Here is a 54,119-nt window from a genome sequence, read left to right on the forward strand (position 1 = left end):
GGCCATGTCCGCGCCTCGAGGGCGGGTCACCACATATTCGACGGCCCTAAACAGAACCCCGCACCAGGAAGGTACAGCCGCCTCCAGGTCCTTCCGACCGACACCAGGGCCCGCCCCTTGCACCGCGGCCCCGCCCCCGCTTCCGGTCGGGAGGTCAACGTGCTCTGACCACGCCCCGCAGACGCGGCTCCTGTCGCGGCGAGCGTCCCAGCCTCCCTTCCGCCGGAAGTGGGGCGACTTTCCCTTTCCGGCTACGGGTCCCGGAGCGGAGCGGGAGGCCGGACCCGGGAGCCGAGCGGCGGCGGCGGTAATGGCGGAGCTGGTGCAGGGACAGAGCGCTCCGGTGGGCATGAAGGCCGAGGGCTTCGTGGACGCCCTGCACCGGGTCCGGCAGGTACGGGCGCAGCCGGCCGGCGGGAGCACGGGAGACCGAGGCGGGGCCGGGGCAGGCGAAGAGGGTCGGGCCTGGGGGCTGGAGACAGCCTGAGTCGACGCCTCAGCCGGGCCCGGCCGTTCGGCCGGGCGCCTACAGCCGGGAGTAGCCGGGGCACGAGGCGCCACCGCGAGGCCCAGGCTCAGCCTGTCGGGCGGGTCTCCCAGGTGTCTGAAGCCGCTGGAAAAGCGTTTGCCCAGAGCGCCCATGGCGACCCAGCGCCCGGGTTGTACCCCCGGGGCAGCCAGTGATGGGTTCTGAGGTTCGGGAGCGGGTGGACCGGAGGCTTCTAGTGAGGATCTGGCTGTAAGTATAAGGGTATCTTCTCAACACCCAGTAAAGAGCTTGTTAAAACTTGGAATCCTTCGTCTTTGGCTTTCTATGTTTCGAAGGTGGAGTGGAGGGAACTCGAGGATATTTTATTTTTAAAGGTGTTCTCAGGAGAGAGGAGGTGTTAAGTGGGTGGTCCCCAAGAGGCAGAAGTGGCAGTAGTTTTCCTCTCCTGAAGAGAATGACAGGGACCCATTTTGGAAGAGAAACTTTACCTTCTGACAGTGTGCATTTGTCCGAGATAAAATAGGTTATTAAGAGGTTGCAAGCTTCCCTGGAGAAGAATATGGAACCTGCCAAAAATATTGTTTGGCTTTTGGCGGTGCTTAGAATGAATGTGTCATTCTTTTGTGTCTAAAACGTACTAAGTTGGTCCTAACAAACTTTCCTTGCTGAATGTCTCATGTTCGTCATCTCTTCCTATATAAATTGTAAGAACACTGATGCTTTAAAAGTTGGGCTGAAATTAATGACTGCTTGATTCCTAACAGAAAGCCACAGGACTCACTTGTGTTAGAAGAAGGCCTCCACTCCAGAGCTTGAAGATGTGGTCTTTCCGTCTCTTTCCAGTATTCCAGGGGAGGCATCCTTTCTGTCTCCCACATACTGACTTTTCATGTTAATATTGATGCTCCTGTAGACATTATATTGGATCCCAGAACTTTCCAACCCTGTGGTTTCACCTAAAATTTTGTCTGACGAATTGTTACTTACTGCCCAGGTACCAACTATTACTGTAGTATCTCCATCTTAGACTTCAGTCACCTTCTGTCTACAGTGGATGAACATACCATCCAGCCCCCCTACAACACTGCTTGCTACTTTCCTCTGCAGTACAGGGTCCTCGACCTTGTTTCTCACTGGCTACTAATATGTAATGCCTATCACTCTGTGCTGATATGTGACAATCACCTTGTTGGCCTTCTGTGTCCTGGAAGAATTGTAGCCACTACCTTAAAGAGCTCAGATCCTCAGTTTGCAGAAGGCCTGTAATTGAACATAAAATGATTTTGAAACATTGCGAAGACTTTCTACTTCTCTTGAGGCAGTGGTTGAACTCATACTCTTGGACAACCTGCTCAAGAGGGAGACTCTCAGGTGTTAAATGCTGACTTAATGTGGATTGTTGAAGCAGTGCTGTTTACTACTAGCAGTGACACTTCATTGGAATTGTTCTCAGCTTTGAGATGCACCATTGACTGGAGCCATAATAGCCCAATGGAGCCAGGGCTGTTAAGTGTGTTCCTTCTGAATGTTATCAGCTGGAGGTCCATACTGTCTTCAAGGATTTGATGGCCTTTAAAAACTAAAGAAAAAAAAAACAGGTTTGTGGGTAATTTTAGGTTTATTTTACAGTTTGTATTGGGCAAGAATGGAATGTTAGAAATCTAATATTGTGTGATAACAGTAAAGCTTTCCTCAAAGGACCTCATACTATTTGGGCATCTGGGTGGTCATGGTTTTCCTTCTCCATAGTATATATAAGCATGTTGCAGAAACTTGATCCCCTTGCCCCCCAGCAAGTGGAAATAGAGATAGTATATTTCTTTATGTGAGTGACTATAGACCTCCCGCCTCTTATATGTCCTTGTAAATACCAGCGACTGCAGGACCTTCATACTTTTGTTAAGAAAGTTGTAAGCTGTCTTGTGCTCGGTTTTTCTAGCCAATTGTAGTAGAGTCTGAGTGTACCCTGCTGGGATTTGAATCTTTGCTTTCTTTTCAATCTGGTATATGGAGTCTAGCACCTAATCCACTGAGCTTCTCTTCTGGCATCTTGAAGCCTTGTATATCCTTTGGACTCTTTCCAACAAAGTGAACCAATGGTTGCTGTTAGTTTACTCAAGCATGGTATTCTGAGATCAAAAGGGAGTCTCGGAAGATGTTCCATGAAATTTTTTTCTCAGCGGGAGGTCCAGTGAGTTACTAATGTTTGGCACAAATGGGTAATTAATTTATATCTGTTCTGAAGGGTAGTAAACATGTGATCTGATTCAGTCCTATTGATGAAGATCTAAAAGTGTCGGGTATTAAAAAAAACATAGCTAGTATCTAAACTAGCTCATAATTCATTGGATGGTTAGCAGAATTAAAGTGTGTCTTTAGGGGCTGGGGATGTGGCTCAAGCGGTAGCGCGCTGGCCTGGCATGCGTGCGGCCCGGGTTCAATCCTCAGCACCACATACAAACAAAGATGTTGTGTCTGCCGAGAATTGAAAAATAAATATTAAAAAAAAATTCTCTCTCTCTCCCCCCCTCTCTTTCTAAAAAAAATAAAATAAAAATAAAGTGTGTCTTTAACTAGTTTGGAGAGGCCAGGATCTTAATAAAGGTTGGATGTGAGTTCAAAGCCAGAGTGAGTCATCTTCCACAGCCAAACTCTGCACCTCTGTCCTGACTGGCTGAGTTACAAGGGGACCTCACTAAGATTTGGGATCAGTAATTGCAAATCTGTTTTATCCTGTTCAGTTTTTCTGAAGATATTTTTAAAATATCTGCAGAAGATCCACTGGTAGTTTAGAAGCACCCATCATAAAGTAGGAGCAATCACATAGTCTGTGTGCTATACTGTTAGGAGTTCCAAGTAGCCTTCCAGCTGCTGGACCAGTTATCTGCCAGGTGTCACTTAAAGAGCTGCTTTTGCCAGTGCTCTTTAGTAGTCAGGCTCCTCTTTTGAGTTTGACCAAGTCAATGCTTCTGCATTGCATAACTTGAGGATTCTACTCATATACAATGTAGCATAAATGTTACATAAATGGAGTCAGGCATCCTGATGGCCCTGCACCCAAGTAAGTATGACCAAGCATTATAAAATCAGTAGAAAGTAACCTTTCAGAGGATTTTTAGTTCTGGAACGTAATCTTTACTGGCTTATTTTTAGGGAAATGTTGATTGGCGTGCAGCATCAAGTTCCATAATTCTCTGGACGATGCCTCCTTATACATCCATTTTCCACTTTGAAACTGAGCAGTAAATAATTTGAGGTGTGTGTTGTATATCTACACCCGGGCTGATTTGGGACTTCATGCTTTAAGATGCTGGCTTTTGTGTGTTGGGGGGGTGGGGGTGGGGGGGTACTGGTGATTGAATTCAGGGGTAGACTACACTGAGCTACATCCCTAGCCCTTTTTATTTTTAATTTTGAGACATGGTCTCACTGAGTTGCTGAGATTGACTTCAAACTTGGGATCCTCCTGAGCCTTCCAAGTCACTGGGAAAACTCTAAGAGAGCACTGTACATCAGCCATTAAAGGAAAAAGCTAAATTTATTGACTATTAGATAACCTTAAGAGATTATGCCTTTGCTCAGTTAATATATGTTTTTTTGACTTGGAAAAGTCTAGTGTGTTGAATGCTCACAAGATTCAAGTTGCACTCCATGGAGTCTGTCATACATGTTCAGTGGTTGAATTTTGTAGGAGGCTGATGCCTCTATGCTCATTTTATGTTTCTCAAACATTCAAAGGAAATCAGTTTCTGTAGGAAATCTATGGGCTGCTCCTGTAGATTTGCTCTGATGGCACTCAGTATATTTGTCGGCAAAGAATGAGTCCTTGTTAAAGGATTTTGGTGATGTCACTGACCCTATTAGGTCACCACATGTTAATGGAAGTATTGCTATTTGGTATTGAAAAGTGGATAGCAAGTGAATTGCTTTCCATTGTAAGCCTCTTAAGGCTTCATTCGTCTTCAACTGAGATTTCTTCATCTTTAATTTAAAATCTGGTATTGTGCATATTGTCAAACTTTGCTTTCTTCTGAAGTCCCAATAATCCTGTAGATACCTAGACCGCAGTTTTCAGAATAGTCCCATGGGCTACAGTGGACTTATAAGCATGCTTACTTTGACCCAAACAGTACCAACACTTAGAAATTAGAGTGATTTTGTATTAAAATTGAGATTTCTCATTTATTTAGAAAACATCTGACTACTTTGCTCTCCTGTCCTGCATGGCATCCATCAGCAAGAGCTGAGTAGCTGCTGCCCCTTCACATGAGTGTCCACTCTGGGTTACCTTTATTCTTGGCACCATGCTGCTGTTTTAAACTACCCATTGGGATTCTGGATTGACAGCTTTTTTCCTGATCCTTTTCTAAATTGTAAGCCCCAAATCCCTGGGATGAGAGTGGGGGACACCAGTGGGTGCTGGGAATTGAACCCAGCCAGGCCTTGCTTATGCTAGGCAGGCACTCTACCATGGAGCCACATCCTCAGCCCTTTTTTATTTTATTTTGAGACAGGGTTGCTGGCCTTGAAGTTGCAGTCCTTCTCCTTCACCTGAGTTGCTGGGATTACAAATATGCCCCACGACACCCAACTCATCTTAGATTTAAAAAAACAACAACAACAAAAAAAAAAAACTTCTTTTTTCTTAGAAATTTTTTTAAAATTTCTAATGGAAAGAACTCTATATGGAGAGTTAGGAGGTCTGAGTCTCCTTCAAGTATATCCAGGACCATGGACGAGGTTGGCCATATAGCCTTTTGAACATCAGGCTTTTGATATATCTTCCATGGAAAAGAGCACTTAGGCAAATAATTTTAGAGCATGCAGGGTCAAATAAAGGTTAGTTGGCTTTACTGCAGGACTTCTTTGTGCATTTAATAACTTGTGTGCATTATCTCCTACAAGGGTGTAAGGTGTATGCTATAAAAAAAAAAAAAAGTCCTGAGGCTGGGGTTGTGGCTCAGCAGTAGAGTGCTTGCTTAGCACATGTGAAGTACTGGGATCAATCCTCAGCACCACATTAAAAAAACAAAATAAAATTTAAAAAAATTCCTGAAGTTATGTCCCTTCATGTCCTCTTTTCATGGAACCAATCACATTTGTGGATCAAACTTTAGGAAATGTTGAGCTAGACAATCTTGGCAGTCCCTTTAAACCCATGATCATTCAAAGCTTCTGCCTACCTGGAGCTGAAGTTTTGACTATATTGTGGTTCTCTTTTTTATATGTTATATTGAATGTCTGCAAACTCCTTTCTACCCTACTTTTGTGTGCAGTCCTTTTATTCTGTTGATTTACCTTAGATCATCCCATCTGAAAATGTTTTGCAGTTGGAGTTTTATTATAAACATTGGGAAAGAATAGTCAGTACTACTTTTGGAGTATGAACTGTACTTTTATTCTAATGCCAGATGGTAACAAATCATTTGCAAGACTGAGTAACATTAGGGCAAGTTGTGTGGTTCAGATCACTCACCATTATGTGAGGAGCTGCTGAGTTCATGGCTTCTTGCTGGGTGCTGGGCCAATGTGAAGATAAATCAGACAGATTTTTAGCTGGTTTCACCGTATTGTGGAGTTTGATCCATTCTCACAACACCAGGTGAAATAATCTAGGCAAGGACTATAATTCTCATTGCATATTTGAGACTAATGAACCAAAATGATGCAACATTGCTGTATGGGGAGTAGTTCTTGAACCCATTTCTTCTGTATTTTAAGAAGGCATGGTTTCTTTTTTTTTTTTTTTTTAATAAAGAGAATAGAGATCACTCTGGTTTATTTATTTATTTTTTTAAAGAGAGAGTGAGAGAGGGGAGAGAGAGAGAGAGAGAGAGAATTTTTAATATTTATTTTTTAGTTCTCGGCGGACACAACATCTTTGTTTGTATGTGGTGCTGAGGATCGAACCCGGGCCGCACGCATGCCAGGCGAGCGCGCTACCACTTGAGCCACATCCCCAGCCCCAGGCATGGTTTCTTTGCTGAATTAATTGAGTAGTAGTGACAACAGCAGAATTTTGTACGCTGGGGTGAGAGAGTACTGGACATTGAACCCAGGACCTTGTGCATGCTAAGCAAATGCTCTACTGAGCTACATCCTCCCCCACCGCCCATCTTCTTTTTTAGATTTTTAGATGGATCTCTCTAAGTTGCATATGCTGGCCTTGAATTTGCAATTTTGCCCCAGCCTTTTAAGTAGCTGGGATTACAGGTGTGTGTGACCATGCCTGGCTATAGTAATATCTGTGAACAAAACCTTGAAAGGATGATGGTGGAACTCTATCAGGAGGGAAAATACTAATGGGGCATGTCCTTTTAGACCACGTGGATCAGTGTTTCGACTGAGAGCCTCAGCTGGTCATGTTAGCATGTTACCTGCAGATGGACTTCTCCATACCTACTTTAAATTCAGCAGAGTTTAATGAGCATGTGTTCTGTGCCAAGCATTTTGCTAAGCATTGGGAAAGTGTTCTTTAATTTTTTCAGAACTTGGATTTTTTTGAGATTTCTGAAAATTTTGATCCTCCCCCCAGAAATACTTAAATTTCATGAAATTCATGATTTCTCTAAAGCTAAAACCTGGAAGTCCCAGTTAAGAACTTTTGTCCTCGGGTATAATATGATTGTGACAGAGCCCTTCCTCAAAGAGCTCAGTAGTGGGGAGAGAGTAGGTAGTTTACAGAGTGCTTAGCAAACAAATAGAGGAGTTTTTAATTCTGCCCAAATGTGGGTGGGATGAGGTTGTCAGGAAAAGCTCCTGAGAAGAACTAACACCGTATCTCATTGTCATAGAATTTCTTGTTTTGCTTAATGCCAGTAAATAGGGCAGGATCAGCCAGGCCCCATCTCTAATGACAATAGCTACCATTCATGGAGCCCATGCTGTGCTGGGTGCCAGGCAAGAGTTCTTAGATATGTTCCCTCATTTGAGGGTCACAAAGTTCCCAAGGAGTAGTAGTATCATGAAGTGGTTATTTAGAAGACAGAACTTTGAATTCAGATTGTGTGAGTGTAAGCTCTGGTTCTGCTACTTCTGGCTTGGTGACCTTGAACGAATTATTTAACTTCTTTAAGCCTCAGTTTCTCATCTGAAAAATGGAAATCCTTGATAATAGTAATTTGGAAAATAGCTAATGTTACGAGGTGGGTAGTATCTACTGAAGGGGCCATGAGTCAACTTTCTGTGCTGTTGGTAATATTTTTCATTTTCCTTTGTTTTGTTTTCTTTCTCTGTTCTGGGGATGGAACCCAGTGCCTTGGAGATTCCTGTGCATTACCACACGAGCCACACCACAGCCCGTGCTCTGTCTTGATCTGGACCCTTAATCATAGGCGCTAAGGATGTGAAAATGCAGTGAGCTGTAAATGCAGGCTCCGTGCACTCTTCTGTATTACTATTATATTTAGACAAAAGGTTAAAATAGCAGACATTTCTGGATCCTTAATATGTGCTGGCATTTTTGGGGTGATTTACACTTATTACCTTGCTATCCGTAGAGATACATTCCAGGTAGACTGTCTCTAAATTCATAATAATGAGAATAGTTAACTACTTTACACCATCATTGAAAATTAAAGAAAGGCACTGGGCAACAGCCTGGTAAGGGAGCAATGAATTTGGTATACTTTCCTCTTTGTAACACATCAGGAAGTTGGATGCCGGCTTAGGGCTTTCCCCTGTACACCAAGGTTCAGGACCCTGTCTCTGAGACTAGCATAGTGCCTGGGTTCTGCTTCTGCTATGGGAAGCAGAGATTTGCAGTCCAACCTTAGTGTTCTTCCAGGCAGGGCCACTCTTGTGGCTGAAGAGCACAGGTTGCCCCGAAGCAGGTTCCCACTCCCTGGATGGCGATGTGAGCTTTACCTGTCTGCTGGATCTCCGAGAACAGGAGTAGTTATAGTTAGTGGCATGGAGAAGGGTGTGTAGGTGACTTTCTGGCATTTGGGGCCTTTACCTGTTTCTATTTAGTATAAAGTTCTCAGGTATGTGTAGGTAGTCCTAGCTTCCCTTTGGATTTGTAAGGTGGACTACTATGTGAATCAGAAAAGGGAATAATTGGGGGCTGGGGATGTGGCTCAAGTGGTAGCACACTCGCCTGGCATGCGTGCGGCCCGGGTTCAATCCTCAGCACCACATACAAAGATGTTGTATCTGCCGAAAACTAAAAAATAAATATTAAAAATTCTCTCTCTTAAAAAAAAAAAGGGGAATAATTAATTGCTGTATTTCCTAACTTCAGTGATTTGTTTACCACCTTTATGATTTTTGCCATAAAAATGAGACCTCATTATACTGTTTACTTACTATTAAAGTATTTTCAAAAGGAAAATCACTATTGTAAGTGGAAAACAGCCATGCATCAAAGGTAATTAAGGACAGTGTGTATATATGTTAATAAAAATACTGATTCATAAGCTGGGTGTGGTGGTGCACACCTGTAATCGAAGTAGCTCTGGAGGCTGAGGCAGGAGGATTGAGAGTTCACAGCCAAGCCTCAGCAACAGTGAGCCACTAAAGCAACTCAGCGAGACCCTGTCTCTAAATAAAATACAAAATAGGGCTGGAGATGTGGCTCTGTGCTCAAGAGCCTCTGAGTTCAATCCCTGGAACCCCCCACCCCCACACCCCAAAAAAAGTACTGATCCATGTGCCTTCTAGAATTGTCTGTATCCTCTTTAGAAAATATGGGTATGATCAGCCCTGTATTTTACAGGTGAAAATACCAAGGAACAGGGCCCTTGAAGGTCACACAATGGAAGAGTGGCAGGAAAACCAGGACTCTCAGCTGACTCCTGGTGTGGTAGTCCCCTCCCCTCTATTCTGCCTCTTGCATTAGGGACTAAATGTCCAAGATAGTGATTTATTTTTCATCTATTACTGTGCTTAAAGTAGTGCAAGTAGTGAGATAACCCATTTGTCTCCCCACAAAAGGAGGGGGTGACTTGTGTGATAGAAAATCACTAGCAGAGTCTCCAAGGTCATGCCTGCAGATAAGAAACAGAGTGGCCTTGGTTTTGTTGGAGTATCCCAGCTTGTGTGCTTCTGTTATCTTCTGGCCTGCACCATTCTGAACCTCACATTCCCGAAGCAGCTACTATTTAGAGAGAGATGAGTGAGGATGTGAGCAGTCCCTTGAACTGTAGCACTGGGAGTCATTAGGTTTTTAAGTCCTCAGGAATTTAGATGGGTTTTAGAGAGTATGAAGTGGAGGAGAGAGAGGTGGTTGCCTAATAGTTAGGAGCCTAGACGCTGAGTCAGGGCAGCCCAGGCTTAAATGCTATTCTTCACTTTTAGAATGGGTGGCTTGGGTGGGTCACTCAGCTTCTGTGGGCCTTTTTTTTTTTTTTTTTTTTGTCTTAAAATGGAAATACCAGTTTCCTAGAGAATCATGAGAAAAACAATATATCTGAAGTGTTCTTAGCAGAGTGCCTGCCACATAGTAAGCACTCAATAAATTATTTTAATTTTCATTATTAGATATTTAAAACCATTTCTTGGAACAAGAAATGTGCTTTATGAATAAAGGAATACATTGTTTCTTTACAGTATATTGTAATGTACAGTATAATATAAATGCAAAGTATAATTACTCATCTAACATTTGTATTGCCAGGATTCAAAAGCAACCTGCTGGCTTCAGCACTATACCTCTTAACTATTACTCTGGACTGCCTCTCTCTTTGCAGACTTCCCAAGTTATAGAAAACTGAAGCAATCATGAATTAGGAACAAATCGGAGAGGCTTGTCATATTTTGGAAGGACATTTGTCAATTTAATCAAAACTAGGAACAGAAAGCTTGTAACATTTCTATGTGACATTCCAGCACCATATGAAACTGGAATTTTCTTATAAATTATAAGGAAGGCCAAGGATTCAGGAATACATTTTAGCTACGTAAGAAGGAAGGGAAAAGAGCTAGAGGCCAGTAGGCATCATCAGAAGGGATAGAGATGATGTGCCTGATGTGTGGAGCTTTTGGGGGTGGTCTGTTGAGAGAGTGGTTTGATGCACATACTGTTGGGGATTCCACAGAGAATTATAGAAACTTTAGCCATAGAACCCCCACCCACACACCCACTTTTTCTTTTTTTCTTTTTTTTTTTTTCGCACCAAGGGATTGAACCCAGGGGTATTTCATCAATGAGCCACATCCCTTATTTTTTATTTTGAGACAGGGTCTTGCTAAGTTGCTGAGGCTCACTTTGAACTTGCACTTCTCCTGCCTCATCAGCCTCCTGAGATGCTGGGATTACAGGCATGCACCAATGTGCCAGGCTACCCCTTTCTCATTTGGGGGTCATCTTCATTGTCTGCTGGGAAGTTTTAGGGCCATATTTTGCTTAAGTATTTTATATGGTGCTAAGGATGGAACCCAGGACCTCACACATGCTCAGCAAGTATTCTGCCACTGATTATACATCTAATCCTTTTATTTTACTTTATTATGAATCAGTGTCTTTCTGAGTTGTCTAGGCTGGCCTTGAACTTATGATCCTCCTGCCTCAGTCTCCTAAGTAGTTGGGAGTACAGGAATGTGCCATCCGTTAGGCCTTGCTGGGACCATTTTTAAAAAACAACTGGGACAATAATCTTGACACTCCCTACACCAGCCATTTGCTGCTCAGTTTATTGTGGTCTCCTGTGAAGTGTAAGCCACTGAAGTGTTCTTACCTTTTAAATCCATCTGCTTTACCAAATAATTCCTTAAAGGTAGCTTTTGCATCTTGAGTAAGTAGCCAACTACCACAAGCTTATTCAAAACACATGGAGAGAGGCTAGGGATGTGGCTCAAGCGTAGCACGCCGGCCTGGCATGCGTGGGGTGCTGGGTTCGATCCTTAGCATCACATACAAATAAAATAAAGATGTTGTGTCCACCGAAAACTAAAAAATAAATAATAAAAATTTAAAAAAATATGGAGAATGAGATTGCAAGTCTTGGGCAGTGTGCTGTTTGGAGCAAATGATTCCTTACCTGAGTCTTTGGTATATGAGCTGGGGTTTCTTAGTATTTTTCTTACTGGTGGGGAAAAAAGTTTTAAGCATGCATTCAGGCTGCCATCATCTCTAGGTTAGGCAGGGGTCAGCAAACTTCCTTTAAAGGTCTGTGTAGTAAGTGTTAACATTTAGGTTTTGCACACTGCACAGTCTCTGTGCCCCTGTAGTGCAAAGCCAGCCATAGGTGATATATGAACAAATGTGTGGTTGTGTTCTCATAAAACCTTCATTACAAAAGCAGGTGGTTCACCAATCAAAATTTGCTGACCTCTGGCCTCTACTATACTAGTAGTACCTCTTAAATGATCTTCCTCTCCTTATCTCCTTACAATTCTGTCAAAGGGATCTTTTTTTTTTTTTTTTTTTTTTTAAAGAGAGAGTGAGAGAGGGGGACAGAGAGAGAGAGAGAGAATTTTAACATTTATTTATTTTTTCTTAATTCTCGGCGGACACAACATCTTTGTTGGTATGTGGTGCTGCTGAGGATCGAACCCGGGTCGCACGCATGCTAGGCGAGCGCGCTACCGCTTGAGCCACATCCCAGCCCCCAAAGGGATCTTTTAACAATAAAAATGAGCATGTTTCTCTCTGGATTAAAACTTGGGAATAGTCTTCCATCAGCCTTTCTATAAAATCCAAGTTTTTTACCAAGACCCGTAAGAATACATCTAGGTCCTTGTGCTCAGTTAAATTGACTTATCTCTTCTAGGCTCATACCTGCAAGCCTGTTCTGCCCCAGGGCTTTTGTACAAGCTGTTCCCTCTGCCTAGGACATCCTCTGGTTTTTCTGTGGCCAGCCTCCTCCTCATGTAGTTCTCAGATCAGATGATACCTCCTTGCAGTGGCTCTTCCCTGATTGCTTTACTTGAAGCACCTCTTCTGGGCCCTGTGTATGTCATCTTAACGCTTAGTACCAGCCGGAGTGATCAGTTACTGATTACCTTGTGTACCCTATAAGTCCCCACCAGCTCTGCTGGTTCAAGAGAGTCTCTCCTAGGTCATATTCTGCACAGCAGCCCCAGTTCCTCAAACAGCTCGTCACACTGGAGATAACTAGTATTTGTTGGATGGATTGCCTTCTTTTCAAAACCCTGGTATTTGTAAAATATTTCTACTACTTGAAGCTCCTTTGTTCAAGGTATCCTAACTATATTTCAAAAACTAATATAGTATTGTACCCTAGGGTTTATGCAGAGAGGAAGGAGACTTGCCTAACATCGCAGAACCAGTAAATGAAAGGGAGGAGAGCAGACATCAGTGGACTTGGGATGCCTGGGAGCCTGGCTGGCATTCCAAGGCCTGCATTTGGTTTTCAGTCTCGTGGTTATCTTTGTCATTTATTTGTTTAAGGTTATTTATCTTCATGTTGGTCCCAGAAGGCGTCAGACTTCTGGGCACTTTTGGACTAGCACATAACTACCAGGAAAACCTCAGCTGTATGGGACAGCTGTGCTGGCTGCCCTCTGTCCTCCCTGCTTGTTGAGCTTTACTAAGGGACTGACATGAAGAACAGTTGCTGTAAATACTCCTTTGCTTAAGTGAGAGCTGATTTATTATGCCATGTTTAATTTCCTAATGAGAACAAAGTAGATAAGTAGGAAGTTCGGCATTTGTTTCTGGGGGGAAAACTTACTAGCTATGTTCTGTTCTTTGGCTGATAAACAACTTCAGCTGCTGACATTGTTCTCAGAAGTTGCCTCCCTTTTCTGTGGGGCAGGAATCCTTCTGAAATTGTTTGGACATTTCCAACGTGGAGGAGCAGTTTATCATTTTTTGTCTGTGAAGCTCACATCATGAGTTTATGGATGTTAAAGTTAATAGGATGGATTTAGTCCTGAAGAGTTGTTGTTTCTGAGCAAACCAGGCCTATAAAATATTCTTATTTCATAGGGGAATTTGTTGCCGAAGGGAAAAGAACCCTGTAATAAAATGAGGTTTTTGAATCAAGTTCTCCATATTGTCTGCCTGCTTTAAGATGTGTCATACATATATACAAAGTACATGTATGGGGACTGGGGATGTGGCTCAAGTGGTAGCGCGCTCGCCTGGAATGCGTGCGGCCCGGGTTCGATCCTCAGCACCACATACCAACAAAGATGTTGTGTCTGCCGAGAACTAAAAAAATAAATAAATGTTAAAAATTCTCTCTCTCTCTCTCTCTCCTCTCTCACTCTATCTTTATAAAAAAAAAAAGTACATGTATGAAGACATGAATTGGTGTGAACATACTTTACATAAAAACAGAGATATGAAAAATTGTGCTCTATATGTGTAATAAGAATTGCAATGCATTTCGCTGTCATGTATTTAAAAAATGAAATCAATTAAAAAAAAGATGAGGCATACCTATACATTTAGTGACTACTTAAAAATATGGATTTGCCTGTAAAGGCACAGTTTGGGAAGTATTTTTATTTCTAAAGACATTATTAAGGCCAAAAGAAAACTCAGTTCACAGGGAAAACTGGCCTGTTGTGATGATGCCTTACAGTAAGGTCGTTGGGGGAGAAGCGGGTAACAGCCCCTTCATGGGACTCTTGTGTGTTCTTATACGGCTTTGATTTGTTACTGAGTATTTAAATTTGATTCTCTTTGTAGATTGCTGCTAAGATTGATTCGATTCCTCACTTGAACAACTCCACGCCTCTCGTGGATCCCTGCGTGTATGGATATGGCGTGCAGAAACGGCCCCTGGACGATGGAGGTGAGTTCCCTGCGTGCCCTCCCGCAGGGTCAGAGTGAGCCTACCAGCCATGCTTGACTCTTTCAGCCCTTTCCTTAACGGCTCTTTCCAGCATCGCTTTCTTGAGAGGAATGGTAGAGGGGATGTATTTAGGATAATTGTTCTCAACAATTCTCCAGCATTTGAGTTCCTATTTGCCTTGATAATACAGAAATTTTTTCAGCTGGGCTCCAAGGTAAAGACTTGGCCTTGAACATCCATCTGGAAGTCATTTGACCCCTTTGAGAATTTTGATTTAGCTCTCAGTTCTTCTAGTGCATGTGTGGAAATTGAAGTTCCCACTTTCCTCCAAAGAAAAGCTAAGATTTGGTGTGCAGCTCTGAGGAAGCTGTGGCTGCATCTTGTACTCCAAGAAAGGAAACAGGGATGGTGACCTTTCACAATATCTGCTGAGTTTTCACCTCCCCATTTATGACAAGCTCTTTCAAGAAGCTTCTGTTTTTATTTTATTCATTCATACATTTAGTGTTTTATTCATTTTTGTTTTCTTCTCTATCCCAAAAGGAATTTGAGAATCCTGTACAGGGTGTGAGGGTCATTTGATGACACTTACATCCGCACATAGTTAAGGGTCTTCTCTGGTTTTCTGCTGTTCTTCCTGTCTGTGTATTATTTCTGTGATACAAGTGAAAGAAAGGAAAGTGCAGAATAGAAGTATTGTATCTTCCAAAGAAAGTAACTGTTTTTATGTACTTAGAAAAAATATAATTTGGCTGGGTGTGGTGGCACATGCCTAAACTCAGGAGGCTGAGACCAGGGGGATTGCAGGTTCAAGGCCAGCCTCAGGCCTGGGTCTGTGGCTCCCTGATAGAACATTTGCCAGCACGTCTGAGGCACTGGGTTAATCCCCAGCACAACATAAAAATAAATAAATAAAATAAAGCTATTGTGTCCAACTATAATTAAAAATAATTTTTAAAATAATTTATTATTTATTTTAATACCTTTTTAAAATTTATTTTTATGTGGTGCTGAGGATTGAACCCAGGACCTCATAAGTGCTAGGCACGTGCTCTACCACTGAGCCACAATCCTAGCCCTAAAAATATTTTTTAAAACTAGCCAGACTTGGGGCTGGGGATGTGGCTCAAGCTGTAGCGTGCTCGCCTGGCATGCGTGCGGCCTGGGTTCGATCCTCAGCACCACATACCAACAAAGATGTTGTGTCCGCCGAGAACTAAAAAAATAAATATTAAAAAAATTCTCTCTCACTCTCTCTCCTCTCTCACTCTCTCTCCTCTATCACTCTCTCTTTAGAAAAAAAAAAAAAAAAACTAGCCAGACTCGGGGCTGGAGATGTGGCTCAAGCGGTAGCGCGCTCGCCTGGCATGTGTGCGGCCCGGGTTCGATCCTCCAGCACCACATACAGACAAAGATGTTGTGTCCGCCAAATACTAAAAAATAAATATTAAAATTCTCTCTCTCTCTCCCTCTCTCTCACTCTTTAAAAAAAAAAAAAAAGAAAGAAAAAGCCAGACTCAGCAACTTAGTGAGCCCCTGTCCAAAATAGAACATAAAAGGTGCTGGGAATGTGGCTCAGTGGGTTCAGTCCCTGGTATAAAAAAATAATATGTGTGTGTGTGTGTGTGTGTGTGTGTCTGTATGTATGTATATACACGTGTGTATATACATAAGTATACATACACATATGTAAATTTGGTGCTACTGCAATTTCTTTGGTTTCTTCAAGAATTCTAAAAGTAGAGATGGCTATTGTTTTTAGATGTGGGAAATTTTTGAGTAATTGTTTAGACTGACAAGGTGAAGACTTTGAGGATACAGCATGCATCATTTTGAGTACAAAATTCTTGTCTGTTTTTTGTTGTTGTTGTTTTGTTTTTTAACTTTAAGATCACACATGTGGATAATCTACCCCAAGGCCATTGGAACTAAGATAACCATTTGAACTGCTTTTCAAAATGGTGTTCTATGATCTTTTTATACATTACTGATGTTGGTATTTTCTTAGACCAAATGTGACTGATGACATTTTCTGCATTTTTGCCTTAGCTAAGAGCTGTGATGCAAAGTAACCTTGCCTTAGTAGGGTGTTCATGCTTTGAACATCCAGTGATGTCCTATGGGACATCAACGTCAAAATCAAACTGAGCTCTCTGGCTCTGAGCACAGGTCTCATTAATGGACACAGTCTCCAATGGCCCAGTGTTTCCAGAAGTCAGGATCAATACATCTCACAACTCATCAGTCTTTCATGACAATTCAGCCTTGTTTTCCGCAGAGTTGAAGTGTCAAACAGTGAACAGGTAAGACTACCTGTGTCCTTTGCATAAGGACCACCTAAATATTTGCAAATGAAACCCCCCTCTGGCATTGTGCAGACATCTTTCTCCCATCAGTCCTTTGTGTATCCATTTGAAAGAAATCAGTAAAAGGTTCCAAATCTGTCAATAAGGGAGAACTGGGTAGCAGGCAGATGTATTGACCAACAGCCAGAATCATACTTAAAAACCAAGTTCATTATTATATCATGTGTCTTCACCTGATATTTCGAAATGCATATTTTTAACCTGTTTGCCTTTTGGAGAATAAATACTCATAAACAAAATGAACGCAATTTCCGTTTTCCTCTCTACATGTTAAGCCTTCTTACAGTGGGAATGGGCCACTCTCCCACTGGATACTGTGGTGTGTGTCCTGTCGAATTTGTCATCATCTCTGGACATCTTGTCTTCTGTAACAATGGAAACTGTATTGAAGAACAAGACATTTTTTCCTCAGGCTTCTTACATTCTTCATCCCAGTTGATAAAACTAATCTTTCTGTTGATCATTGTTAAATAACAGACTTACACATTTCTCCAAGTTTTTTCCTTGTAGAGTTTGGGCTTGCTGTTGAGCTCAGCAAGAACCTTAGGAACTCTGAGCTTTTGGGGCCTCTTGGCCTGGTCTTTGTCAGATATGTTCTAATGGGAATAAAGGTACTGGGCCAGTTCTCTGTGTCTTGAGTTAGGTATATGAACACACAGACCCTGTTGGGGGAAGTGATGTTCTCTGTTAACCTGATAGCTTTCTGAGTCTTGCAAGTCTTGCTGTCATTGCAATAAGAATTTAGAAAAGTACAGAGCCTGGATACAGAACCAGAAGCAGGAATGTCAACACTTTTTTCCTAGCATTAAAGATTTCCAAAGGTTTTGCAGGTTCTTGTTTGGTTTGGCTTGGGGTTTTGTGACAGACGCTCACCAGATCGCTTCTTTAGCAATGTGAACTTTCTGATTTAACTGTGAAGCAGGGTTCTTTAACCTTTAGGAGGTTGAAGTTCAGTCACTTAAAACTTTTTGGAGATGTTATTCACTTAAAAGCACTTTACTTTAACTAGAAAGAACCTTACTGTAGACTTGACTCAGTACAGTTGAGATTTTCAAACATAAAATGGAAGATGAATTGTGTAAGGCAGTGCAATAGGGGACAGGTTGGTTCTTGGTGTACAAGGGGGCTTGGTTTAGTTGCATTCCAGGGAGTGACAATTTTGAGCTGTCTGTGAGATTGCTAGTTCTTGATCCTGCTTGGGACCAAGCAAGGAATTTGAGTGTTTTTTTTTTTTTTTAAAGAGAGAGTGGGAGAGGAGAGAGAGAGATAGAGAGAGAGAATTCTTAATATTTATTTTTTAGTTCTCGGTGGACACAACATCTTTGTTGGTATGTGGTGCTGAGGATCGAACCCGGGCCGCACGCATGCCAGGCGAGCGCGCTACCGCTTGAGCCACATCCCCAGCCCGCAAGCAAGGAATTTGGAGCTCAGCTTTCAGGGTCTGCCTAGGTTCCCTTCCTCAGCAAGAGCAGTCATTCCACTGCCCTCCAGCTTCACATCAAATCATTTGTACCGTAGCATCTTCAGTCTTGACACCTGAACTTTCTTACAGTCTTTGAGATGTGTGTTTGGTACCCCAGCAATTCACAAATCCTGCTCTGGTCTCTCTGTGGCACCTCTCCCATACAGTACTTTCTTCATGCTGCAGCTGGAGCCTCTTCCTGCAGCCACGCTGATGTATCCTGTGTCTCCTTTAGGACAACTGCAGCTTCCAGCCATCAGAGGTCCAGATCTTCCTAAGCTGGCCATGGCCTCCCTGCCTTTCTAGTTTCTTTTCCTAGTCCTGTGCTCACCACTACAGCCTAGGCATCTCTTTTCTTTGCTCTTCCTAAAAGTTATCCCCTCGCCAGTTCCCCTGGCCATCTCTCACTCACCTTCAGGTCTCAGAATTGATGTGACTTACCAGGTGCGGTGGTGCACACCCAGTAATCCCCATGGCTTGGGGGGCTAAGGCAAGAGGATCACAAGTCCAAAGCCAGCCACAGCAACTAGAGGCCCTAAGCAACTCAATGAGACCTTGTCTCTAAGTATAATACAGAACAGGGCTGGGGGTGTGGTTCAGTGGTTAGGTACCTCTGGATTCCATTCTCAGTAGCAAAAAAAAGGAAAGAGTTGATGTGACTTCCTTCTAGAAACTTGTCCTCGCCTTCTTTCAACATTTTTGGTGCCTGGCTTCCAAGCTCCCTGGCTGCTTCATCTTTTCTCCTCCTTTTTCATTCTTCCCTCCTTTCCCTTTGCTGTTTTCTCCTTTTCTCACACACCCACTTCACCAGTGTATAGTAAACCACATTCGGGGCTGGACCTCCAAACTAGTTTTTGTCCCCTTTTAGTGGCACACAGAATCCCCTCTTTTGTTATGCAGGCACCAGGGCCCATGATGCTCCTTTCCTGCCACATTCAACCTGATCAGAGACTCTTCATTTCCCTTGTGCCTTGGAGAGTGAAACAAGTAACTCTCCTGCTTTACTTTACCCTTGTCATATGCTGTGTTTAGCATCTTTAATGTTTTGTAAAAAGTAAGCTTCAAGTTTAAGAAGACAGTATGAGCTGAGTAATTTAGAAATTCAGATTTGGACTTAATTGCACATTGACAAGTTTTCTATTGCAGCAGTGGGGATGGAACCCAGGGTTTTGTCTATGGGTAAGTACCGTTTTTTCTTTTATTTTGAGACAGGGTCTGGGTGCTTTCCCTAGTTGACCTTGAACTTGCAATCCTCCTGCCCCAGCCTCTCAAGTCACTGAGATTATGAGCGAGCCCTGCTGTGCCTATCCAGAAAGCTTTTTCTTAAAAGAGACAAGGTAGTAAATATTTTTGGCTTGCACCTCCTCAGCTGTGCCATTGGAACTCAGAAGCAGCCATGGATGATAGGTAAACACGTGGCAGATGAACATGGCTGTATTTCAGTAGTATGTTATTTACAAAAGCAGGCAGCTGCCCTCAGGCAGTCTGCCAGCCCTGGTCTAGCATCAGCTCATGAATGAGCTCAAGCCTTTCTTTTTCTTCCTTTAGGAAAGCATACAGAGGCTGTCCTCCCTCCACTCTTCTCAGCCTCTCAGGGTCCACTGTGTACCTGCCTGGCTGCTTGAGAAACCAGGTATTGCTCCTGTTTAACCCAGAGTTTTGATAAAGGGGGAAGTCGCTTGACCCTCCCCATGGTCAAGGAGTGCAGCCCCCCCCCATGTCCTTCCCAGAGGGCTTCAGAAGCCCTGGGGCTTCTTGGGTTGAATTAAACAACCCCCTCACCTTCCCATCTGTGTGAAGGAGACACCAGAACCAGAACTTTGGGTTCCTGCCACTGGGGGAGGAAGCAGAGGCTTGCAAGTGACTTTGAAATAGGCCCACCTTCTCTACCAGAGACTGTCTGCGATGAGTGTGTGGTATAGACCCACATTGTCTCGTTCTTTTGCTGTTTGGGGAAGTGAAGGAAGGGTTCCTGCATGTGCTATCAGATGGGAACAGAGTACTTGTGCTCCTTTACAAGTTTTTGTTTCATCACTTGTGTCACAGGGCACGGAGAAAGAGAAAAAGAGGAGTGAAGAGGAAACTTGCTGTTACACTGCTTGCTGCCTTGAGGCTGAGGGCTGAGGGGGCTGGAGTGGGTGGTCGGGAGGCTGCTGCGCACGGCCCACTCTACCTGGAGCCTGCGTGTGCCAGTCTTGGGAGACAGAAAAATGAAGTGCTGTGATGCTGTTCCTTTCCCTGAATGGAGGGTGGTAGAGGGTGCTGGAGGGGTGGAAGCCAAAACTGAGACACCTCTGCTGAGAGTCATGGGGCTGGGAGAGATTTGCCTTTGCCGGAGGTGAAGCAAGTTAGGCAGCTCTCTGGCCCTCCTCTTCACGCTGCTGCATGAAGACTTCTGGGGTTGGGTGGGCATGCATGGGCCAATAGAGGCATTCTCTATTAGCTTTGGCTAATTCTCTTTTAGCTCTGCCTCTTCAGCTTCCTCCTTCCTTGAAATGGACCTCTGGGAATTGTATCTGCCCTGCAGAGGGCATGGCCTTCTCCTTGCCACACACTTCTTGAATTCCCCTTACTTGATTTGGTTGGTAAGTCAAGGACTCAGGGTGGAGAGTCCCCAGGAGACACAGTGCAGGGGCACTGTGAACATTGTTCACAGTCTTGGTGGGGAACACTGAAGCAGAGTCTGATTTTTATCCAGATAATAACTCCTGGCAGAGGCTCTGCACCCTGCCCTACTGGACCCTGTTCCCTCCATCTGTATGAGTCAGGATTACAATTCAGAGTTGAGGTGGTGGTCAAATGGATACATATGTATGTGTGAGGTGGAAAAAGGAAGTGAGATTCTTTTTCCTGGCAGAGTGTGAACTGACTGGTTAGTTGACAGTTGGCTTAGCCAGAGAGATGGAATAGTGGGCATTTCCCACAAAAACAAACAGGCTAAATCTGCTTCAGGAGTGCTGTGACAGAGCTGTAACTGGAGCTCACAGGCAGTACCTGTTGCGTGCCTTACAACCATCAGTCTGGAGAAGAAATCATAGCTGTCAAATTCAAAGAGGTTTCCTAGTTTTTTCCAATTCTTTTAGGAAATATGTTAACCAAAATGTCTTTCTGCCCTGGCTGAACATCAAAATCACTGCAGGAGGCCCCCCCCCCCCCGCTATTTGTTTATTTTTGGTACCAGGGATAGAAGAACCAGGGGTACTCTACCATTGAGCTACATCCCCAGCCCTTTTTATTTTTTTATTTTGAGACAGGTCTTGCTAAGTTGGTAGGATTACAGGTGTGTGCCACTGTGCCTTGTACTCTACAGGATCATCAAGATTTATCTTGATGGTACAGCCTGTCCAGGAGACAGTTTTACAGTCCTACAGAACTTAGCATGTACTTGTCATACAACCCCAAGTTGTACTCCTGGGACTTTATCCCCCCAAAATACAAACTTAACATTCACTAAAAAAAAAAAAAAAAACTGTCCACAAATCCTTGTCACAGCTTTATTCATAACAGCCCCAGACTGCAAACACCCAGACGTCCTTGAGCAAGTGAAGGGTTAGACAGACAGTGCTGGTGTGAGACTGAGCAGCCCAGGAACAGGCTGGTGTACAGGGGACCTGCAGCAACTTGGCTGAGTCTCCAGGGAGCTGTGCTATGTGCCACGGGCAGAAAGGCAGTCCCCAAAGACTACACATTGTGTTATTCTCTTGGCATAACATTTTTGGAATGGACAGTAGATCAGTGATTGCCGGGGGCGGGGCGGGGGGGCCTAGGGATTGAATGTTGGAGGAGGCCCTGGACAGAATGAGAAAAGGTCACAGCTACAAGGAAACATGAAGCTTACACACCAGTTGTATAGATAAGAACACGAAGGTCTGGAAAAGTAATTTTGACCACAGCCAAATATCTAATATGACATAAGGGAGACTTGAACCTTGACCTCTGTCTCATGTGGTGTAAGACACTAGTGCTTGGAAATGGGAATCCAAAATCTGCTAGGCTGCGGTTTAAATCCTAGCCCTGCCAGTTGTTTGCTGTGTGATTTGGGGTAGATTGCTTAATGTGTCTGAGCCTCTATTTCCTCACTTGTAGGATAGAGCTAATAGTACTATTGTCACTAATTTTTTTTTAAAAATGTTTTTAGTTGTCAATGGACTTTGTTTATATGTGGTCCTGAGAATTGAACCTAGTGCCTCACTCATACTAGGCAAGCACTCTACCATTGAGCCACAGTCTCAGCCCACAAAATTTTTTTTTAATTATTAGTTTATACCTATTTTTTAAAAAATATTTATTTCTTAGTTTTTCGGCGGACACAACATCTTTGTTTGTATGTGGTGCTGAGGATCGAACCAGGGCCTCACGCATGCCAGGCGAGAGCGCTACCGCTTGAGCCACATCCCCAGCCCCCCATAAAATTTTTTAGGAGGGTATCAAGGTATTTTCGAATTTTTTAAAGTACCATTTACTGAGACAGGAACATCATAAGTTCAAGGCCAGCATAGGCAATTTAGCAAGATTCTCTCTCAAAATACAAATTTTTTCAAGAAGAAAAATTAAAATACAACATGAGTTAATCGTTTTTCCATCAGATCTAGTTAGTGTGCACATTAAAACATTTAACTAAGAGGTTTATTAAATGCATATTCTTATTATATGTAGTATTTCATTTTCTCTTTCATTTTTAGTATAGCTCCTTGTGACTGCTCTGTTGATTTCATGACCACTGACTGAAGTGAAAATACGGCCTAGTGCTGTGAAGGTAATGTCACAGAAGCACTCTGCTCTCAGTGGTGCTCCATTGCTTGTGCTAGGGAGGGTGCAGGCCTCAAGGCCTCCTCACTCCTGGAGGCTGGGTTAGGTCTGAGCGTGCATTTTCTCCTTTCCCCACTGGATGCTCAGCTTCTGAGGGCAAAGATTTACCTTGTTGATGATTTCATTCTCAAAACCCTAGCACAGTGTTCAGCACCTGAAAGGCAGTGTGGAAACCTGTAAGATGAAGGGTGGGGACGGATGCAGAGTTGACATGGGCCTAGGGGCTGAGGGTTGGCTGGAGCGCAGGATCCCTTGCTCTCCCTGCAAGTGCTGAAATGGGAATGGCAAGAAGGCCTCTGGGAGCACTCTTAGAGGACAGAGTGGACCAGGCAGATGAGGCACCAGGGGTCTTTCAGACCACTTGCAAAGGCTCATAGACTGCAAGGAGGAGTGGTGTTATTGAGGTAAACTTTTCTCTCACTTAAAAAATAATTCACAAAATTACTAACAGAGAACTTCCATGGGCCTTTCAGCTGAACTCAGCAAGGTGGTGTTGGGTGGCCTAGGGCAGAGCTGCTGCCCGGGACACAGGAATTCCGCCTTTGTGTCTCCCTAGCTAATGCTGTGTCCCTGCCTTAGCCGGGGCCTGGGAGAGGACTGGTCAGAGTCAGAAGGGTTGGAGATCCAAGGAAGGGGCTGAGCGGAGGATGTTTTCCAGATCCGAAGAGGGAGGGTCGGTGTGTTTTTGTCAGTCACACAAGAACTGTTGACATTCCTCCCCTGGCTGCGCTGCTCACCTGCCCTTCTGCGCGTGATGCCAGCCGTGTTGTCTGAGCTGTCGTGAGGAGTAATTGGTGCTTCTGTTCCTTGGGGTTTGGGGGAGAGGAGAGCGTCTATTAAAATTGATGCCTGTTATAAAGTCAGGTCTGTGGCCCAGCAATACTTTGTTAGCATTTCTTCTAGGGGAGAAGAATGAAGCCTGGTCTTTTTTTTCTTCTTCTTCTTCTTCTTCTTTTTTTTTTTCTCCTCACTAATAGGAAAGAATATGTCTGGCCACCTTGCTGCATTTTTTTAAAGATCATTATTGAAATTGGCAGAGTATTACTCTTCAGAAAGAATTTCTTATATTGTAGGAAGCCTCTTTTCCACAAGAAGTTCATTTTCCCATATGTAGCCCAGGCAGCTTCCTATTATGTCGTGTGCAGGGTAAATGAGAGCCACCTCGTGTGCGCGTGTGCTGAAATTGAGCTGAGGGGAACTTTGAAGCAAGACGAGGCGTTGTCAACCAGCATGCACCATTAACAGGAAATAGGACTGATTTTATTCAGCATTTTTCCTTCTTTACAGTAAAATGACTGTAGTTACCATTAAATTGAACTTGATAGACATCCCATCTGCCTCCCTGCAGACTGAGGAGGAGTCACCTGTCCCTGGAGCTGGACATATCAGTTTGCTGTATGAGTGCCCAGTGACCCTTCATCTCACTGCTGGTTTTCGTTTTTGGGCACCAATTTGGGAATGCTGCCTAAGGGAACCAAGCTTTAGGTCACATGCTTTAGCATTGGGCCACAGCCTTTTCCTGGACAAGGGAGAGTGTTTGTCCTTCTCAAGCTCTGCCAACTCAGAGAGCGGGTACTCTGTATATCGTTTGGTTTTGTTTTGGGTGGTGTAGCCTCAGTAGTCCTTGCGTCTTTGGGATGGTTTCGAGTGCAATTTTATGTTTAGTCTCTGAGCATCTCCACCTGTCAGCAGAGCAGTTGGCTGTCAGAGGTGCCGCTGTTGCGCAGAGCCTCTGTGACACATACATTGCCAACAAAAAGGCATTTCCATTTCTGTGGCGAGCACAGAATTTGGAGTGGCCTTTAACAGAAGACTTTGAGTGTTCTCTTGAGTCTCCTGAAGTCCCCACAGCAGCAGTGCCCTGTTCTGTTGCCATGGCTTTTCGTGTAGACAGACATACCTGAAGAGCATTGTCCTTTTTTTTTTTTTTTTCTAAGAGAGAGGTGAGAGAGAGAGAGAGAATTTTTTAATAAATTTATTTTTTTTAGTTTTGGGCGGACACAACATCTCTGTTTGTATGTGGTGCTGAGGATCGAACCCAGGCCGCCCGCATGCCAGGCGAGCGCATTACCGCTTGAGCCACATCCCCAGCCTAGAGCATTGTCCTCTTGATGTCTCTAACCCAGTAGCCTGCTGGACCAGGAGTTGCCCTCTGACCTCATTGCATGTTGGGGCAATAGGTACCTCTCTTCCCTGTCCCTGTTTCAAGATATTCAGTTCTTCTTCAATGGATTATTTACCTTCTAGAAGAGAAATTGGAAAAGATGAACTTGACTCAGAAAGGAGCAGCTGAGCAGACCCACAGGCACTCTGCCTGGACCTCCTTCAGTGCATTCTTTTTATTCCCACTGCCTTTGGTTGTGAACAGTCCGCTCTCCCCACCAAAAGCAGTCAGGGCTGAGTCTTTCCAAGCTGGGGATTGTGTATGTGAAATGGGACTCGTGAGCACTGCCAGTCCAAACTGAGAGTATTTGTGATATTAAAATTGGGTGTGCGGGCTGGGGTTGTGGCTCAGTGGTAGAGTGCTCGCCTCACAGGTAAGAGGCCCTGGGTTCGATCCTCAGCACCTCATAAACACAAATAAATAAAATAAAGATATTATGTTCAACTACAACTAAAAAAAAAAAACTGGGTGTACAAAAAGAGAATTTAAGTCAATTAAAAAACATTTCTCTTATCCCTGAGATAAGCAGATTAACAGTGTATAATGTCGATGTTTTGGCTACAGACCATTATCTTGCTATTGATCAGAAGAAATATGGTATTTCTGGATCAATAGCTTCAGCAAACTCATCAGCTGTCTTTACCTTTTGGAACATAGTTTCTCTCTGCTTTTTCTTCTTCCAGAATGTCATTATCTGGTTCCTTTTCCTTTTGTCTCTATGACCAGCTACTATCCAGAGAATGACAGGGTCACATTTGAACAGGAAGACAAGCAGTTGGAGTTCTGTGTATATGTTAAACCTTTTTGCTCTTTGTCGTGAAGTTGATGTCATTGATCCTTTCCCACTTACCTCTTATCTATCCTTGTAATGACTTTCTCCAAAGACATATTTTTGAATGCTCTTTTTAGCATCTTGTATGATACATTGAGTTCTTTGTAATATGTTTGGTTCTTAGACTTTTTCATTGTCTGCTGGATGTTTTCTAAGCTGCATTTTCCAGGAGAGAAATGCCACAGAATCATTTTTTGCTGATGATTGGTGAAGGAGACACTCATCAATAGCTGAAAGAGGAGAAATTGGAACACAAAGCATAGCTAAAGTGGTTTTGTGGGAATGTGATTACGGAGTCAGTTTTAATAAGAGACTGTTTGGCACTGTTGTCTCTGTGAAATGGGCTTCAGAGGCGGCTGTACCTCTTGGTGTCCACTGCATGTGTTTGGAGGGCCATGGTGGGCCAGGGAAGAGGCCTGGGAGGGAGGAGGCCTGATCCCCTTGGAGCTGCTTGTGCCCTTCAGAGACAAGTGGGAGCCTGGGGGCTGTCCCCTCCCTGTGGCTGCCAGGAACATATGTGCCTGTTCTTAGTGACTGCAGCTGCCTGGAGCAGTCCTTAACAATGCTTCCAGGAGGGTAAATCTTCTCATTTGTTTTTAAAAGAGAGAGAAGGAGCCGCTCAGTCTTTACATTGAGTTTAGATCCAGAGCAGGAGGGAGGTAGGAAGTTAGAGGGATTTAAGCGAGCAGGATTTTCTCCCAGGCCTCTCAGCATGTGGACACACAGATCAATTTCTTATCCTGCGTTCAGCTGGACACTGGGTTAGAGACTGTTGATCAAGACGTCCCCTCCTGTTTCATATCATATAACGCATTCATTTCAGCCACTGAGCCTAAATTACTGTTTGCTTTCTTTCTGCCTTCCTTCCCCCCCGAAATGGTAAGAACTCGTACAAGGATGAAGTTAGTTTATCCGTGCTAATGCTTTGATTTTTCTTTTCTCTTTCTCTTTGCCACAGTAGGTAACCAGTTAGGGGCCTTGGTACATCAAAGGTAAGCAGTGGGTTATGTTTTATTATTTATTGATCATTTCTAATTGTTTATTGATCCACCATCTGTACTAGAGTGTTAGAAAGTCAGAGGTTGGGAGTGTGAGAGAAACCATGGGCAAGATTTCTTTAAAACTCCAGGTTTTTGCCAGCCCTTTCCAAGACAGTATAAGCCCAAGGGATGGTCTGATACAAGATATTAAAAAGCAGGTGTTTTGTACAAAAACTTAAATGACTTCCATCGTGTTGGAGCTGCTCTTTTTTTCCAACATGTTTAATTTAAAAAGAAAGAATATGACGTTATCCCACCTGGTTTTATGGCTTTCCCAGTGTTTTATGAATTCTTAGCTTCTTCACTGGAGCAGAGTTGGGGTCTTGGCCCACTGGAGGTGCTGATGGTGCTCAGGGAGTGCTCAGGTTTCTGGCTGGGGAAGCCAGAAACTAGGGTTCTAGCCCCACCATGGGGACAGGGTCTCACTTGCCAGAGAACCTCAGCCAGCTGGCTGGTGAGTCCTCTGCCTGTTTCCCTCAGCCTTCCTTCTGTTAGTGTTGAGGATTTAGAAAGCTGTAAAGATCTGTAGGCCAGCAGTAAGATAGGATATTGTGGCTTCACTATTATTCTTAAAAAAGGAAGTAGGACACAGGAAACTCAGCTGTTCTTTCTCTTTAGTGAGGAATCTTACTGACACCTAGATCCCTTGACCTTGTGTGGATATGTTTTACCCTCTATGTTCCGCATGAATGTTGGGGAGTTTCTAGAAATCATCAGGTATTAATTAACCCAGACATTTATCCTGGGTTTTCTTGCTGATTCCTTGTTTGCTTTGTTTGTTAATGAATTAAGATAATTTAAATGAGGAATGAAACACTGGCTGTCCTACGCCGTACTTAGGATGTTTCTTTCCAAAATGTCTATGCCAAACCTGGTAGTCAGAGTTCAGCCTCACATTTAGAAAAGAACCTTTTCTTCCAAGAAGCCCAAAGCAGCTTGTCTCGGTACATCTCTTCCCCAGAAAGAGTCTGCTGATGTTGTTCCTGAGGGCCAAGGAGCTGCCCGAGCTCCATGACATTTCGTGTTGTGTGTTGAAGGCCCTCTAGTCAATTCCCGCGTAATGTTTTCTGAGAGTAGACAGCTTGTGCTCCATGCCATGGGAGCAGCAGCCTCTCAGTCACGCGCACAGGAGTGCTGTCATCCTGGAACAATCAGGATTCGCCTCCTGACAGGAACCCAGCGTCTGCCGCAGGATGTTAGGCCAACAAGGGTTGGTGTCGGCTTCCACGGCAATGCTGATTAGTAAGCTAGGAACTGCCTGATTTGGGGTGAAAACACACATCCTGAGGGAGGAGACAAGCTGGTCCTTGCAGCCAGGCCCGAGGACAGGAGCTCCTGGAGGAGGTATTGCTGCCTCTCAGGGACACAGCAGCAAGAGCTGTGGATGCTCTTGCATTTCTTATAAGCACTGCGCTTGCCTCAAACCCACACTTCATTCAGTCCTTTCCATGGTGGGGACAAATCCAGCTGTATGAAAGATGTTTAGAAATGCTTGCTTTTTAAAAAAAGAAAAACAAAAAACCTACTTGGATTTAGCTTCTTCCCAAGGTACATGTGTAGATTTAATTGCTTTCTGGGGTGTTGGGCAAATTGGATATTGTCCATGATCCCTGTTTTGTTTGAAAGAGGCAATGCAGGGGTGTGTGTGTGTGTGTGTGTGTGTGTGTGTGCGCACGCGCCCACGCCCGTAGGATTTTTGTTTTTTATTGTTTGTTTTGCAGTAGAGGGGGATTGGACATAATAGGTGAAATAGCATTTAACGGAAGTACTTTGCAGAGTAAGTGAGGTGATCATTCTGTTCTGGTCAACACTGATTAGGCCTCCGCTGGATACTGGTTTCATTTGGGGCATTTCACCTTAAAAAAACAGATAAATTGGAGAGAGGCAGAAAACCATAAAAAGGCTGGGAGATCAGGAATGTCAAAGTAAAGTTGAATATCTCTGGTCTAGCGAGAACACTGTAGAAGAAGTCTACACATCTCCCCAGGCCCCAGAGGATCTGTAAGGAAAGACCCTGGGATTGATGCCTCAGGCAGAGGGAGGACCTGGTGAGATATAAGTTAAGCAGCTGTATACAGAATGGAGGTGGGGGGCTTGTGGCCCAGAAGTTTCTTTCTCTGACCCAAGGAGACAAAGACGCTGGTTTTGAAATAGCCATTGACCAAAGGTTCATTGATGGCTCTCTGTAGAAGCTTGTGATTCGTTGGCTAAATTGGCACAATTTATTTTAACCCTTGAAAATTGCCAGTTTGGGAAGCTGGGGAGTCTAGAGTGGCTGCAGAATTCTATACTCTATATATTTTTTTCCAAAATATTCTTTGTTTTTAGGGCAGTAATAACAGAAGAATTCAAAGTGCCTGATAAAATGGTTGGATTTAGTAAGTATCCACATTGTCTACTTATCCTCTAATTCCTATCTTCTTTTTTTTTCTTTGCATGTCACCTGTAGTAGAATACTTCGCATGTATGTTCCCCACATCCCTAAAGTACTGCAGATTTCTCTCCAGGCCAAGGGAAAGACCAGAGCTTAGGGTCATAGACACCCTTGTCCCCTGCTCCAGCTACAATACCCTGTATCTGTCTGCTGTGTTTCACATGCAGTTTCCTTTGGTGTAGTGCCCAGAGAGTTGAGATGGGCTCACAGGGGCCAACTTAATTTGTAGTGAGCAGTGGATGAAGTGTAACTGTTGAATTAATTCTGTCATTTGTGCATGGTTAAATACAGAATGAGAGGTATATTCTGACTTTGTTCAATTTGTTTCAGTTATCGGCAGGGGAGGTGAGCAGATTTCGCGGATTCAAGCAGAATCTGGTTGCAAAATTCAGATTGCTTCAGGTAAGGGCTTCTTTTTCACAGATCTCCATTTGATAGAAATAAGTATTTTGCACAGTTTTCCAGAGATGGTACCTTTGCTTGTTGCTTAGAAGTTTGGGGGTTTTGGTAAGTATATGTGATTGCTGTCTCCTTGCACCTCTGGAGTTGGACTCCCACATAAGCACCAAAGCAAAAGCCAGTCCAGAGATAGGACTTTGGTTTGGCTTCTGGGGTGGACCTTCCACAGCTCTGTGGCCAGGCATGGCTCCTTCCTAGCACCTGCCAACTATGTTTTCTGCACCAGAATATTACGCCAGACACAGTGGGGACTGCATCCTGGCCCCCCAGTGAGCTATCCTTCCCATTGTAGAATGAGGACACCTGTGGTTTGGGTTGAATTAGCCTGTTTCATACACATTTCAGGACCTTTCCTGGCAGGGTTGGTTTTTGACCACACAATATGGAGAGAGATGGATTGAAGAACAGTTTTTATTTTTTTATCATCTCATATGAGTTTGAACTCTTTCCATTGAGGAAGAAGGGGTCTAGAGGACGTTCAACTAGAAGAATGTCCTAATGTTAAAGAGGTGTCTTTACCATATCTTGAAAGCATTAACTGCTGGTGGCTATTTCTCTTTCAAGTTTTTGAGGAAGGATTTTAAGAAGTACTTTTTTAGGAACAAATTGAAGCATCACATGAGCAGCTGGAAAGAAAGATTTTCCTCTCTTGTCAAATGGCCCAGGACCAGCTCCACATAGCTGTTACTGATCTCTTTGGATATTCATGCAATAACTGGTAGTAGTCATGGGTGCTTATCGTTAAGTTCCTTAGCAGCGTGTCTCAGAGCTGTTTGCGATTGTGTGACCGTTAAACTGCTCTACAGGTGGAGAAACTGAGGAATGGCATGCCACAGTGACTCGAGGAACGACTAGCTTGTGGGCGGGTCAGAGCGAAGCTGAGGCTGGTGGCTAATTCTCATCTGCATACCTCTGTGTCCTGCCACCTCCCTGTGGGACTTGTTTCCACTTTGAGAACCTAGGGTGGAGCTGCCAGCTTCGTGTTCCATCCCCATGCAGAGGAGACTGTCCTTTTGGGGAGACTGGGCTTCTGTGGAGCTGGTGTAGGACCCAGCACCAGAGAGACAGTCTGCACACAGAGGCAAAGGCACACAGTCGCTGATGCCCACCAACACACCTCATCTTCTTGGTTCTTCTTATAGAGAGTTCTGGGATTCCAGAGAGGCCCTGTGTACTTACCGGAACCCCAGAAAGTATTGAGTAAGTTTATTTTATTTACTTTTCCTTTCACTCTTCTTCCTCCTTCCCCAAAAGGGGAGAAATGGAAGGGCAAAATGGTCCCTGAACACTGTCAGTCTGGACTGCAGTCTGGACACACAGCATATGCTCCGACAGGACAAAGATCTGGGAGGTCGCCACACCTGGGGAGCTTTTCTATTACCAAATACACAAGGTACTGCCTCTTCCTTAACCCTGCAGGGTGCCTCACGGCCATCTCCTTCATAAGCCAGGCTTTAGGAGCAGACATGCACCCCACCTGAACAAGCTAATCAACTTCTTCTCAAGAGTTAACGTCTCCTTTTCCTGGGCAGGGCTGGAAGAGAGGGCCTATCAGGCTGTGAGCTACGTAGAGCCTTAGCACCAGATCTTTTGCCTGGTCTGACCCCTCACCCTCTAATATTTGTGAACCAGTTCTTCATTCTTTGTGACTTTTGCTCTACAGAGTGTTGTATAAACCAGCCAGAGGGCGTCTTGACTGTTGGGCCCCTCGCAGCTGCCCTAAGACTGGCATTGCTTTCCTCTCCTGGTTCGCACATGCTCAGAGCCTCGTACCAGATAGATGTAGGCCTCCTAAACCAGGAACCTCCTAGGGAAAGGGGATATGCTGACTCTAAGTCATCTCACTTTCCTTTTTCAATCTATTGAGTAGCATTGCATATGGGCACAGGGCGCTAAGATTATGTCTGGCTCAATAGGTAGAATTGTTTTATTGTTTCCATTTCTTAGGAGTCTAGATGAGTTTAAATTCTCTTTTTCTCTATAACATTGCAAGTAGTGAACCAGAATAAATGTCCCTGGCAGGTGTGCATTATAGGGCAAGCTGGATGGTTTAGCTGGAGTCAAGGCATTTTCCTTCCAGCACAGGTTAATCTAGTGCACTAGCAAAATATTAAAAAGCTGCTGTAACTGAGAAGATACGCAAAGCTGATTCTGTACACAAAATCTCAAGACTATAAAAAGCAACACCCATTTCCTACCTCTCTCTCTCCTTCCTTCTACCTCTCTAACCATTCCTGCTTTGTGTCTTCCCAAGGAGTTGAGGCAGTGGGATTTTAGCTTGGGGAGGAAGTAGTCTTGCCTTTTCCAGCCTGTTTGGTGGCTGACTCCTCCTCTGACTCAGGAACCAAAAAATAGATGGTGTTTGGCAGTTTAAAGAATGGATTCTGGCAGGCGCAGGGACTCATGCCTGTAATCCCAGCGGCTCAGAAGACTGAGGCAAGAGAATTGCAAGTTCAAAGCCAGCTTCAGCAACTGTGAGGTGCTGAGCAACTCAGTGAGACCCTGTCTCTAAGTGAAATATAAAATATGGCTGGGGATGTGGTCGAATGCCCCTGAGTTCAGTCTCTGGTACTGAAAAAAAAAAAAAAAATTGGGTTCTGTAAATATAGCTAGGGAAGATTCTGGTGCAGAAAAGGAAAGAAATTGGCCTGACAGGTGACATTGGTAGACGGGTTGCACTGTGGCCACATTGCAGTTTCCCTCCCCCAGGATGAATCAACCAACAGAAGGAGCATGGCTTGGGGAGCACAGGGTCCCAACTGGGATGCCCCTGAGTGCAGAGCTGTAGTGGGACGCTGCCTCCCCTCCCACCTCTTAAAACCACACTGGTGATCCTCAGTTGTAGGTTGAAAGTCATAGAGCAGTTTTTTTAGCCATGGAGAAGAAATCTGGAGTCTGGAAGTATGAACTATGAATACTAACCCTTGCTTTCTTTCTTCCCATCCTCCTCGTTATTCTTTCTCTCCTGCCCTGACTTAACAAATGTGTGTACCGAGTGCCTACTCTGTGAAAGGGTTTGATAGATTGGGGAACAGAGAGATGTACAGAGGTTTAAGAGGTGGTCCTTGCCACCAAAGCAGCTGACAGTCAGTGGAAGGAGAAGCTGTCTGTGGCAACTCTAGCAGGTGCAAAGGCAAACATGCAGGGGGCTGTGTCTGGCAGTAGCCCGCTCATCACGGCTCCATGTCAGAATAGTGGTTTTGTGGTGTGTGTTGCTTTTGAATTCCAGCCTGGTGGCATGGCGATGGCAGAGCCCTCCAGGGTGTGGGGCAGGAGCTGGAGCTGGATGGAGGGCTGCCTTGGCTCCTGGCACTTTGCCCAGTGCTGTTTCCCTTCCTGCACACTTAGAGTATTCCTTAATGCCGGTTCTCTTGTGGTTCTTCTCCCTTCCAAAGACAAGCCAAACGACTGCTGGGGCAGATTGTGGACCGCTGTCGCAATGGACCTGGCTTTCATAACGACATAGATGGCAACAGCACAATCCAGGAGATCCTTATTCCTGCATCTAAAGTGGGTCTGGTCATCGGCAAAGGAGGGGAAACAATCAAGCAGTTGCAGGTACGTGAGCCCCGAGGGACGCCAGGCCCAGCCACTGCTCTGCTCTCCCCTGCCCTCCCGAGGGCTTGTGTCTTCCTGCCCTGGGCTGCTGGTCATGACCCACTTCCCTGATAGGGCTGGCTGGATACTCCACAGTGCCAAGGGCTCCCTGCTAGATGTGTGCTGCAGTCAGGCCTGATGCCCGGTGTTGGGCCAGTGAGCTGGAAAAGATCCGGGAACTGTGAGCAACCAGGGCTATAGTCAAGCTGTGTCAGCATCACTTTTGCCATGAAATGACAGCCACTCGGATAAAAGTGCTGTGTCTGGAGCCAGGCCCACCCTAGTACACCCCTGGTTAGTTCTGTGCTCTTCAACACATTTGTCCCTGGAAGGCTCCGGGCCCTTGTCTATAAGGAGGGCATTTGCTGGCCTTGCTGTGGTCGTGCAGCTGAAGAGTGCCCATTCTTCTGTTCTTATCCAGGAGTCTATTACCAAGTGGGTGCCCTGAACCAGGGCGCTCTTGCTCCGGAGCCCCTTATCTGCGGATACCTGGGGCCAAACACATTCCAGAACCCACCATCCCCGGCAGGATGGGGGCTGCAGCTTCAATCACATGCGTATTTTCACAGCTAAACTTATTGGTAGCCACACGAAGAGAAGGACTAGAAATATACTTGCTTAAGTTCAGTTGCCGTGTCAGTTATGAATGAATTTTCATTTAAGAGCCTCTGAGCATTTGCTGTGGCCAGTTAGGGTTAGGGATAGATGTTGCTTGCCCCATGTGCTCTCATGACCCAGGCCTTGGGTTGCAGAAGGCCATGTGGAATCTAGTGTAGGATGTGAGCACAGAGAGAGGACAGAAGACAGTGTTGGCAAGCAGTAGTTTGCTGTGTTACACTTGGTGTTGTCCAGCATGGCCCATTGGTACACATTCTGCGGGCCTGTTCAGAAGTCATCGCCTCATGGAAGTGGGATGTGGGCTTCTTGTGTGTGTAACCTGGCCCAGTTCTGCTGCTTGTGGCAACCTGCATCCTTTCCAAGACAGTGAGGGCTGTGCTGGTGTGTGTTCCACCACAGGAGCGGACAGGTGTAAAAATGGTCATGATCCAGGATGGCCCACTGCCCACAGGAGCAGATAAGCCCCTTCGTATCACTGGAGACCCGTTCAAAGTACAGGTAGGAAAGGGACCGTGATTGGGAGTGGGAAGGCTTGGGGGGGAGCGTCACTTGGTGGTGGCCTAGAGCTTTTATTCTGCTCAAGTAATTGTAAAGCAGCAGTGCTTCCCTTTATTTAGGGTGAATGATTTTCCCCAGCAAGCTCGCCAGTGAGCCCAGGGTTGTCAGTGCTACCCAGAGCTGGAGCCATTGGCTTCATTGAAAACCATTTCCACTGGCCATTTTTCAGTGCTGAGTGGCAATGTAAGTCTGGGACAGCACACACGGCCCATTTCCCTTGGTACCCCTCAGAAGGGAAGCCCAGACCGGCACTTTCAGCCTTGCAGGCTTTGGTTCAGCTCATTTGCGGGCTTTCTTTGGCCTTTGTTTGCTTGTCCCCTGTCTCAGTCTGTGTGGCCCCTCAGCTGGGGATGAAGATGAACACAGGTCCTCAAGCTACACGAGCACACGTGTGTTCTCATGGGGACACTCTGTCCCTGAGCTTCTGGAAGACAGCTCTGCTTGCCAAAATCTTCAGTCCCCTGAGGGTCTCCACCCTCCTAGAAATATGAGTGGGCTGTGGTTGTAGGCTTCGGGTGTAGGTTGCGTCTGTGAAATAACAGTGTTCTTCCTGCCATTGCTGTAGGTGAGCAGCTCCAGCAGTTCCTTGGAGCCAGGCCATCCGCTGTGGTGGAATGCTTGCTTAGCATATGTGGCTCAGTGATTAAGCAACTTGGGTTTAATCCCCAGTATCAAAAAGGGGGGTTGGACTGGACCTTGTCTTTGTGGACCTCTTGCAATCATTGTAAGATTTGATACCTGTTTCCTTATCATGTCCTATAAGTAGTGAGTGAGTGTTCCCACAGCCAAGCACCTTCTGAATCTTTTTTTTTCTTTCTTTCTTTCTTTTTTTTTTTTTTTTTTTGGCACCTGTGATTGAACTCAGTCAGGGGCACTTAACTACTGAGCCACATCCCCAGCCTTATTGTATTTTATTTAGAGTCTCACTGAGTTGCTTAGTGCCTTGCCGTTGCGGGGGGCTGGCTTTGAACTTGTGATCCTCTAGTCTCTGCCTCCCTATCCACAGGGATTACAGGCTTGTGCCACTGCACCCAGCCTTCTGAATCTTGAAGCCCACGTTGGTGTGTCCATCTTGAAATTTCACCTGCTTCCATCTTTTTTTTTTTTTTTTTTTAGGATTTTTTTATCCCATGATGCCTTTTGTTTATGTTTCTGCAGCAAGCCAGAGAAATGGTATTGGAGATCATCAGAGAAAAAGACCAAGCTGACTTCCGAGGTGTGCGAGGTGACTTCAGCACCCGTGTGGGAGGAGGCAGTCTAGAGGTATGCTTGAGTTACAGGTTAGTAGGCGGCTAGGAGTAGATGCAGTATGTGCTCACACCCCTTAGTTCCCTCACCTTTAGGTGGGTTAGCTTCCATGGCATCTTCCAAACTTTGAGAGTGCACCCCCTGCCCCAGGATTTGAACACAGGCGGGCAGGATGGGGTGTCCAGCTGCAGTATAGGAAGTGGCGGTCATTCTCTTAACTTTGAGGTTTGGCTTTAAAGGTTAACTTGCTGCCCAGATAAAGATCAGAGTTCACGTTTTCTCTGTTGTCTGTGTTGTGATTGGGTCTAACTTGGAAGCCCGTTTTATTGATGATGTGAAGTGGGACCAAAACAGTCCTTAAAAATGGAATTTTGAGGGGCTGGGGTTGTGGCTCATTGGTAGAGCACTCATCTAGCAAGTGCAGGACCCTGGGTTCAATCCTCAGCACCACATAAAAATAGATAAATAAATGTATTGTGTCCAACTACAACTAAAAAGATATCTTTAAAAATGAAATTTTGAAATATGGTGAACCTTGTGGGGCACCGTGGCACACCCTATAAATACCCAGTGACTCAGGAAGCTGAGGCAGGAAGACCACAAGTTGAAGGCCCACCTGGGCAATTTAGTGAGACCTTCCCCCAAAATAAAATGGTCTAGTGGTGGAGCTAAGTGGTAAAGTAACCCTGGGTTCAATCTCCAGTTCAAAAAGGGGGTTGGGGAGGTTGACCTTGCAAACAGGACAGTTAGTGCAGAGAGCCAGAACCAGAATATGCCTCCACAAATCACTGAATGGTAAATGTTATGTATATTTTGCCTCAAAAAAATAGAGGACTACTGATGTATTCTGTGTGTATAATGTGTTTATACTGCATAGAATTTGGAAGATAAATTGATTAATCTTTAAGAACTTTTTTCTTGCCTTACCTCATTTATTACTATTTTGATTAAATCTTAGACTTGTCTATTTGTTAAGAACATAGTTGTTAAACAACAATATTGTTCCTAAAAGAAGAAAAAATGGTTTTGTCATATCATTTTCCGAATTGCACTGTAATAAAAATCAAGTCATTTATTAAAAAAAAAAAAAAAAAGTCTGTTCTTTAAAAAAACGCCAGATTTGGCCAGACATGGTGGTGTACGCTTACAATCCTAGCAACTGGGGAGACTGGGGCCAGAGGATTACAAGTATGAGGCCAGCCTGGGCAGTTTAGCAAGACTGTGCATCGATATAAAAAATAAAAAGGGGCTGTAGCTGAGTAGTAGAGCACCCCTGGTTCAATCCCCAATACCAAGGAAAGCCAGATTTTAAAAAGCTCTGATGATGGTTTTTTTCTCTGTGACTAGGTATCTGTCCCTAGGTTTGCTGTTGGAATTGTAATAGGAAGAAATGGGGAAATGATCAAAAAGATCCAGAATGATGCTGGTGTAAGGATTCAGTTTAAACCAGGTTGGTATTGACCAGTCTCAAAAATCCTTAGTGTTAAAACAACTTGGCACAATCACAGAAGTGAAAAATTCTGCTCCAGTTGTGTACAAGGTTGAAGAGCTTTCTACTGTCATGTATAACTGATTACAGATAATACATAAAGAAAAAAAATATTTTTGAAAATAAATAAACATCTCGGGAAACAGGGCCTTGTTACTAACTCATGAGTATATTCTCTTTCTTTTCCTTCCTCACAACATTCTGTTACCAAAATTGGCAATCCAAGTTTTTTCTTCTGGGCCTCATCTCCTCCCAAGCCACAGTGATTAGACCAAAGGTCTCAAGGCCCCCACTTTTTTTTTTTTTTTTTTGGACTGTTAAGATGTGAGCAGATCTGCAATGTATTTCCAGTTGGTCATTTTGCTGATGAAGACCTTTTTCAAAAATACACCATCTGGCCGAGTGCAGTGGCGTGCCTATAATCCCAGCGGCTGAGGGAGACCAAGGCAGGAGGATCTTGGGTTCAAAGCCAGTCTTAGCAATGGGGAGGCGCTAAGCAACTCAATGAGACCCTGTCCCTAAGTAAAATATAAAATAGGACTAGGGATGTGGCTCAGTGGTCAAGTACCCCTGAATTCAATCCCTAGTACCAAAAAAAAAAAAAAAAATCCAAAAAAAGTAATTAATAGGATAATTCTTTACATTTTATAAATTTACTTTTGTGAGCAAAAAAAAAAAAATTATACATTGTCTGTATTTTCCTCATTTCTCTGAAGAGAAAAGCATCCTGGTTATCTGGCTTGAGGGAATCACTGCCTTAACTTTATTGTTTTCTTTGCCTTCCCCCACCTGGCCAGGTTTGTTTTGTTTCTCTAATGACATCTTTTTAAAAAATAGCTGTATTCACATAAGAATTGAATATTGACCTGAAACACATAAAAAGATCTAATCATACGTATTTTCCTATCAACCAAATCAGTCCAAAGGAATCCCTGAAGCTGGTGACAGCCTGGTTGCCTTTTTAGCTCATTGTCCTTTGATTGTGGCAGGATATGGTGGCACATGCCTATAATCCAGAGACTTGGAGACTGAGGCAGGAGGATCACAAGTTCTAGGCCACTTAGCAGGGTCCAAAGCAACTTAGTGAGACCTGGTCTCAAAATAAAAAACAAAAAGGACTGGAGATGTAGCTTGGTAATGTAGCACCTGTGGGTTTGATCCTAGTCCAAAAAGAATATTGATTGTGACTTGTATTGGCCTTCGTTTCCTTGTGACTTTGTGCTTTTACTGATCCCACTTCACCTGGTCCTACAGATGATGGGATTAGTCCTGAGAGAGCTGCCCAGGTCATGGGCCCTCCAGATCGGTGTCAGCATGCTGCTCACATCATCAACGAGCTGATCCTTACGGCGCAGGTAGGTCCCCTTCTCTGGAGTTCAGAGACCTCACACACAGAAGGAGAAGGTGTGCCATGAGCAGCCACCCACAGTCTCCTGATTGGAGACCAGTGATGTTTCTGCATCTACCTCTTTCCTGCCAGTGTATTTTTTTTTCTTGCTAGTTTATTACCTGCTTCAACTTTTATTACTCAGAACCTAGATTTTCTTTATATAGTAAATTCCTGGCTCTTTAAACTATGTGGGGAAATACTAAGCAGTTTGCCAAATTTCCAGCAAGCAAGTACATTTAGTGTGAAACTGTATTAAGGGAAGTCTCTTGAGTTTAAAAGCGCTTCAGGGTCCTCCTGAGTCCTGACAGTGTCTTCATGTGCTCAATTTCACACCTGTGTCTTGTACTGTGAGTGAACTCACGTGATAACCCTTGGCATCTCTTGAGCTTCAGAGATTCCCCTACCCCGTGTGGTGACCTGAATTTGCGAACCACTGTAATGGTGATAGATTGGCACATTCTCTGAGTATGAGGACTGAGGGAAAGTTTGAGAATGAGTAGAGCCAAAGAAAAAAGCAACAGGTTGGAAATCATATTGCCAGCTCTGCCCCCAGCCAAGTCCTTGAAGCCCTCTGTGCCTCCTTTTCTCAGCAGTAGACTGAGGGCATTTCACCAGGAGGTGATCCCTGGAGCTACCCAGGGGTACTTCTAAGTTACAGGTGTAGAGGCCCCACTGTCCTCTGCATCAGAATATCCAGGGGAGGGGCTTGGGTTTTAATCAGAGCCCTGGCAGTTCTTACGATCCATTGAGTTTCAAAAGCCACTGAATGTTCTCTGACATCCCTTTCTATAAATTTAAGTTTATGGATTTAGGGTTGCAGAAACTGAGATGTTTACAAGAGAGCCTTGTCTTCTGGATCTGGTCCACCCAGAAAGTTGGCTGTATATGTGTGCGTGTGTGAGAGTTTTAACATAAATTCCTCAGATTACCTTGTTACTTGTCAGTTGTCTTTTCTAAAAGCAGAGTGCAGGGAGGCGCGCTCCAGTTAGCTCGACTCTGCTGGTGTGTATTCTGGGTAAATGTGTGCAGTTTAGTTGTGATTGACATGGGCAGATTTTGCCCAACAGTCTCCACTCTTGTTGAATGACTCTTGAGCTTCTTTGCCTGGGGGAACTTGTAGCTTGACCACGTTCATCTTCCACATGAAAATCGCAGGCCCTCCAGTCCCAGGTGGGGCAGGACCTCAGCTAGACAAGACTGAGGCTTTGCATTCTGTTGGGCAGGCCGTGTGAGTGTGACAGAGACCTCTCCGGCCCAGATGTGGGCAGCCAGGTGAGCCTGACTGACTCCCTCCACCTCTCCATCCTGAAGCAACCCTGAGCACTCACTGTTAAGCATATTTTTGCTCTTTCCTGGAATCAGGAAAACGAATGTTTCTTAAATCCTTTTATCCCTTTGGCTGAGTGGAGCAAGGGTTTCCACCTAGAAGGCAATCTTGGAATTGTACCTTGTAGCAGCCTGGTGCGGGGGTGGGTGGGCATCAGGAATCATTCGGATGAGGAGTTTATGCCTGGCAACCTGTTTCAGTTGGGTGTCTCTCTGCCATTTATGTAACTACACGTTTATCTGCACATCTTCCTCGAGTATACCTGTGATTGGTGGTGATTCTGGTTGAAAGTGGGCTTCACATCTGAAGTCTGGAAAGGTGCTAGGTTCTAATTTGTGGCGTTGATTACATCCTGTCACTTAACCTCCTTCCCAGAGAAGGTGGAGAGTGGTGTTGTGGTGGTGGCAGAAATCATCACTATGTCCTTGTTTTCTTCCCAGGAGAGGGATGGCTTCGGAGGTCTGGCAGTAGCAAGAGGAAGGGGCAGGGGTCGTGGCGACTGGAGCATGGGAACCCCTGGTGGCATCCAGGAGATAACATATACCGTGCCAGCAGATAAGTGTGGCCTCGTCATAGGCAAAGGTAAGAAGCAGCCTCAGTGGTTTCTATCTCATTTTCACCACTGCTGTCCTGGAGGGGTGGGAAGTCACACAGGCCTGTAGGGCCACAGTGGAAGCCACTTGCTACATCCAGCCCAGTGGCCAGGTCTGTGGCCTCAGCTGCCTTCGGTCAGAACTCTGCTTTTCAGGGGTCTTCTCCAGGGCCCCCAATTTGGTCTGTCATGGTAGGGCAGAGCAGACTGTGAGCAACAGGAGACCACAGGAGCCACTGCTGTTGGAGCAGCGCGGGCTCTGGGTAGGGAGGGCCTTGCGGTGGGCTTCCCACCAAGGAAGGCCGGAGTAGGTCAGCTTCCACCCTTGGCCAATGCCACTTCCAGACTTGCACGCCGCCATTTTCCCAGTCCGTCCAGTTTGGGTATTTGGTCTTCATTAACACAGTAAGATGATGGCTCCTGTTCTTTCAACGGCACATTTACTAGGAGAAACAGTCACCCTTTGGAGGGAAATGAAAACTGCTTTGTTAGTAGTTTCAGGCAGCTCAGGGAGTGTTGGGAGGAGCCTGGTCGGTAGCCATCACAGCTCCTTCCTGTTGTTGAGTGAGAGGCAGCAGGCGGATTCTAGGCCAGCCACGTTGGTTCCTCTTAGCTCATCCTATGCCTGAGCCCTTCTCCTGCGGCAGTGCTGGGGTGACCTCCTAGGAGCAGAAAGCCAAGCGTCCATGCTGGCAGGGACTTGTTTGGTGTTGGGATTTGTGTTTACCTTCGCTTTTCATCCAGCAAGCATGGCAGGGTGGGGGGGTAGGCAACCTTCTCCCCAGAGTTCCTCAGTTCTTTGATCACCAGAGTTGCTCATGTTGAAGGAAATGAGACTTGGGATTGTCTCTACCAGTAGACCTGAGGCGCCGCCAGCGTGTCCTCAGGGCTGGGGAGAGTTGCTTCTTGGTCCCTGGGACCTGGCGCTTGTCCCTACTTCTGGACAGTGTAATGTTTTATGCTCTTTCAGAATGTTTGTGTTCTGTTTCCACATCGTCTTTGAGATTACTGGCCACTCAGGGGCAGTAGGAACAATGCAGGGTTGTTTTGATTTCCTGGCACATGCTGCTAGCTGCCTAGTGCTGCTCAGACTGCTGCAGTGAGCCGCACGCTGCTGCTTGGTGCCTCTAGGTGGAGGATCAGAGTTAGGTGTCTCGGCCTTTTGAAAACCATTTTGTCAGTGAGATTTTCACTTGACTGTGTCTCTGGTGGAGCCTCGGAACCTCACTGCCTTCTCTCCTCCCAGTGAGCCCTTGGTGCCTCCAGAACAGCCTTTTGTGCATGTTCTCCAGCTGAGTGCTTCCTGGAAGACAAGGACGGCACTGCCAGGTCCCCCTGCTCAGATACCATGCTTGGCAAGTCCAGCAAGTTGTGTTGGGCCCGGGGAAGGTCATCTTGTTCACATCCCTGTGGCAGCGTCATGTCTTTCCTTCTGTTGGAAAAGAGGTGTGGGTGAGGAAAAGGGAGAGGTCGCGCAGGCAGCCAGGCCTGCTCTCCTGGTTCTGGCCCTTGGACAGACACAGAGCCTCCCGGGGCCCCTGCTGGATTTCCATGATAAACAGCAACATTGACAGATAGCGTGGCCAGCCCTGCTCTTGTCAGCCAGGCCTTTTAGCAGGTTTGATTAATTGCTTTACAATTTCACGTCCAGCCGGGGGCCACTGGTGGGTCCTTCTGCCCCCCATCAGGTGGAAGAATGGAGCAGGCTGCTGAATGAGTCGATAGACAGCCACCATGTGCCAAGCTGGTGACCTCATTTTGAAGGAAGATGAACTTAAATGAACTCCTTCCTGCCTGCTCAGCCTGCAGGCGCCTCCTCACCTTATTAGCATGCTCCCGAGCTCCAGGCAGGGGGTCTGGGGCTGCTGGTCCGCACTGAGGCCAAGCAAGGGCTGGGGTTTGCCTCTGGGGCCTGCAGATCCTCATTCTCAGAGGTTCATCCTGTAGTCCGGTTGCCCGCAGACCAGGTGACACCCCTCCAAATTCTGGGGGTGCCTGTTGAAATGGTCGATTTTTTTCCTCTGCTCTTCATTGCTCCCCAGAACACTGTTGCCTAGAGTGAAGCTGCTCTTTTTTCCTGGGGCAAAGACAGCAGACTCATGACAGCTGAGTAAAGAGCTCAAGAGCATACCTGTCTGGAGGGAGAACAGAGCTTTCAGCACTGGCCTGGGGTGTTCCCAAGTCACATAGGGAACACCCAGGCCAGGCGGGAAACAGACACTTCTCTGAACCTCTCATAGTACTTTATAGTTAAGAAGGCCACGAACACAAGGCTGTTTGGTTGATTTTTTTTTTTTTTAAGTTGCTTTCAAGTTTAAAAAACTTAAGCCTAAACTAAGCCAGCGTGCTACCCATGTGGGTGCTGGCTGAGGCTTTGCCTCGTGTCTCTGCCTGCGCACTGCAGAAGCCTGCCATACTGCCTCTAGGAGGGACATGTCTTAGCATGCTGTCGTCCTCTCAGAGTGAACCAGCCTGTCACTGCTCTGTCCCCTCTGCCAGTCCTATCTGCTTGCTGGGCATCTGCAGGTTGTGGGGTCTGTCAGTGAAGTGACACACTCACTTTCAGTTGGTTTTGACTGTGGCGGGCACACTGGCCCTCTGCCTTTGCTTTTTTTTTTTTTTTTTTTAATCATTATTTATTTATGTAGTTGTAGATGGACAGTATGCCTTTATTTTATTTGTTTACTGTTAGGTGGTGCTGAGGATCGAACCCAGTGCCTCACACGTGCTGGGCAAGTGTCTGCTTTTGCTTTCAAGCATTTGGGGCATCCTGCTCCCTGTACCAGATTTTCAGCATTTATCTTTTTCTAATTTCACCAAACTGAGTGTGCTAACTTTTCCTTGGTCTGGCTCTGCTTGCCCACCCCCCATCCCAGCTGAGATCTGTAAGTGCTGAGATTTCAGTAGAAGAATCGGCCATTGTTCTGCTGGTGGAGCTTTTGTCACGCAAATTTCATTAAGAGACTGGGACTCCAGGTTTTTCAGAGTCCGACTAGATTTTTATTAGCCCGACTCCACCCAGATCCCTGTGGCTCCCCCTTCTTTGGACTGCATCTCCGTCTAGACAACACCCCCCCCCACACACACACACACACACACACACGCAGCAGGGACCAGAGAAGGGACTAGATGGGATTTTGAAGGCCCAAGTGGACTCCAGGAGTTGTTGGGCATGTAGCCGGCCTGTGGAGGGAGGGGAAGCGATGTAGCAGCCCACACCCAGGCTGAAGGCCCCATTGTGTAGGGCAGGGCCATCAGGTCACTATTCTTGCCCCAAGAAGCATCCTGTGCTTTCCCTGGGCAGATGGCCATGGCTGGGTTGAAGAGCCACAGCTGCCTCCGTTGAACTCTGAGCATGCACATCCGTGGGCCTCAGGCTCCAGCCTGGCTCTGAGGGAAATCTCTATGCAAAGGGGACAGCCCTGGATTTTGGTTAGAGCCACTTTTCAGTGAGTGGAAAACTTCTCCCTTTGTGGACAAGTGCCCTTTCAGCCTCTCCTGAGCAGAGGCCCTCACCTTCTCTGTCTCCTGCCTGCAGGGGGCGAGAACATCAAAAGCATCAACCAGCAGTCAGGAGCCCACGTGGAGCTTCAGCGCAATCCCCCTCCTAACACCGACCCCAGCCTGCGGATATTTACCATCAGGGGTGTTCCTCAGCAGATCGAGGTGGCCAGACATCTCATAGATGAGAAAGTTGGTGTACGTACACGGTCCCTTCCCCACCTGGCTTAATATTAGCTGGATTTTTCTCTTGGATGTCCAAGGTACCTGCATCCCCCAGAACCTCGTTCTTGGGTGCCTTCCCATCCTCACATCCAGGGGGGGCGCCCCTCCTATTTGGCTGAAGGGAAGGTCGGAGGCCCAGGGAATGACAGGGCCAGACCCGCAAGCAATGAAGGAAGCCTCTGGCAGGACACGCCAAGGCTGCAGCAGCTCAGTCCCCAGAGCATGTCCCCTGCAGGCTTAGATGAGTAGCCGGGCAGCAGCCTTCCCCCAGCACTGTCCCTGGGCTCCCGTGGACATGCCCTGGCCGCCAGCCCTGCAGGCAGCTTTCATTGACTCTGGCTTTAGTTTCAGGCACCTCAAAGCAGATAAAGAAAGGGAGTGTTGATGGAGGACAGATGGGCCACTGCTCACCTCAATGGGGACGTAGAATGGCAGAAAGAGCCCTGGGCCAGCCTAAATTGACGGGAGAGTCAAGCAGGTTGGTCCTTCCCCAGGGTGACATGCCAGGGCAATCATGGTGGTGCCAGGATTGGCTGTGTGGTGGTGCTGTCACTCAAGGGCAGTGCCATTTCTGCAGCTCAGTCTGCTGTGGGAAGGAAGGCTAGTGCGAGTGCAGACTGTCTCCCTCACTTGACTTGTCTCCCCAGAAGGGGCTTTGCCTCGGGTGACCTGGGTGGAGGGCTAGGTGCCCCCAGCAGGAGTGAGAGCTCCTCTGTGCCCACACAGGGTACCAGCCTTGGAGCCCCTGGAGCCTTTGGACAGAGCCCCTTCAACCAGCCGCCTGCTGCCCCGCATCAAAAGTGAGTGTTCTGCCTCTGTTGTACCCAGAGGACATCATCACTCCTGAGATCGTCCCAGCTGCTTCTCCAGAGTGCTGCTGGAGCTCTGGGTGTGGGCAGGACCATCTGTCTTCATCCCACCCGTGGTCCTTCTGACCTGTCTGTAGCTCTCTGACCTGTGGTAGACAGGCTGGAGCACCTCAGAGACAGGCACCTCCCAGTCCCCCACAATCAATCCGGGAAGCACAGCTCCAGGGCAGGGGGCAATTGCAGAGCCTTCATCACAGGGGTTCAACTGGTTCTGCTTGCTCGTCCTCTTTTCACAGCACTTTTCCTCCAAGGGGCTCAGGGTGCTTCCCCAACATCGCTGCTAAAGTGAATGGAAACCCCCACAGTACCCCTGTGAGGTAGGTGACCCACTTGCTCCACTTGGGGGTGGACGGGGCTAGAGTTGTCACTGGGCCTCTGCCAGCAGGCTTGGGGGCAGGGAGGGGCTGTGCTTGGTTAGGGGTGAGCTAAGCAGAAAAGAGGTAGATGTTGGGGGATGGGGGGTGTGTGACCCATACTGTCATGAGTGACTCTTCTGTTGTCCACAGTGGCCCTCCAGCCTTTCTGACCCAGGGCTGGGGCAGCACCTACCAGGCATGGCAGCAGCCCACACAGCAGGTCCCAAGTAAGTGACTTGGGAGGTGGTGGTGTGCGCTCCCACTTGCTGGCCAGGTTGGCCAAGGACTGATGGACCTAAGAGACTCTTATTATACTTTTGGCCAACAATGTTGGGGAACATTGCAGGCCCTGCACCAAGAAGCACATATGCTCGGTGGGGGCTTCCACAGAAACAGCACCAGCCTCTAGCTGAGGCAGGGACATAGGGCTGGCTCCCCATGACTATCTGTCCATGGAGTGGGTCGGGGCAGAATTGTCACTTATTCTCCACATATAGGTGGGCTGTGGGTGCAGTTTAACTTTAACCTGAGCCTCCTCTGCTGCTCCTCTCTCTGTACTCCCTGGAGATCCTCCTCCTGGCCCAAAGCTCCACATTGCCACACCCTGCTCTCCCAAGCAGTCCCCTGCTTCTTGGTGACCCTTCCTACTCTTTGGCCTCATGGGGACATTCTCCCTCTCTTCTTAGGAAGGCATTCTTTTTGTTTCCTGAGCTTTTCAGAAAGCAAACAAATATGGAATTAGGTCTGCTGAGTGACACCTCCCTGGGAAAACTGGGTGTCAAGAGAAAGTGCCCATGAGGGGCTGGGGTTTTGGCTCAGTGGTTGAGCGCTTGCCTTGCATGTGTAAGGCACTGAGTTCGATTCTTAGCACTACATATAAATAAATAGATAGATAATATTGTGTCCATCTACAACTAAAAAAAAATTAAAGAGAAAGAGAGAAAGAAAGTGCCTGTGTGGACAGAGTCCCTCCCAACTCTGGACCCCTCACCAATTCCAGGAGTCAGGCTAGGGTTTACTGCTGGGCTGGTCCCTCTTGCTCAGCCTGCACAAAACAGAGTCCCTTACCTTGGCCAGTAGAATTCAGGCTTCTACCTACCTGAAGTTCCCGTCTTTCTGGAAAGCCTTGTTCAGGCTGCAGTTGCTCCTCATAACAGATCAGGCTGCAGGATGGCCTGTCAACCTTGCTCAAGGGACATGGCCCCTTTTCCCTGGAGCAGAGCCTAGAGGCCCATACTCTGTCAGCAGAAATACCCTCCCCTGGATGGGGGAGGCTCTACTTCAGGCATCCATAAAGTGATGGGTCGAGGTAGATTTCTTAAGTATTTGCAAGCTCCGGGGCTGTATGGCTGGATTGTTTCCCCCTCCTCCCACCTGTATTTTATTACTCAGTGTTTCAGACTTCAACAGGAACTTCACTGTGAATTTTGCTGGCCACCTGGCAGAAAAGGTGTCCTCACAGAACAGAGTCATTGCATGATGCTCTGGTCTGCAGAGTGATGGGGTTGCATTCACATTGGCCCCATTGTGCCCAGACAGAAGACCTGGGAGAAGCCTGAGACATGGCACACTGAGCCCTGAGAGGGCAGCTCTCCTCCCCTGGGAAGCTGTCCTGGGTTTGTGGCTCTGCAGAGGCCGTGAGGCAGGCCAGGAGAGAGATGAGCAGAAGGGATAACAGGAGAGCAAGCCTCTGTGCTATGTTAGCAGCAGAGACACTCAGTGTGGGTTCAGTGTGTCCTCTTCCCCACGTTCAGTCTCCCAAGCCTGCTGGCAGGGGAGCCAGGCTTCTGCACGGGGCATGATCAGGAGCACGTCCTCCTGCCGCCTGCATACCAGCTCTGACAGAAAAGGTGTTGAAGGGGGTCTGTGTGCCCGAGCAGGCAGACACTCGAGCAGCCTGGCCTCACCAGAAAGCAGCTCCAGCTTCACGCTGTGGTCAGGGATTTTAGCCCCTTCATCGACCCCTGGGCTGGGTGCTGCTGCTTTGTCCTCTGTCACTGAGTCTCTCTATTGCTGGCATAGCAAAGAGGAAACACCAAGGACAGCATAGAACCGCCTCCACATGTCCTCTGTCCCTCTCTTCCCACCCAAGAAAGGCTGAGGCAGATCACAGTCCTGCGGCCTTGCATGCTCACCCAGAGGTCGTCTGTCATTGGACAGAAGGGCCAGGTAAACCCTTTGTCCATGGAAGACAGGTCTGGGGGCCTGGGATGGCCATCGCTCTGCCTCCCAGAGCTCTCCACTCCCAGCTCAGCTCCATCTGCAGAGAACAGGGCCTTATCATGCTCGTCGCCAGCCCCTGCCTCACACCGGCCATTTTCAGCCCTCCTGCCTGTGGTGCCTTCCTCCCAGGCTGGGGCCCTGACTGCCCTTTGTTCCTCGCGTAGACCAGCAGAGCCAGCCGCAGAGCAGCCAGCCTGACTACAGCAAGGCCTGGGAAGACTACTACAAGAAGCAGAGTAAGTGCTGCGGCTTCGGGCACAGGCCCACCCCTGCAGCCTCAGCCCAGCTGCTCCTGGGCCTGTCATCTGTGCTTTGTCACCTTCCCCACAGCTGGACCTCAGTACTCACACCTTGTCACCCACTGCCTGTTGGACCTGGCTTGGTCCCTGTGGAGCTGAAAGGCTCCTATTAGTGCTGCCACCCACCCAGGCATCCTGTTCTCTGTGTGTCTCACTGATGCCCATTTTTGGCATTTCAGGATAGCTAAAGAGAAGAGAAATGGTGGAATTCGGGGAAGGGACCCTAAGCTGGAATAGGTGCCCAGTTGTTTTCTTGCTGTATAAGTCTTTTTTCTTACCTGTACCAGAAACTAAACTAGTCTTCAAAAGAGGGGAAGGGCGGCTGGGGCTGGAGCTCAGTGGGTACTGCGCTTGCCTAGCACAGTGTGGCACTGGGCTCGATCCCTAGCACCATATAAAAAATAAATAAGTAAAGGTATTGTGTCCATCTACAACTAATTTTTTTTCAATATTTATTTTTTAGTTGTATTCGGACACAATATTTTATTTATGTGGTGCTGAGGATCGAACCCAGGGCCTAGCACATGCCAGGCGAGTGCTTTACCACTGAACCACAACCCAGCCCAAAAAAATATTTTTTAAAAAAAATTAAATTAAAAGGGGAGGGGGGAGTACATAGCAGCAAAAGCCCTTGTTCAGGACTTCACATCAGCACCAAGCCCGAGCGCATTTCCCGACTCCCTGACCAGAACATGGGGTATGGCCTGCAGGGGGTTTCCGTGACTGGCATCTTCAGGGTGGAACTTCTGGCTGACCCAACTTGGGTCAGAGGCTGTCAAACACCTGTTTTGGGAACCCTAGCGGCCATATTGTTACCAGGTCCATACCCCTTCTGGGGCCAGGGTGGGGGTGCCAAGGTGACCCTCATCAGCAGGGAACCTGCTAGCAGTTCTGGTGCCCTTTCTTCCCTGACCTGAACCCACCCTAGACGCGTGGGGTATGTACATCAAGCTGTGAGGGATTCGGGTGTTCCCTGTAGACTCCACGCCAGGCATTCCATCCACCTCCAGTCCCCGCAGCCACTCTTTCTGCCTTCGGCATTAGGAACTGCTGAGAGGCAGGCATACGCAGGGCTTTGCTTCTGTAGAGCAGTTGGCCGTCTTCGCCTGGGGTGTGGGACCCAGCAATAAAAGACCACTTCACCCAGCCTCCCCGTGCCCTCCAGAAGGGAGAGCAGGTGCCTGGGCCCCAGGGAAGGGACTTGCCCCCAACGCTCCCATTCCCCTAACCCGTTTTTCCTCCCTTGTCACCCAGGTCACGCTGCCAGCGCTGCTCCTCAGGCCAGCTCCCCACCAGACTACACAATGGCCTGGGCGGAGTATTACAGACAGCAGGTCGCTTTCTACGGGCAGACGTTAGGGCAGGCTCAGGCCCACAGCCAGGTCTGTAGACGGTCCCCAATGCTATGACACTTCCCACACCTCCCTGACCCCTGTCTCGCACGCCTCAGTGTTTGTCTGATGTCAGGGCGAGTGCAGTAGACTGCAGGGGAGCAGTCCCCACGGCCCAGGGACCTCCTGAGAACTCAGCAACCGCCACGCCGTTCCCCCTCCTAGCTCCAGAGGAGTAGAGCGGGTTGATGGTTCCCTCCTGGGCAGGCCCAGAGCTCAGCACCGAGTGCCAGCCTGCCTCTGGCCCTGTGTGGGCTCCTCAGGCAGGCACAGTGCCAGCTCCTGCCTTCATGCCCAGGAGCCTGGAGGGCTCTGCCTAGTCAGGGCCAAGACGGATTTCTCCTTAAAGTGGGGAAGAGGGCCATATTTCAGGTCACCTGATGTCAGTCAGGTCCCATGGACAGTGTGCCGGCTCCTCCAGCCCTGGCATGCCACTGCCCAGTTGGCTGTGTCTTGGGGAAAGCAGGTGTCAGGGCTGGTAGTGGCCCAGGAAGAGTAGCACTCTTCTGCATCCTGCCCAATGTCCCCAGCAGAAGAGAAGCTCCAGACCTCCCCCCAAAGAGGTTTCTCGGGTTTGCATTGGTGCATGGGCACCTGTCGCCTGCTGCCGACTCGGGACTAGAGAAGCTGCCGTGGGCCTGACACCTCCTCTCCTTCCTCCCACAGGAGCAGTAGAGCCGAGTCGCACAGCTGGCCCTTCCCCTCGAAATCAGTGTGAAAGAAAACCTGTTTGTAACAGAGGTTTTTAGATTTGCAGACTTTTGATGAAGAACCTTTGTTTTGTTCTGTGAAACACTATATTTAGATTAACAGAATTTTTCTAAAAATCGGGAAAATTAGTTACTAAAAATTGCTGATAATTTTTGTTTCATTATTCTTGTTTGTTATTTCAAATGTGTAAGCTCTGGGATTCTTTTTGGAGCAAAATACCTGCAAATTCAGGTGCCAGAATGTGCCTCGGAGCAGTGACATTTCAACATGATATTGTTTTGTTTGTTGTTTTGTTTTCATGTCTTTTTATTTACAGTTTTTTCTGTTGCAACAGAAAGTGGCTTGGAAGTCTTAGGTGGTATGTAACAAATTCTTTTAAAAAATTTTTTAAACAGTATTTAAATATTCTTAAATGTGTAAATTCATTAAATGTTTTACTTCTAATTTCTTGTATTTTGGCTGTCTGGTTTTATTGCATTTTTTAAAAAACTGAACTATTATGTATTGTAATTAATTATGTGAATTCTGAAATGAGACAGATAATTGTATTGCTGTCCAACAGGGTTTGGGAGGGGCATTTTGTAGGGTTTGTATAATTCCTAGAGTTCTAAAGGGTAATATAAAAGTGTGTTTGTGTGTTAGCATACATTTTTTTTTCGTGTCTCCATTACTGGTTGCAATTGTGTATCTAAGACCTCCAAGCTGGTTTTAAAAAACAAAACAAAAAACCTTTCTCTATTCTTTCAGAAATATAAATACTGTTATTTTTAATATTAAAAAGAAATTCAATATAACTTTTAACAAACACTGTGGAACATTAAACCGTATAAAAATGTAGTAACTATTTTTTAATTCCAAGGTGTTTTTTTGCTTTTTTCTTTTAAATATTTTCTTAATATTTGTCAAATTAACTAGATGAATAAGTAAATCTAGTATTAACCACAGTATGAATTAAATAATTTTGATTTAATAAAAGGGATAATATGATTTTTTCCAATGTTTACTGTAGTGTATCTTGTACAGATAACATGTATTTTTAAAGGAAAAAAATACGGAATTAAAGCTATTTTTTCTTGCATTTTTAATTGACCTGAGGGACATTCCGTTTGAAATGTACTGAAGTTACAGTTTCTGGGGTTTTCTCCTTGTTTTCCTTAAATGCTTGAAATGTCTAACTATTAAAAAAGGCAATTGGAAAATGTTATGCATGTTGTTTAAAAAGGTGTTCTTTGTATTTGACTGACAATTCATTTTACACTCTATATAATAAAATTTCCACAAGACATCTTGTGGGTGGAGTATTTTTAGTCTGCTTGCTCTCCTGCTCATTCTTCCCTCTGCCCCTGCCCACCACTACTGAGATGGAAAGAAGGTTCTTGCAGATCTTGCCGGTCGTCATCTAGCTCTGCAGCAGCCTGACTGCATTGGTGCACAGCCTAGACGTCTAGCTACTTCGTTAAGCTTATTTTCTTTTAATGGCTTTATGTGATACAATGGTCCAACTTGAGAGCCTTGGTTTAGGCCAGCCCACTTTCCTGTGACATCTAAGCATCTTAATGGCATGACGCCCAGAAGTCATAAGTGGAGTTCCCTTGAGCAGAGGCACCTTGTCCTGAGTAGAACTGGAAAGTTGAGGGAAGCAGCCAGATCACCATGCTGTCCTACAAGAGGCGCAATGCCCCTCCTTTTGCACCCCTCCAGCCCCCACCCCACCCTGACACTCCCTGGAAGCCCACGGCCATGTCTCTGGCTGTTGCTGCCACCTCTCTCCTGTCCACAGCGCTCACCTGCAGCTCTGTGGGTCTGGGGAGAGCTGGGAATTGCCAGCAGATGTGCTGGTTTGTTCTGTTGTTCTCATTAAGAAAACAAAAAGGCCCATATCCTCACCCAGGGGGTTAAACCACAAGGGTCCTGCTGGCTGGACCTTGGGTGTAGTGGAGTTGAGGTGGGCTTGGGTTTCTCGCTTTCGGTCCTTCCTGCTGACAGGCGGAGCTCAGTTGTCTGGAGTGTGAGCCACTCTGCCTCAGCCTTCAGCTTTTACGCCAAGCCCCATCTGGGTTTAGATCCCAGGCCTGTTCAGAAGCCTCCTATGGCTCATGTGCATACGTGTGTGTATCCAGTTCCTGTCCCTTGTCTCCACCCGACACTAAGAGGAAGATGAAGACACATCTGTGGCTCCTTTAGCCCAAAAGGGGGTGGAGAGCGGCCCATCTGGGCCATGTTGAGGCCTGTTGAGAGCCGGAAGACAAAAAGGAGATGTGGCATCTTTAACTACACCTCTAGAGAATCGAGTTTGACGTTGAGAAATTGAATAGTAAAAGCCACTTGGAGAGGGGGAGGGCCGAGGGAGAGGGTATAAACGCTGATGGCGGTAATGGGAATGGGAGAGGGCATTACAGACAGGACTTCCTTCTAATTCATCTTCCAAGCTCTGTGCCAAAACAGCATTTGGCATGGTTCACAGGGAGCGATTGTGTGATAATGAACCCTAAGGTGTCCCTTAATTGAAGACTGAGCATTGCGGTTTGTGCCAAGAGTCGTAAATGGTGCAGGCTTGCGGGAGGATGCATTTTCTTAAATGTATCGGTAAGTACAGATTAGCGCTTGTCCCCAGTGAAATGCCCATACTATAAATTATGGAAATCTCTCTCCCTTTCTCTCTGATGCAATCTTTTATTGGGGGAGGGGGAGGTACAGCAGGAGGCAAGGGGGAAAGTTTGCAAGCGTATGAAATTTGGTCTCTCATTAACATGGCGCCCGCCCGCAGAAGATGGTTTTTCATCAGCAGTCTGCTGTCCTGGAAGGCTAAAGTGCTTGAAATGTACCAAGTTCAGCGATTGTGTTCCATTAAGAAAGCTGCATGGTCATCACTGAAAGGGCAGCCTGCGTTTGGGGCAGCAGGGGCGGGGCGGGCGGGTGCCTAGTCTGTCTTCAGAAGGCTGGCCCCACCCCCGCCCTCCACCTCACATGCACTTGGTCTCTACCAGGCGCCAAGTTCAGCATGCACTGAGGGCCTGCTGAGCTGACCCCAGCCCACCCAGAAGCTGGGGGTGGGGAGCTCTGGCTAACCAACATGCCTCCATCAACACCTGTGGCCTCTCATCTGGTAGAAGGCGGTGTCTTGACAGTGTCCTTCACAACTGGTGACCATCTGAGATGTTCTGTAGCCCCCACAGCAGGATTGACCAGGGACACAGATGATTACCATGCCAGACCCAAGAAGGCGTTGGATACCCTGGAGCCCCAGCTTCCAGCTGGCTAGGGCCCCACTCTTTTCCAAGCCCCACTCGTGGTCCACTGGGGCCCAGCTGGGGTCTTTGAAGATGGGCTAATGCAAATGGTCTTGATAGACTCTTAGAGATTAATGGCCCAAAAGTGGCTTGGCAATTCCGCAGGGGTCTGCTGGCCCTGGGTCCACATCTTGTGTGCGGAGGAAGAGGAAGCAAAGATAGCCCTCAACATGCTTGAAACAACAGCCACCTTCGCTGTGCTGTGTCTCCAGGGCCTCGCTCTAACAGCTCCAAGGGAGTCCTGGCCCTTTCCAGGCATCTGCTTTGATGGTGGATCTGCACCTGGAGAGCTAGACAGGACTGTTCTCCCCATTTCACAGATGAGGGCTTAAGAGTCCAGAGGCTCAGGGACCCGCCCCATTCACTCGAGCTTGGGGGTGGTGGCGGTTCTGTGCTGAAGCCCATCCACTGGGGCCTCGGTGGAGAGCATGGCTGCACCAACAGCAGCTCACAGCCTCTTGCAGTTACCACCAAGTGAGGCAGTTGCTGTGAGGGGGAGCTGTCCTAGAGGGGATGAACAGCAGCCCTGGGCTGGGCCCTGGAAATGTGTAATAGTTATTTTCAGTTGCACATTTGCAAACTCACCTACTCACTAAAACTTTTCTCCACATGTTTTAATTGGTGCAGTGCAGTTGTGCACAATGGTAGGATTTGTTGTTCAATGTTCATGCAT

The 54,119-nt window shown here is 46.4% G+C and overlaps 1 protein-coding gene across 3 annotated transcripts; it reads left to right on the top strand.

Annotated features, from left to right (window-relative positions):
* Positions 1 to 224: 224 nt before the first annotated feature.
* Fubp3 (far upstream element binding protein 3) lies at positions 225 to 51,457 on the top strand. Of its 3 annotated transcripts, none has more exons than XM_005321084.5 (19): positions 225 to 394; positions 14,091 to 14,196; positions 26,788 to 26,821; positions 29,198 to 29,247; positions 29,634 to 29,705; positions 30,905 to 30,962; positions 33,158 to 33,320; positions 34,377 to 34,475; positions 35,694 to 35,798; positions 37,131 to 37,233; positions 38,527 to 38,627; positions 40,430 to 40,571; positions 44,120 to 44,280; positions 45,034 to 45,107; positions 45,413 to 45,493; positions 45,683 to 45,759; positions 47,920 to 47,991; positions 49,309 to 49,436; positions 50,112 to 51,457. In XM_005321084.5, exons 1-19 carry the CDS (start codon positions 311 to 313, stop codon positions 50,118 to 50,120), a joined length of 1,719 nt encoding a protein of 572 aa, XP_005321141.1. In that variant the 5' UTR covers positions 225 to 310; the 3' UTR covers positions 50,121 to 51,457. The 3 variants fall into 3 exon arrangements, with proteins under 3 accessions (XP_005321141.1, XP_013212218.1, XP_021579311.1); XM_013356764.4 differs by having other exon boundaries at positions 26,791 to 26,821; XM_021723636.3 differs by lacking the exon at positions 34,377 to 34,475.
* The last annotated feature ends 2,662 nt before the right edge of the window (positions 51,458 to 54,119 follow it).

The sequence above is a fragment of the Ictidomys tridecemlineatus genome, chromosome 4, assembly GCF_052094955.1.
Source record: "Ictidomys tridecemlineatus isolate mIctTri1 chromosome 4, mIctTri1.hap1, whole genome shotgun sequence".
Taxonomy (NCBI): domain Eukaryota; kingdom Metazoa; phylum Chordata; class Mammalia; order Rodentia; family Sciuridae; genus Ictidomys; species Ictidomys tridecemlineatus.

What these genes read in the sequence shown, in the direction of transcription:
- Fubp3 (XM_005321084.5), top strand. Translation starts at nt 311, where the DNA reads ATGGCGGAGCTGGTGCAGGGACAGAGCGCTCCGGTGGGCATGAAGGCC. An exon ending in GGGGCCTTGGTACATCAAAG is followed by an intron (nt 26,822 to 29,197) that starts GTAAGCAGTGGG and finishes CTTTGTTTTTAG; the next exon opens with GGCAGTAATAACAGAAGAAT. An exon ending in AAACAATCAAGCAGTTGCAG is followed by an intron (nt 33,321 to 34,376) that starts GTACGTGAGCCC and finishes GTTCCACCACAG; the next exon opens with GAGCGGACAGGTGTAAAAAT.